This window comes from Chamaea fasciata, unplaced genomic scaffold, assembly GCF_029207755.1.
Source record: "Chamaea fasciata isolate MVZ Bird 193981 ecotype frontalis unplaced genomic scaffold, bChaFas1.0.hap1 SCAF_2, whole genome shotgun sequence".
NCBI classification, from domain to species: Eukaryota; Metazoa; Chordata; class Aves; order Passeriformes; family Sylviidae; genus Chamaea; species Chamaea fasciata.
This window is the reverse complement of record NW_027094087.1, coordinates 115,637,076-115,706,470: the sequence shown is the minus strand read 5'-3', so window position 1 is coordinate 115,706,470 and position 69,395 is coordinate 115,637,076. Positions and strand designations below refer to the sequence as shown.

General features: G+C 53.4%; 3 protein-coding genes across 3 annotated transcripts; 2 read left to right on the top strand and 1 right to left on the bottom strand.

Moving 5' to 3' along the window:
- The first annotated feature begins 18,522 nt into the window (after positions 1-18,522).
- On the top strand, positions 18,523-21,668 carry KCNE2 (potassium voltage-gated channel subfamily E regulatory subunit 2). Its single transcript, XM_066177551.1, has 2 exons — positions 18,523-18,637; positions 20,937-21,668. The coding sequence occupies exon 2, from the start codon at positions 20,955-20,957 to the stop codon at positions 21,330-21,332; it is 378 nt and encodes a 125-aa protein (XP_066033648.1). The 5' UTR covers positions 18,523-18,637; positions 20,937-20,954; the 3' UTR covers positions 21,333-21,668.
- A 1,466-nt stretch (positions 21,669-23,134) lies between these two features.
- Positions 23,135-32,669, top strand: SMIM11 (small integral membrane protein 11). Its single transcript, XM_066177198.1, has 5 exons — positions 23,135-23,156; positions 24,061-24,122; positions 28,821-28,893; positions 30,595-30,767; positions 32,243-32,669. The coding sequence occupies exons 3-4, from the start codon at positions 28,873-28,875 to the stop codon at positions 30,760-30,762; spliced, it is 189 nt and encodes a 62-aa protein (XP_066033295.1). The 5' UTR covers positions 23,135-23,156; positions 24,061-24,122; positions 28,821-28,872; the 3' UTR covers positions 30,763-30,767; positions 32,243-32,669.
- A 32,609-nt stretch (positions 32,670-65,278) lies between these two features.
- Positions 65,279-69,156, bottom strand: KCNE1 (potassium voltage-gated channel subfamily E regulatory subunit 1). The gene is given in 3 exon segments (XM_066177550.1): positions 65,279-65,693; positions 68,910-68,992; positions 68,994-69,156. Coding segments are annotated over 3 exon segments (609 nt in total). The 5' UTR covers positions 69,105-69,156.
- Positions 69,157-69,395: the final 239 nt, after the last annotated feature.

Here is a 69,395-nt window from a genome sequence, read left to right as displayed (position 1 = left end):
CAGAGCAGAGACGCCTCAACAAGTGCCTCAATCCTGCTCTTCCCACATAATAAAAGTGTTTGGGAAGTGTTGGCTTTGCAGAATGTCCTGTGTGTCCCGTGCTTCCATGTTCCCATTCCAAATGTCCATATTGTCATGCCCAGAAAATTGGAGAAGACGTGGAAGAGCTTTCTATGGCTAACAGGGACATTCTGGAAGATTTATTTATTTTTTTTTCCATAATCCAAATGTAAAAAGTGATATTGAGACTTAAGGAACAGAAAAGGAGAAGCAAAAAGTGCTGGAGGCAGGGATGAGGGAACAGGAATTGTGAGGAGGATGGGAAGAGTCCAGGTGCAGTGGAGGAGCCATGGGCAAGGTGGAGCAGGGAATTGGTTTGGGCAGAAGGATTTGGGCTCCTCTGGAATCTCAATTTCCACCAGGGAATGGGTTTTATGTAAAGGAACAAGAGAAAACCAAAGGAGGGGTCTCAGCCAAGCAACCTTGGAAAGCCTTTTATTCCAGGGGGGTTGGATCTGCTGGAATTTCCCCCTGGCAGCAGCTGGAGCAGGGCAGGGATTGTCCCTCTGGGCTCCAGGGCTGTGTCCAGTTGTGGCTCCTGCAGCAGAGCCCTGGAGGGGCTGGAGCGTGTCCAGGGCAGGGCAGGGAGCTGGGGAAGGGGCTGGAGCCCCAGGAGGGGCTGAGGGAGCTGGGCAAGGGGCTGAGCCTGGAGAAAAGGAGGCTCAGGGGGGACCTGGTGGCTCTGCACAAGTCCCTGCCAGGAGGGGACAGCCGGGGGGGTCGGGCTCTGCTCCCAGGGAACAGGGACAGGAGGAGAGGGAACGGCCTCAGGCTGGCCCAGGGGAGGCTCAGCTTGGCCAGCAGCAGGAATTTCCCCATGGAAAGGGTGCTCAGGCCTTGGGAAGAGCTGCCCAGGGAGCTTTGGAGTGCCCGTCCCTGCAGGTGGCACCTGGAGGTGGCACTCAGAGCTCCAGGCTGGGGACAGGGTGGGCACTGGGCACAGCTGGGACTCCATGACCTTGGAAATCTTTTCCAGCCTCAGGGATCCTGGGATTCTGGGATGAAGCAGCAGTTTTTGCCACTGCCTGTGGATTTCTGCCTTTCTCCAGCCCCCTGTCCCACTCAGCACAGGAGCGCAGAGGGAAGGACAAACCAAGAAATCTCAGCGCTTAAAAAACCCCCAAAATCAAGAAGGAGCCAGGGAACAAGGAGAGAGAGCAGGAAAGGTGGGAAGGGAAGAACTCTCCTCCTCCTCAACCAACACCTTCTTTTGGAAGTGCCACCTCCATGAGTCTCCCCAGGCTCCTCAGCTCAGAGGTCCTGGAGCCTTTCTCTGAAACCTTCCAGCCCGGCCTCAGCAGGGTCACTTCACCTCACCCTGGCACTCCCAGCATTCCCCACGGAATATCCCGAGGCCACACAACCACAAATCCTAGAGAAACAATCTTTAGGTTTTCGAAGACAATTGCCTTGTTTTTCCAAGCCCGACCACTGGCTTGGCCCAGGCTATGGATTCTGTGCCTGGCAATCTCCCATTTGCACCAGATGCGAAGGGAAAATATTCCCCTGCACATCCCGCCAAAGTGCCCGAATTCCTTCTCCTTTGTGCTCACTTCAACCTCGGCTCCCAGCCCACATAACTCCCCTCACCTCAACTATGTTCCGTGGAATAACACTGAATTTTGGTCAGCTCGTTGCTGGCTTTGTTTTGCCCTTGGCGTGTGACAGCCTTGGCTGGGGACGCTGTGGAGGAAGAATCCAAGATGGGAATCCAATCCCTTTGCCTACTACGGCAGGAATAGTTTCCATTCTGGCCCCTGCTTTTCACACTCCCCTGACTTTCCAAAACACTCACCTTTGGACGTGGAGTTTTCCATGGGTGGTGTTTGCCTGGAGGTGAAATGCGCTCGGGTGAGTGAAAGTTGGAGCAAAGACATCGCTTTTCCTTGATGGGAGAGTGGAAAAAAAACCCACTTTTGTTGTCCCAGATCGAGGGGACAACTGTGTAACCGCATTTCTAAGAAGATCTGCTGAGGGTTGGGATTTGACAGCACAGCCAGAGCTGCTGGACTCATCCCTTTGTCTGCAGGGGACAATTTGTGTCCAACAGCCCAAGCAAGCCGTCACCCCAACTCATTCCCGGCCCTTTTTTTCCTGTGTCAGCACAAACCCAGGAGCTGGGTTGTCCCCAAGGGGCTGGAAAAGCTAAATTTCTAATCCTTTATTGGAATGTGTTCCGTGAGCTTGTGTGTCAGGGAGTTGTTTGTCCAGTTAAATCAGGAGAACTGAGCGGGATTGAAAGTCTTGGAATCTTCCTTGTGCCGTTCCTTTTCTTTTTTCCCGCTCAAAACATCTCCCTGATGTCTGGGGGGCTCTGGAGCTGGAATAGCAGCTGAGGAATCCTGCACAGAGCCTGGCTTGGAGGGATAATTATCCTGCTGTGGAATCCCAGACTGGTTTGGGTTGGAAGAGACCTTAAAGGTCATCCCATTCCATGGGCAGGGACACCTCCCACTATCCCAGGCTGCCCCAAGCCCCAACCTGGCCTGGAACATTTCCATCTTTGCACTGCTGAGAAGACACTTCCAGGTCACCTTTATAAATGAACAGTAATTAGCAACTCATCAGGAATGAGCAGCAGTGGAAGAGGTGAGAAGTTGTCCCTCCAGGGGTGGCACTGGACAGGAGAAGTCCCACAGCCACTGCCCCCGGTGGGGTGGGTCATTCCAGCGGCAATTCCAGAGCAGGAGCAGTGGGTGAACAAACCCGGGGATCTCTGTCCGTCTGTGCTGCACCTGGGGAAGGAGCAGAGCACCCCACCCCTCTCCCTGGAGGAAATCCCACGGGAATGGCAGTTCTCCCCCAAATCCCAGCAGCTTTTCAGTCCAGCTCCAGCCTTGCCCTCGGTCTGGATTTCTCCGGAGCACGAGGCCGGACCAGGGAGCTCCTGACTGACCTCCAGCCTGACTGTCCCATGAGCCCACACCACATTCCACATTCCAGGGCAGCCCCTGGGTGGTTGTGCCACGTGTCCCCCGTGGCAGTGGCACCGGGGAGCTGGGCAGAGCCGTGCACTGCAGGGATTATTCCCTGTTCCCACTGCCCAGGGACTGGGGAAGCATCTCCCCCTCTTTGGGTGAGTGCTGCCCTACGGAGCTCCCCAGATTTGTCACTCACAGGAGATCTGGCTGTACCTGGGCCTCTCAGATCACCACGACCCCTGTCCCTCCTGGATGTCCCCACCTGCCACCCCTGCCAGGTGTTTGCTGTCCTGCTGTTGACACCAGAGACCAGCCCCGCACTGGGGTTATCGGCACTGTTATCAGCTCTGGGACCACCCCAATGACCATGGGGAATGCAGCCCCACCCTGAGCTCCTGCCAAACGCCTGGGAGAGATCACAGGAATATCCTGAGTGGGAATAAACCCACAGGGATGATCCAGTCCCACCCTGTCCGTGCCCAGAGCCCCAACAATCCCCCCCGGGCATCCCTGGCAGCGCTGTCCAAAGGCTCCTGGAGCTCTGGCAGCCTCGGGGCCGTGCCCATTCCCTGGGGAGCCTGGGCAGTGCCTGGCACCCTCTGGGGGAAGAGCCTCGCCCCACAATCCCCCCTCAATCCCTCCTGGAACAGCTCCAGCCGCTCCCTGGGTGCTGCCAGGTCACGGGGAGCAGAGATTGGAGCTGTCCCTCCTTCCCCCCTCACACAAAAGTCGTTCTCTCGGCGAGTGTCCTCTCAGTCCCCTCCATCTGAACAGCCCAAGTGGGTCATGTCCTCCCCCCCCGCCCCAGGGCGAGCAGCTGGTCCCGCAGCAATGGGGCAGGGTGGCGATGTCCCTGGACGGAGGGGAGGAATGTCCCGCAGGTCAGCGAGTGCAGGGCCAGGCCCGCGTGGTCAGAGCCCTCTGTGGCCGACAAGTGGAATCCTGTGGTCGAGGACCAGCAATCAGCCCCGGCCTCACAGGGACGAGCTTCTGGCAAGGGATCGTTCCTGAAAGTCAGCTCCCCGTTCCGTTGCACATCTGGAACCACTGGCAGCTCCCAGAGGTCGCTCACATTCCCCGTGCCCAGGAAGAAAGGTCGTGGCACCGGGAAGAAGCTCGGGGGGTGGTCGTCACATGCTGGCCTGACCTTTTCCTTCTGCGGGCTGCAGGGCACAGCTCAGATCCCTCTGCCAGCTGCTCGTGGCAGCAGCTCCAGGATAAGGGGGATTTGCTCTTCTGCTTCCCGAACCCTGTGTGGTGACAGAGGCTGGAAAAAAAGTGGGGTCCGTGGCACCTCTCCCCAAAAATGACACAAATCAAGAGGATCACAAATTAGTAAAGCTGAAGCAGCCCCAGGGCCCTCAGTTCCCTGCTGGCCCCATGTCAAGGAGCTCTGTGATCCTGAAGGTCCCATTGCAGCTCCTCGGCCGGGCAGCTCCAACCTCTGCTCCTTGTGAGCTGACAGCGCCCAGGGAGGGGCTGGAGCTGTTCCAGGAGGGATTGAGGGGGGATTGTAGGGCGAGGCTCTTCCCCCAGAGGGTGCCGGGCACTGCCCAGGCTCCCCAGGGAATGGGCACGGCCCCGAGGCTGCCAGAGCTCCAGGAGCCTTTGGACAGCGCTGCCAGGGATGCCCGGGGGGGATTGTTGGGGGGTGCAGAGATCAAAGCAGGAACAGACAGATCTGTAGGGCAGTGGCGTGACCTGAAAGAAAAAAAAAACCCCATTGGATTTGGTAGCTGGAGCCCAATCCTGGCCTTCTGCCAGGAGGGATCTCGGTGCTGCTGCTCAACACCCTGCAGTGACATCTGGGTGACATCTGTGCCCCAGCTCTGCTCCTTGTCACTGCTGGAGGTGCCCCTGACCTCAGCAGTGCTGGCTCCACCTCATTTATTCCACGGCCTCACTCACACAGCTCACAGAATCCCCAAATCCCCGAGGCTGGAAAAGCCCTCCCAGCCCAGGCAGTCCCACCCTGTCCCCAGCCCGGAGCTCTGAGTGCCACCTCCAGGTGACACCTGCAGGGACGGGCACTCCAAAGCTCCCTGGGCAGCCCCTGCCAAGGCCTGAGCACCCTTTCCATGGGGAAATTCCTGCTGCTGGCCAAGCTGAGCCTCCCCTGGGCCAGCCTGAGGCCGTTCCCTCTCCTCCTGTCCCTGTTCCCTGGGAGCAGAGCCCGACCCCCCCGGCTGTCCCCTCCTGGCAGGGACTTGTGCAGAGCCACCAGGTCCCCCCTGAGCCTCCTTTTCTCCAGGCTCAGCCCCTTGCCCAGCTCCCTCCAGGAGGGTTTTCCTGTCCCTGGGCTTCCTGAAACTCCTCACAGCCGAGGCAGAATTCTCTCTCCCCATCTCGATGGTTGCTCTTCCTCCTGGATCTTGAAGGAATCCTTTCTTCTTTTTTTTTCCCCCTTTTGCTCTCCAATTTGCCTTTCCTCCCGTTTGGCCAGGAGCTGTATCCCACTCCATGAAATATCCCTGCAGGTAACACTGCCAGGGATCCAGGGGCAGCCACAGCTGCTCCGGGCACCCTGTGCCAGCGCCTCCCCACCCTCCCAGGGAACAATTTCTCCCCAATTTCTGACCCAACCCTACTCCTGCTTTTGCTCCCCCTGGTTTTGGGACGTGTCAGAGCCCACCCAGCACGAAACTCATTATGCAAATGAGGCCGGCTCCCGGTGTTATTCCTTCACTAATGAGCGGCAGACCTTGAACGGTGACCTTTCTCCCCGTCGGGTTTTCTCTGCTGCTCGCCTCGTTGGGATTTTTTTGTTGGTTTTTTTTTTGTTTTTCCGACTAGCCGGGCCCGAGCCGGGTGGATTGGGCAGCACTGAAGGTCAGGAGCCTTTTCCTGCCGGCTCTGCCCGGGGAAAGTGGCTGGAGCAGCGCTGGAGGGATGGGGGGGATTTATGGCCATGCAGATCAGCTCGCAGTTGGACGCGTTCCTGCTGGAAGGAGCAGGGATGGAGCAGGGATGGAGCAGGGATGGAGCAGGGATGGAGCAGGGATGGAGCAGGGATGGAGAAGGGATGGAGGGATGCAAGCACGGCTCTGTGGGGACACGCTGTGGTGGCTCCCGAAAGCACCAGCCGGGCTGGAGCAGCACGATCCCGATTTTCCTTCGCTGGGGGCAAAGGCAAGGAGGTGAGGAACCCAAGGTGTCAGCTCGGAGGGGCAGCAGGGGCCAGGTTTTGGTGGTCAAATGCCAGTTTGAAAAGAGGAAAATGTTGATTCCAGGGCTGCAGGAGCAGAATTGTGTGTCCAGCAGGAGCAGGGCAGGGATTGTCCCTCTGTGCTCCAGGGCTGTGTCCAGTTGTGGCTCCTGCAGCAGAGCCCTGGAGGGGCTGGAGCGTGTCCAGGGCAGGGCAGGGAGCTGGGGAAGGGGCTGGAGCCCCAGGAGGGGCTGAGGGAGCTGGGCAAGGGGCTGAGCCTGGAGCAAAGGAGGCTCAGGGGGGACCTGGTGGCTCTGCACAAGTCCCTGCCAGGAGGGGACAGCCGGGGGTCGGGCTCTGCTCCCAGGGAACAGGGACAGCAGGAGAGGGAACGGCCTCAGGCTGGCCCAGGGGAGGCTCAGCTTGGCCAGCAGCAGGAATTTCCCCATGGAAAGGGTGCTCAGGCCTTGGCAGGGGCTGCCCAGGGAGCTTTGGAGTGCCCGTCCCTGCAGGTGTCACCTGGAGGTGGCACTCAGAGCTCCGGGCTGGGGACAAGGTGGGCACAGCTGGGACTGCCTGGGCTGGGAGGGCTTTTCCAGCCTCGGGGTGATGCCTTGGGAAGGCTGACCTGGAACAGAGACTGGACAGAGCTAGAGAATAAAGTCGAGATTTATTAAAAGAATTGATTTAAGGACACACCTTGGGCAGGACAAGAGTCTGGCCAGGGCTGCACCCAAGGTGGACCCAAAATGGTCACAAAATGGTCACAAAATGGTCACAAAATGGTCACAAAATGATCATAACATGGACAAAGGGTCACGAGGTCTCACACTTTTATCAGTTTTGGTCCATTTGCACGTTGGGGTTGAATTGTCCAGTCCCAGCTGCAGGTGATGCAGTCCCATCCTTCTTGTTTCCTCCCCTCAGCCCACCCTTGTTTGTGCTTTGGGGCCTGAACACTTGTCCCAGCTGTCCTTGGTGTGCAGCAGGAGAAGGATTTGTTTTGTGTCCCTGCTGTGTGCAGAGCTGAGTGACACTGCCTGTGAGCTCAGAGCTGCACCCCTGGGCACCGCAGAACCTCAAATACAGCAAAGATAAAACTTCAGGCATCGAGGAATCCTGGGATTCTCCTGTGACTCCTTCTCCAGCCCCTTTCCCAGCTCCATTGCTCGTTACGGGAGTTTCAGTCCCATGGGACAAACCACCCAAATTCTCAAAGGTGTTTTGGTTCCTCAGTGCCACCGATTTAACTATGGATAACACCCCTTGAAGATTTACACTTTCCTTTGCTTTCCTGAAAGAGACTCAGCAAATCCATGTTTTCCTTGGAATTTATGGAGTCCATGGTGGTCCTTTCTCCAGGAAACCTGGCCTTAGGCACTGCCAGGGATCCAGGGGCAGGCACAGCTGCTCTGGGCACCCTGTGCCAGGGCCTGCCCACCCTCCCAGGCAGGAATTTCTTCCCAGGATCTCATCCAGTTCCATTCTCTGTCAGTTTAAAATCATTGTCCCTTGTCAAAGGACAGGTTAAAGCACCCGGTTACACCTTAGAGCATTCCAGACAGGAATGTGTCCATCATTCCAGCCAAATACTCAAATGCCTCTTAATTTATGTGGTCGGAGCATCACTTCTTCCTATTTGGCCATTTCTTCATGGCTGTTTGGTTTATAGTTTATTTTTAATACGATTTTTTTTTTTGGGTTGGGGGGGTTGGGGTTTTTTGGGGGGGCAGGGGGCTTGTGGGGGCTTTTTGGTTTTGTTTTTTGGGGAATTTTTTTTGTTTGGTTTTTTTTTGTTTTGGGTTTTTTGAAGGTTTTCGTTGTTGTTGGGGTTTTTTTATTTGTTTTGGGGTTTGGGTTTTTTTTTTCTAGTTTTTTGTTTTCGGTTTTTTTAACGTACATGTGTAAAAAGCAGGAGGATCCCATTTTGGGTCACCATGCACTGTTGACACGGACCTTTTGCTGACATGGACTTCCTTTCCTGGCATGAAATCCAAAGGGAAAGATGAACATTTTGCTTCTTTAATTGTCCCTCCCAATAGGAGAGGGGATTGAGAGCAATGATTCCAGCTGGAGCTGGGACCTGCATCCTCCAGGGTGCTCCAAGAGAAAAACCAAGGGACATCCCACTGCCCTGATTTATGGGAAAATGTGTCTCTGGATGGGATTAAATCCTCTCCTGCTTCCCTGCCAAAAGTGCCCCAGATATTTTTCTCTCTAATCAGGCTCCCTCTCATTTCTCGGGATGTTTAGGCAGAGCTGGAGGTCAAACAAACAGCTCCAGGCTCGGCCAGGCACAGGCTGAGAGCTTTTGGAGTAAGGAATGGGAACAAATCTCCTCCCCACAGGTTTGGGCTCCTGATAAGTGGGGACACAAATGACACATCACTCTCCAGCCCATTCCTGACCACTTGTGGTTTTAATTCTGATTTTCTCAGCAATATCTGGAATATTTATCAGAATTGAAACCCGAATAAAGCACACACACAAAAAAAATGAAGTTTTAGGGATCAGTTTTAAGAGAAATTCTGGGTTTGATCAGAGATTTTGAGACCTCCCTTCTGGGATTAAATCACCCCAGGTGAGGCCTGAGCTGTGGGATCTGTGTTTGTATTCTAACGATGCAGAATTTGATCATTCTGGGTGTGGGTTGGCAAAATCAACCCCCAGAGATGGGGATCCCTCCAGTTCAGAGCTCTTTGTCTTCAGCCAAAGCATCCAAATCATTCCAGCATTTGGAGTTTGGATGTTTGGGGTTGTTCTGGAGGAGGATCAGTTTGCCAGGAGGGACTTTTCCGTTTGGGGGTCAGCACTCAGGGCACAGCACTGAAATCCCAGCTCAGATGGGAATGGATCAACATGAGGAACACCCAGAGCTGGAGCTCAGCTCCGTCCACAGATCAATGAGCGGATGCAGCGTTTGAATCCAGGTCTGGATTTGGATTTGAGGGAATTGCAGTCGGGGAGGTCAGCTCTGTCTCCTTGTCAAACAGAATTCTTGAATTACGTCCCTGAAGAGGCAAGCGCTGGCTTTTCCCTTGGAATATCTTTTGGGATGACCTCAGTGGAGGCACACATGCAAAACCAGGAGTCTGTCCCATGAAAGCCACTGATTCCCAGCTCCACAGGGACAACAAGCTGAAGGTCACGGGAGCAGACAAACAAATAAACACCCACTTGACTCCACACTCTTGGATGTTTGTGGGACCAAATCCTGACTTTTAGCTGGAATCTGGTGTCTATTACAACCAATTTGCCTTAGGAAACTCATGCTGGTCTTTTCTTCAAATCCCTGAAAATCAAGCTCCAGGATCACCCTCCCCAAGTCGGGCACTGCACACGATCCCAGATTTACACACACACACACACACACACCCCAAGGTCTGCGGACACACCCTGAAAAATCTGATTTGTTTCCAAAATGAACGTGAATTCTGATGAAAACAGTAATTCCTTATCTTTGCTCCATCCTTGGGAAGGCAGCGCCAGAAATACTCAACTCATGGTTCTTAAATGTGGCACTGGAACCAAAAAAAGTGCAGGATGAAAAGGCACTTCCAGGATGTTGGTGGGGTAAACGTACAAGCCGGGCTTTTCTGGCCATCACACTCAGAGGACTGTAGAAATTCCAAGGTGAATCGACACTTCCTGGCTTTCTCCTGGAGCTGTTTCTGGAGCTTTCCATGGACACGCCACGACGTGTTTCTAGAGAGCTGGACATGAGCAGCTCCAGCAGGGCAATTATCCGGAGGGAATCCAATTAAAAGATTACTGTTCTCCAGGCAGGGTGTTCTAGAGACGCACAGAATTATCTGTTGAAATCCCTCAGGCAGCTTACCCGGAATAACCTTCTGCTGGATCCCCTCCAGCTCCCAGGGGAGGCTCCGGCTCAGGAAATCATCTCGGTGTGGAGCAGCGCTCCAGCTTCAGCTCCGAGTCAGGCTCTTCCCAGCAGGATGAACGGAATTGCTTCTTCCCTGCCTCCCTAAATGCAGAGGAAGGGCAGAAGGAAGGTTCCAGAGGATTTCAGAGAGCTGGGAGAAAGGAGGCTGCTGAAAAATCTCCACGGATTTGCTGCGCTTTGAGGAACCGTGGGATGATTTGGGTTCGGAGGGATCCTGAAGATCATCCCGTTCCCACCTCTCTGCCATGGCAGGGACACCTCCCACTGTCCCAGGCTGCTCCCAGCCCCAATGTCCAACCTGGCCTTGGGCACTGCCAGGGATCCAGGGGCAGCCACAGCAAATCTGGGAATTCTATTCCGGGGCCTGCCCAGCCTCCCAGGGAATAATTCCTGCCTAAAATCCCATCTAACGCTGCCCTCCTTCATTTTACAACCACTCCCCTCCCGGTGGAACTCCAACCCATTTCTCCTCCCTAACTCTTTAGTAAGAAGAATTAAATAATCATTATAAACAGAATAGATTAGGATACATAAAGCTTGTGAGTTCCTACGCCTGGTTTGCAGCCTGATCTAGGGGAATGTTCCCTTCCCGTGGCAGCGGGAACAAAACGAGAATACCGGGAATCACTCCATGCCCTCCAGACTTCTGGAGTGCAGATCATCTCCCAAATCCCTCACCTCCTCACCCTGGGAGCCACCCCAGCGAGGGGGATGACCCCATGCCACCCACCATGAGGACTTCCCCTGGCTTCCAGAACCTTCCTGAGCGAGCTGGTGCCGGATGGGGGATATTGGGAAGCCAGCCCAGCTCAGAGCAGGCTCAGTGCAGGATCCAGAGCAGTCCCAGGGGTGCCAGGTCTCCGGGGTGCCACCAGCCCCTCACCCCAGAGCCCAGGCTGGGTGCCAGGGCAGGGCTGGCCTCTGCCTGCCCCTCCAGAGGGGAGGATTTTCCGCTGGAAGCAGGAGCTGGGTTGCGAGACCCGTTTTGCGCAACGGGATCACAAACGAGGGCCCGAGGTCAAGGCAGGGGGAGGGAACAAGAAACGAGGAACGTTCCTGTGCTCATGCAACACATCCCAGGTTTCACGGGCAGGGATTTCTTAACTGCTGGGCTGACACCCTTGTTTGCCTTCCTCGGCTTGGAAATGATCAGCTCTCCTTGCTTTCAGCCGTGTGGGAAGCCTCACATAACCCCGAGTCTCCCGGGTTTTGTGCGGCCTCGGGATGAGTTCTGGCCTCCGTGGCCTCCCGGGATGGTGGTGTGTCAAAGTGAGGGTTTTTTTTTCCCTGCCAAAATAAACGGCGCTGGGAATGGAAATTTCTCCGACAGTCGGGCTCAGAAGATGCCACTGCAGGAGGTCGCGTGGGGTGGCTGCTCTGGTTTTCTGGGTCATTCAAACGTCCTGATCTGGCCTTTGCTTCCCCTCTGACTGTGCAGCACCCACTGGGTCCACAATCCCAGGGCTCCATCAGAGTCCCAGGGATGGGAATGAGCCTCTCTGGGCTGTATCGAGTGAAAAACATCCAGCACTTCGGCACAAGCACAGCCCAGACCTCACCATCCCAGAATCCTGGAATTGTTAGGTTTGGAAGGGACCTCTGGAGATCACCCAGCCCAACCCCCCTGCCCAGGCAGGGTCACCCCGAGCAGGTGACACAGAGACATGTCCCGGTGGGTTTGGAATGTCTCCAGAGAGGGAGAATCCATCACATCCCTGGGCAGCTGTTCCAGGGCTCCATGGAAAGACGTCTTTCCTCAGGTTGAGGTGGAACTCCAACTCGTTTCTCCTCCCTGACTCTTTAGTAACAAGAATAAAATAATCATTAAAAATAGAAGGGATTGAGACACGTAAACTTGTGAGTCCCTACGTCTGGTTTGCAGCCTGGTCTAGGGGATGTTCCCTTCCCGTGGCAGTGGGGACAAGATGAGAATACCGGGAAAAGCTTCCAACAGAACAAGGCTCAGGAGGGTCCTGGATTTTTTCAGAGCCCAGGAAGGCTGGGATTTAATCCTGGACTTCAGCCCTCTGTCTCCTAACGGCATTGTTGTAAAATGTGCCTGGAAGCGAATCCTTGCTAAGGAGTCAGGGAAGTGGAATTCTCCTGCCCATGGTGATCAGGCCACTTGTTTTCCTGAGGAATTACGGAAACAGATCCTTCACTCCTCCATCCACTTCTCAGGAATAACTCTGTACTTCCATGAACATGTGGGTTACCAACACCACACTCCATGAAAGTGGGTGTTGATGGGAACTGAGCTCCAGTTCAGGCTCTCCAGGTGCTGTTCCATCCCAATTCCCCATGGAATTCCATGGACTGCACTTGAGCTGGGAGAGCAGAACCAGTTTGGGTTTGATCTGTGCCAGTGAGGCTGGAACCAAAGCCAGCCCAAGTATCCCTGCACCTCCATCCTGATCCACCTCGCAGCTGCCATCAAACCTACTCTGAACATCCATGGAATATAACAACATCCATGGAATACACCAACATCCATGGAATGCACCGACGTCCATGGAATACACCCACACCCATGGAATACATCCATGGAATACACCAACATCCATGGAATACACCCACATCCATGGAATACACCCACACCCATGGAATACACCAACATCCGTGGAATACACCCACATCCATGGAATACACCCACATCCATAGAATACACCAACATCCACAGAATCCATCAACATGCAAGGAATGCACCAACGTCCATGGAATGCACCAACTTCCATGGAATACACCAACATCCATGGAATACACCAACTTCCATTGAATACACCAACATCCACAGAATCCATCAACATCCACAGAACACACGAAAATCCATGGAATACACCAACGCCCACAGAATACACCAACGTCCATGGAATACACCAAAATCCCTGGAATACACCAATGTCCATGGAATACGCCAACCTGAGGATGTCCCTCCTGGCTCAGCCGCGAGTCCAAGAGGGACACTGACACACAAAATGCCCTGAAGGGGGGCAGGTTGTGATTTCTCTTCTGAGCCCCAAAGAACCTTCTAGAAAGGCTCTGGCTGCTCCCCTGCCCTCCCCCTTTTTTCCCCCCTTGTCCCATCTGAAGCTCCATGAAGTCCCAGCACCTTTTGCCCCAGAAGGGGAGATCTGACAGGAGCATCCAGGTGACCTTTGCACCCTTCCTTGTTCTCCTCTGCTCCCCATGGACAGCTTGATCCCCACACGCATTTTTTGTTCCTTTTCCCACCTTCCTCCTTCCTGCCTCTCCCTCCCCTTTCCCAGACAGGGTGGGGAGGTTTTAGGTGAAGAAATCCATCGAGGGGATGGACAAACCCGAGGGATTAAGGAAGGACACGCAAGTAGGGGCAGGCATGTGGTCACGCCTCCCCAGACTAATCCTCTGCTGGGACTGGACGCAGCGTCCTTTTACTCAAACCCTCTGGATGGATTTTCCCTCTGTGAATCAACCTCTCCTGGAATGTCTGCACCTCCAGCGTCCTGGGGCGCGAAGGTCCCACAGCTCAGCGGTGTGAAGGGAGAAGGGGGCGAGGTGAATCGGGAGATCCAGGGCTTGGCTCCAGCTCCCAGGCCACCGTGGTGAGGAGATGAAAGGAGAAGGAATGAGAGTGGAAAGCAGGAGGGCTGCCGTGGGAATTTGGCCCTGTCAGACACTGAGCTGTCCCTGCCCACGGGAGCTGTGGCAATCGGCGGCCTCTGGCAGGGCTCTGCTCTCCTGCCAAACCCAGGGCTTGGTGCTGCAACTGCTGCTCTGCCTCCCTCTGCTTTGGGAGGACAGGACTTGGCAGGAAAACGGGGATTTGGCACGGCTGCCTCTCCCAGTTTCCATTCCCTGGAAACTCCAGGCTCTGGAGGGGTTGGTTGTGACAAGCGGCAGGTGGGACGGGATGACTGTGACCACTGCACACCTGGGCTGCACGTTCTGGGAGCTGTTCCCCACTGCAATCCCAAATAAAGCCCCAGGTCTCCTTGAGGCCAAACCACGGACCTTTGGCCCTCTGGTACCATCTGCAGCCTCACTCTCCTGCCTCTGGAGTCTTGTGGGGAAGTGGAGAGAACCTGGAATCAGAGGATGCTTTAGGTTGGAAAAGACCTGTGAGATCACGGAGTCCAACCTGTAACAGAGCAACACCGAATCCACCATAAAACCATGTTCCAAAGGACCACATCTACGTGGCTTTGAAATCCCTCCAGGGATCTGTCTTCTGGGCAGCCCCTGCCAAGGCCTGAGCACCCTTTCCATGGGGAAATTCCTGCTGCTGGCCAAGCTGAGCCTCCCCTGGGCCAGCCTGAGGCCGTTCCCTCTCCTCCTGTCCCTGTTCCCTGGGAGCAGAGCCCGACCCCCCCGGCTGTCCCCTCCTGGCAGGGACTTGTGCAGAGCCACCAGGTCCCCCCTGAGCCTCCTTTTCTCCAGCCTCAGCCCCTTGCCCAGCTCCCTCAGCCCCTCCTGGGGCTCCAGCCCCTTCCCCAGCTCCCTGCCCTGCCCTGGACACGCTCCAGCCCCTCCAGGGCTCTCCTGCGGGAGCCACAGCTGGACACAGCCTTGGAGCACAGAGGGACAATCCCAGCAAATGCCAGGACAACAAAAAAAACATTTGAACGTGATGGATCAGGGTCCACTTTTATTGCCAGGACTCAGAGCGTGGCTGTCACGTGTGTAAAGGTCAGAGCAGAGGGCCCAGCTCACAGCCTGGACCAGGGACACCAGAGGAGCTCTGGGTTCAGGTTTTCCACTCCATGGAAGCAGAGGGGAGCTGGGGACAGACAGCACCTTGCTGTGTGACTGTGCTTGGTGACGTTTGTACTTCTCATACACCTCAGAGCCCCTGGCAGGGCCCAAAGGGGCTCCAGGAGAGCTGTAGAGGGACGGGGGACAAGGGATGGAGGGACAGGACACAGGGAATGGCTTCAAAGTAGGATTTGATGGGATCTTGGGAATCAGGAATTGTTCCCCGGCAGGGTGGGGATGGAATTCCCAGATTTGCTGTGGCTGCCCCTGGATCCCTGGCAGTGCCCGAGGCCAGGTTGGACACAAGGGACAGTGGGAGGTGTCCCTGCCCACGGCAGGGATGGCACTGGATGATCTTCAAGATCCCTTCCAACCCAACCATTAAAAAAACCCCCAAAAAACAAAGAAATCCCACCAATTAAACAAACCAAAAAACCCAAGACCCTCAAGCCATTGCTGCTGTCTGTCACGGACTTTGCCTTTCATGATGTTTTGAGCAGACGTTGCCCTCAGGTACCCACAGGTTGTTGCAGTTCAGCTGCAGCACCAATATTTCCATTGCAACTGAAAGAATGAGGAACCCCCCCCCCCCAATATTTCAAAGGGATCAGCGTGGGCACCTCAAGTTTCTCTTCCCCTCTGAAGGACACGCACATCCCTGAGCATTCCAGGTGTCACGTCTGCTCTTCCCAGCCAGAAATATCCGTGTTTTCCTTCTTCGGTTCAACGCTCCGCGCAGCCAACACCCTCGTTCATCCCCTGAAGCTTTTGCAACAGCAACACGTAAAACCATAGCAACAGAGCTGGGCACTGCAGCCTCCTCCTGCCTCGGATTTCCCCATCCCTGCAGCCTGGACTGAGGCAGCAGAGCTTTTCTTGGCAGGACCTCCACCACTCCCTGACCTGAGGGTGCAGCGAGGTCTCTGCTGCCGTGTCCCGAGGGAAAGGAGGAGAGGAAATGGCCTCCAATTGCACCAGGGGAGGCTCAGGGTGGAGATTGGGCAAGGAAATTTCCCTGGCACAGTGCTCAGGCCTTGGGATGAGCTGCCCAGGGAGGTTTGGAGTCACTGTGTGTGGGAGTGTTCAGGAGGAGTCTGGAGGTGGCCCTTGGGGACAGGGGTTGGCTGATGCTGGTGGCACTGGGGTGGCACTGGGTGATCCTCGGGGGCTCTTCCCACCCTGGTGATCCCACGGAATCAAAGCAAAAGGCACCTGCACATCCACCAAACCTTCAGGGGGCCACAACTCACAGTTCATCTGCTCCCAGACTCGGCACCCTGAGGGCTGTGAGGAGTCTCCAGGATGGTCCCTCCCATCCAAAGGTCAGATTCCTACAAAGCCCAAGGGATGAGATGGAGTTCAGGTGAGCTTTGGAGTGACAGTCTGGAGGTGGCCCCTGGGGACAGGGGTTGGGCTGATGCTGGATGACCATGAAAGTCTCCTGGTGATTCTGGGATTCCGTGGCTCTGGGATTTTTCTGTAGCCACAAACGTCCATCCCAGGTGTCCCTCCCCTCCAGGGATTAAGGACAGTGCATCCTGATGTGGTGTCTGACTTTCAGCCTTGGAGTTACTGGAACATTTAGAGACAGGTTTTTACCAGATACGAATATTTCGGGGGCAGCAGATCGGCTGTTCCTCTGATCCTGTGGGAAAAGATGGGGAGCAAACAAATCCAAAGTGTCACAACAGGTGATCCAACTCTTTAACATCAAATGAAGCCTCAGGATCTCTCAGGAAACCAAAATACCCCAATGGTTGATCCACTCAGCAGTCAGAGACCCCAAAAGGTGGAAGAACCATTCCGTAAGAAAGACGCAATTCCAAAGGGTTTCCCTCAGTTAAAAAAGATAACCCGGCCTGGGCAGGGCAAGGCATCCAAAGTTTGCAAAGTTTGTTTATTGTAGATGATGCTGGAAAACAATGGAATACTGGGGAGAAAAAAGGGATCAAGTGCACTGAAAACTCCTCTGAAGGGAAATGTCTGGGGGACATCATTATTAATAACAATCTTCTGCTATTCCAGACTAATCTCAGGGTTCCCACCTTTCCTCCCCAAGACATTTTTCTGCTCCTCCTCCTGTTCAGTCCTTCCCACCCTGTCTGTCCTTGACCACCTCGTTGCCCTCCACACTCAGCAAACCCTGAGCAAAGTGACCTTCCGGGGGACATGCAGCAGACTGGGATTGCTCAGGGAATCTTGGGTTTTATTTGGAGCAGGCCTGGCCAGGGACAGCTGGTAGAACAGAGGGGTCGAGGGAGGGATAAATTTCACCAGGAATTTGGCAATTATTCCTGAACTTGACAACTTCCAGGCTCCTTTCTCATTTCCACAGCCAGACAAAAGAGCTCCAAGTGACTTTATCCAGCTGGGAGCAGCCAGGGAATGTCTGTGGGGCTCCTCAGAGCACACAGAAGCTGTGCCAGCTCCCTGGACTTCCAGGGGCAAAGCCAAGGGAACCTGCCAGGAAAAGTGTGGGATCAGGAGGAAATGCTGCCAGCAGCTCATCCCTGTGCCGGGAGGTTTCAGGCTCAGAACATCTCCAGGAGCAAGGAGAGCAGTAACTCTGCTGAGGGTTTCCTCAGGGATCAGCACTTTTCCACACCAGGAGCAAATCTCCCTCTCTCTGGGCTGTGCTGTGGATTCAGGGTCACTCCACGCTGCCTTCCTGTCCCGCAAAGATGACATTTCTTAGGTAGGACTGGCTGTAAAATGAAAATGTGGTTTTTACAGCAAGCCTGTCCCAGCCCAAGTGCTTCGGGGAGCTTTTTGCACCTCAATCCCACCATAATCCCCCTCCCTGGATGTCCCCAGCAGAGCAGGAGCTGCTCCTGATTTCCCTGAGCAAATTCCTGCTCCCTCTGGCGTCTCAGAGCCTCTCAGAGGTGGCAGCTCGTGCTGTTTGACAGAAAGAAAGTCAACACTCATTAATTCTCCTCTTTTTTCCTCTTTTGGTTCCGTTTTCTGGGTTTTTTAAATTTTTTTTTTCAGGAAGTTTTTGTCTTTTCCTGCTCCAGCTCATGAGTGAGGTTGCTCGAAGAGCAGAACTCTGAGAGGCTGCTCCTGGCTGGCTGTGAGGATTCGCTCCTCCAGCCAGGGCATGGAAGTGTTGCTCACTTGATCCTGAACCTGGGGTGAGAAAAGGAAAAGGAAAATAGGAAAAGGAAAATTGGAAAAGGAAAATAGGAAAAGGAAAAAGGTCAAACTTCGGGTGTTGAGCAGCCTGACTGCTCCGTGCTCATCTCTTGTGAGCCCAGATCAGCAAAGGAAATTATTGCTCTTATCACTGCTGCTGCTACTGGTTTATTCCTTGAAACATGGAATGATTCAGGCTGGAAGGGACCTTAAAGATCATCCCATTCCACTGTCCCAGGTAGTTCCAATCCCCATCCTGGCCTTGGGCACTGCCAGCGATCCAGGGGCAGCCACAGCTTCTCTGGGCACCCCGTGCCAGGGCCTGGCCACCCTCACAGCCAACAATTCTTCTCTAATAACTCTTGATATTATTCATTTACAGAGCTCGTTTCTACTCTCCTGGCTCACCAAAAACGGAGCTGCATCCCAGTTTATCCCCAGGAAAGCTCTTTCCCGATATCTCAACTCGCAGCAATCAGCACAAGCGCTCGTTCCCAGATCCGACAGGATGACTGATGCAAGCTGTCAGCCAATATTTGACTTTCCAGGTGAGATTAGATTTCGCTTTTCATTTCATCTAAACATAAAGCGTGAAGTGCAAGGCACTCATTTCGCAGCCTTGTGCAGGCTGGAGGCTCCTTAAAGACATCCCTGCTCTTTTTGGGAGTTTCATCCCATTATTCCAGTGGAGTTGGAAAATCCTGACTCTTCTGAATCTCCTTAGGGAAGGACTCAGCAAAGGTAAGTTGCTGTTGGCAAAGTCGATTTTCTCTGGAAAAATGAGAGCCATTTTTGATGTAAATCATGGAAAAGGCAGATTTTACAAAGGAAATGCAGTTTGTAATTTATATTTCCCCATTTAGTCTCATGAATTGCCTTTATCTCCTATATTTGAGCCTGTGTGGGGGTATAACTGCAGAGGATCCACCTGCACGTGTACCTGAATCCCTGTGGGCACACAAGGCTGAATTCCTGAATTCCTGAATTGAAAGGCATCCCACATTTCTAAATAACAATGAGAATTCACTGCCTCTTCCCCTTGGACGGAGCAAATTCCTCGTTCTTGAGGATTGGACTGGGGAAAAAAAGGTGTTTGGGAGGAAGATTTCCACAGGTTTTAGGGCTTGGTTGGCTGGAAGAACTGAAGGAATTGCCCACATTAAAGTGGGACAGTCTGGGTGGGAATGGGATCTGGTGGGAATGGGATCAGTGTGGGAATGGGATCAGTGTGGGAATGGGATCTGGTGGGAATGGGATCTGGTGGGAATGGGATCAGTGTGGGAATGGGATCAGTGTGGGAATGGGCACTGGTGGGAATGGGATCTGTTTGGGAATGGGCTCTGGTGGGAATGGGATCAGTGTGGGAATGGGATCAGTGTGGGAATGGGCACTGGTGGGAATGAGATCAGTGTGGGAATGGGCTCTGGTGGGAATGAGATTTGTGTGGGAATGGGATCTGACAGGAATGGGATCAGTGTGAGAATGGGATCTGTTGGGAATGGGATCAGTGTGGGAATGGGCCCTGGTGGAAATGGAATCTGTGTGGGAATGGGATCTGACGGGAATGGGATCTGACAGGAATGGGATCTGACAGGAATGGGATCAGTGTGAGAATGGGATCTGTTGGGAATGGGATCAGTGTGGGAATGGGATCAGTGTGGGAATGGGATCAGTGTGGGAATGGGCCCTGGTGGGAATGGAATCTGTGTGGGAATGGGATCTGACAGGAATGGGATCTGACAGGAATGGGATCTGACAGGAATGGGATCAGTGTGAGAATGGGATCTGTTTGGAATGGGATCAGTGTGGGAATGGGCCCTGGTGGGAATGGAATCTGTGTGGGAATGGGATCTGACAGGAATGGGATCTGACAGGAATGGGATCTGACAGGAATGGGATCAGTGTGAGAATGGGATCTGTTTGGAATGGGATCAGTGTGGGAATGGGCCCTGGTGGGAATGGAATCTGTGTGGGAATGGGATCTGACGGGAATGGGCTCTGGTGGGAATGGGATCTGTGTGGGAATGGGATCTGTTTGGGAATGGGCTCTGGTGGGAATGGGATCAGTGTGGGAATAGGATCAGTGTGGGAAGGAATGCTGGAGAGGGATTCCCCTCCTGTGGGCACACACCTGGTTCATGGGGTGTGAGCAGCACGGGGGTGTGAATTTTGGGATAAACAGGATCAAACATGGCTTTGCAGCACCAGGCAGTGTCTCTGCCCCTTCGGGGACTGTCCCAAATGATCCCTAAAGCCACTCCAGGGACAGAGTCTCAGCCTCCACATCCCTCCCATGGCTTTGTCTCCTCCTCAGGACAAATCCTTCTTCCCCTGGGAGTTTCCCCTCTGTAGGGGAAGGGACAGTGCCACGAACCCTGTGACAGGGCCATGGGGACCTTCACCAAAGTGTCCCACAGCGCAAAGGGACCTGAGTGGGCACCAGGATGAGCAGAGGGATGGAGCAGCTCTGCCGGGAGGAAAGGCTGGCACAGCTGGGATTGTTCAGCCTGGACAGGAGAAGCTTTGGGCTGAGCTCAGGGTGGCCTTGCAGGGCCTGAAGGAGCCCCAGGAAACCTGGAGAGGGACAATTCCCAAGGCATGGAGGGACAGGACACAGGGAATGGCTTCAAACTGAGAAATTACAAGTTTTGGTGGGATGTTGGGAAAAAATCCTTCCCTGGGAGAGTGGGGAGAGACTGGGATGGAATTCTTAGAGCAGCTGTGGCTGCCCCTGGATCCCTGGCAGTGCCCAAGGCCAGGTTGGACACCGGGGACAGTGGGAGGTGTCCCTGCCATGGCAGGGGTGGCACTGGATGATTTTGAGGTCCCTTCCAGCCCAAACCATTCTGAGTAGAACCTCCTTGGGTCTCTGAACACATTGGAGCACTCAGAGATGGGGATCCTCAGCTGAGCTAAAACTGAACCTTCAGGTGTCAGAGGGTGGCTGTCACTGGGTAATTATCATGACACTGACAAAATACTCCAAACCAACTCCTTTAATACAGCCATCTGATTGAAAAGAGTATGTTCTTGTCTTTAGAAGCATTGACTGGCAAGGATGGCCCAGCTGCAAAACTTCACTTGGGCGGTGGAAGATATTTTCAAGGACACCTTCCTCGATTACATGAACAGCTGGAGGAGGAACATGACAGAGGCAGCGAAGAAACTGCAGGCTGAGGTGGCTGCCGAGAACTTTGACTACGTGATCCTGTATCTGATGGTGATGATCGGGATGTTCTCCTTCATCATCGTGGCCATCCTGGTGAGCACTGTGAAATCCAAGAGGAGGGAGCACTCCAACGATCCCTATCACCAGTACATCGTGGAGGACTGGGGAGAGAAGTACAAAAGCCAGGTGCTGAATCCAGAGGACCTCAAATGTGTGATCCACGAAAACCTGGGGGCAAGGGATAAGACGAGCCCGGAATCACCCTGACTCTCCGGGGACACCAGCAGTGAGGGATTTATGGAGTCACACAGAGGGGAACTCACTGGAATTCCCAAGAGCTGTGGAAGTGTCGATTCAATTACATTAAATAATGGAATCCTGAGGAAATCGATGCGATGGTTTCCCGTGAGGATCTTGGGAAAAGTCCGAGAAAAAAAAAAAAGTCTGTGATTGTGCTTCCCTTTGATATCCTGTCCTTTAGGAAAATAAAGCCAAGACAAGGATAACTTTGATTATTTGAGCATTTTTTAAAATCCAAAAGCAAACCGGGAAGCTCCCAGCTCAGAATAACTGTGAATTAGCGGTCAAAAGTGCCGATTTAGATCCAAACTGTGTGACTTAAAAAACAACTTGAAAATGCCCAGTAAAATCTCCACAGATTTGACTGAACAACCAATTAGGGAATAAATCACAGGAGGCACCTGCACACATTCACTCCCAACTCCTTTTTCTAGGGATCTGACTCCTATTTTCGCTCGTGTTAAATGATAAATGACGAAGGGCTGCTTTTCTTTGGGAGCCTTTGGCTTGTCTTGGACACACATCCGGAGATCTGAGGTGACACCGTCACGCTCCAGACGTGCTGGAGGTGCAAAAGAAGCACAACCAGCAGCTGAAGGAAAGGATCCTCCTCTCCTCTGCTCTTGTGAGTCCCCACCTGCAGAGCTGCCTCTGGATCAACACCAGAAAAACGTGGAGCTGCTGGAGAGTCCGGAGGAGCCACGGGGCTGTTCCACAGAGCCCCTCTGCTCTGGAGCCGGGCTGGGAGAGCTGGGGGTGCTCACCTGGAGAGGAGAAGCTCCAGGGAGAGCTCCGAGCACCTAAAGGAGCTCCAGGAGAGCTGCAGAGGGACTTCTCACATAGTAATGTATTGATGGGACAAGGGGAAATGGCCTTAAGTTGAAGGAGGGCAGGTTTCTGTCAGATGTTAGGAAGAAATCCTTTAGTATGAGGGTGCTGTATGAGGCACAGGTTGCCCAACCGGGTTGTGGATTCCCCATTCCTGGAAAGGTTCAAGGCCAGGCTGGGCAGGGCTTGGAGCAACCTGGACACCTTCCACTGTCCCAGGCTGCTCCAAGTGTCCAGCCTGGCCTTGGGCACTGCCAGGGATCCAGGGGCAGCCACAGCAAATCTGGGAATTCTATTCCAGGGCCTGCTCACCTTGCCAGGGAGGAAGTTTTTCCTAATATCTGACCTAAACCTGTCATTTTTCAGTTTGGGGCCATGAGTCCTGAGTCCTGTCCCTCCGTGCCTTGGGAATTGTCTCTCTCCAGGTTTCCTGGGGCTCCTTCAGGCCCTGCAAGGCCACCCTGAGCTCAGCCCAAAGCTTCTCCTGTCCAGGCTGAACAATCCCAGCTGTGCCAGCCTTTCCTCCCAGCAGAGCTGCTCCATCCCTCTGCTCATCCTGGAGCCTCCTCTGGGCTCTCTCCAGCAGCTCCACGTCCTCCCTGTGCTGGGCCCCGGGGCTGGGGCAGCTCTGCAGGTGGGGCCTCACCTGAGGGGGCCCAGGGGCACAATCCCAATCCCTTTCCTGATCCCAATCCCTTTCCCGATCCCAATCCCTTTCCCGATCCCAATCCCTTTCCCGATCCCAATCCCTTTCCCGATCCCAATCCCTTTCCCGATCCCTGGGGACGGCGCTTGGGAGCCCCGGGAGCTCGCCGCGGCCCTTGCGGGAGCTCTCCGCGCTGGGCCCCGCCCGTGCCGGGGGAGGAACGCGGAGCCCTCGCAGCCGCAGCGCGGCGGGCGGAGCGGCGCCGGCCGGCAGCGCCCTGAGGGAGCGCCGCCCCCGCCCGCCATGGCCGCCCGCAGGTAGGAGCGGCCCGGGGCCCCTTTCTTTCCTTTTTATCCTTCCTTCTTTCCCCTCGCGGCCCCTCGGAGGCTCCGGGGAAGCCTGGCCCTCACCAGCGCTCCGCTCCCCGCAGCCTCGGCTGCTCTGCCGAGCCGGGCCTGCCGCTTTCCCTGCCCGGCCTGCCCAGCCCGGCCTGCCCCGCTGCCTTCCCTGCTGCTTGCCCTGCCCGTTCCTTCTCCACCGCCGCTCCTTGCTCTCCAGGCCTCGTCCTTTCTCTCCCAACCCCCCTTTCCGTCTTCTCCACCCCCGTCGCCTTCCTTCTCTCCGCTCCCTTTCCGCCTTCCTCACGCCGCTTTCCTCGGTCTCCAGCCCCTCTCTGTGCTCTGCGGTCCCCCGGCCGCTGTTCTCCAGCCCCCATTCCTTGTTCTCCAGTATCCCCTTTCCTTTCTCCCCAGCCTCCCTTCCTTGCTCTCCGTCCCCTTTCCTTGCTCTCCACCCCCTGATTTTCTTGTTTTCCACCCTCCCTCCTTGTTCCTTTCCTTGTTCCTTGCCCCACAGCTTCTCTGGGCACCTTGTGGGGACAATTCCTGCCCAAGGTCCCATCCATTCCTGCCCTCTGGCAGTTTAAAACCATTGCCCCTTATCCTGGCACTCTGCCCATGTAAAAAAATCCCTCTCAGTCGTTTTTACAAGTCATTTAAACACTTGAAGGGGCTCTAAGGTTTCCCTGGAATTGTCCTTTCTCCAGCTGGACAATCCCAGTTTTCCCAGCCTGTTTCCAGAGCGGAGGGCCTCCAGCCTTGGGATCATCTTTGTGATGATGGTGGAACAGTCTGATGTTCCCCTGGCGTTTCTGGGTTTGCTTTGCTTTTAATCCAACCAACGTGAATGAAACATCCCATCCGCTCTGTTCCTGTTTTCCAGGGTTTGGAGTATGTGAGGAGCTGCCAGAGGAGTCACTCGTATTTTCGTTTCTCCCTCATCAGGTATAAAGACCGTGATGGTTTTTTGAATTGTTTTTGATGTCGCTTGAGTTGGAGCCTTGAGTTGATCCAAAATCAGAATCAGGTTTGGGATGGAAAGGACCTCAAAGATCACCTCATTCCAAGCCCTGCCGTGAGCGGGGACACCTTCCAGGCCGCCCAGAGTCCCATCCAGCCCTTTTCTAGCTCACAAACATCACGTTTTAGTGCTCTCTGATAACTCAGTAGCTCGGTGCTTTCCCAGGCCTGCTGGCTGGAGTTGTCCAGCAAATCCCAAAGGAATTGGGGGATTGGAATTGGATTGGAATATCCCCAGCCCCGTTTTGTGGGGGTGATGGAGCTCTTGGCAGGCAGGGCCAAGGGATGGGCAGCCAGGACACCTCGGGAGGGTTTGGATGCTGTGTGGATGTTGTGTGGATGCTGTGGATGCTGTGGGTGTTGTGTGGATGCTGTGGATGCTGTGGGTGTTGTGTGGATGCTGTGGGTGTTGTGTGGATGCTGTGGATGCTGTGTGGATGCTGTGGGTGCTGTGTGGATGCTGTGGATGCTGTGTGGATGCTGTGGGTGCTGTGTGGATGCTGTGGGTGCTGTGTGGATGCTGTGGGTGCTGTGTGGATGCTGTGGGTGCTGTGTGGATGCTGTGGATGTTGTGTGGATGCTGTGTGGATGCTGTGGGTGTTGTGTGGATGCTGTGGGTGCTGTGTGGATGCTGTGGGTGCTGTGTGGATGCTGTGGGTGTTGTGTGGATGCTGTGGGTGCTGTGTGGATGCTGTGGGTGCTGTGTGGATGCTGTGGGTGTTGTGTGGATGCTGTGGATGCTGTGTGGATGCTGTGGGTGCTGTGTGGATGCTGTGGGTGCTGTGTGGATGCTGTGGGTGCTGTGTGGATGCTGTGGATGCTGTGTGGATGCTGTGGATGTTGTGTGGATGCTGTGTGGATGCTGTGGGTGCTGTGTGGATGCTGTGGGTGCTGTGTGGATGCTGTGGGTGCTGTGTGGATGCTGTGGGTGTTGTGTGGATGCTGTGGGTGCTGTGTGGATGCTGTGGGTGCTGTGTGGATGCTGTGGGTGCTGTGTGGATGCTGTGGGTGCTGTGTGGATGCTGTGGGTGTTGTGTGGATGCTGTGTGGATGCTGTGGGTGCTGTGTGGATGCTGTGGGTGTTGTGTGGATGCTGTGGGTGCTGTGTGGATGCTGTGGGTGCTGTGTGGATGCTGTGGATGTTGTGTGGATGCTGTGTGGATGCTGTGGGTGTTGTGTGGATGCTGTGGGTGCTGTGTGGATGCTGTGGGTGCTGTGTGGATGCTGTGGGTGTTGTGTGGATGCTGTGGGTGCTGTGTGGATGCTGTGGGTGCTGTGTGGATGCTGTGGGTGTTGTGTGGATGCTGTGGATGCTGTGTGGATGCTGTGGGTGCTGTGTGGATGCTGTGGGTGCTGTGTGGATGCTGTGGGTGCTGTGTGGATGCTGTGGATGCTGTGTGGATGCTGTGGATGTTGTGTGGATGCTGTGTGGATGCTGTGGGTGCTGTGTGGATGCTGTGGGTGCTGTGTGGATGCTGTGGGTGCTGTGTGGATGCTGTGGGTGTTGTGTGGATGCTGTGGGTGCTGTGTGGATGCTGTGGGTGCTGTGTGGATGCTGTGGGTGCTGTGTGGATGCTGTGGGTGCTGTGTGGATGCTGTGGGTGCTGTGTGGATGCTGTGGGTGTTGTGTGGATGCTGTGGGTGCTGTGTGGATGCTGTGGGTGCTGTGTGGATGCTGTGGGTGCTGTGTGGATGCTGTGGGTGCTGTGTGGATGCTGTGGGTGCTGTGTGGATGCTGTGGGTGCTGTGTGGATGCTGTGGGTGCTGTGTGGATGCTGTGGGTGCTGTGTGGATGCTGTGGGTGTTGTGTGGATGCTGTGGGTGCTGTGTGGATGCTGTGGGTGCTGTGTGGATGCTGTGGGTGCTGTGTGGATGCTGTGGGTGCTGTGTGGATGCTGTGGATGCTGTGTGGATGCTGTGGGTGTTGTGTGGATGCTGTGGATGCTGTGTGGATGCTGTGGGTGCTGTGTGGATGCTGTGGGTGTTGTGTGGATGCTGTGGGTGCTGTGTGGATGCTGTGGGTGCTGTGTGGATGCTGTGGGTGCTGTGTGGATGCTGTGGGTGTTGTGTGGATGCTGTGGGTGCTGTGTGGATGCTGTGGGTGCTGTGTGGATGCTGTGGGTGCTGTGTGGATGCTGTGGGTGCTGTGTGGATGCTGTGGATGCTGTGTGGATGCTGTGGGTGCTGTGTGGATGCTGTGGGTGCTGTGGATGTTGTGTGGTGCCCCAGGAGGGTTTGGATGCTGTGAATGCTGTGTGGATGCTGTGTGCAGCCTCAGGGCTGGCCCTGCTCTGCAGACAAAGCCCTGCCAGCCTGGGCTGTGGTTCCTGTGGAGGCCTGGAGCTGCAATCCAGGGGCTGGGATTCAATCCCCTGCTCCAGCAGTGTGCCTGGGGCCCAGCCGTGGGGCTGTGCTGCACAAGGCAGAGCTGGGCACAGATCCTGGGGCTGGAATTTGGGCTAATCCCAAACTCTGGGAATGTGCTGCAGCCCTCCCTGAGGGCCTCCCTGGTGAGCCTGGTGCCATTTCATCTGCCAGGAAGCACCTGGCAGGGCCTGGTGCTGCTGCCCCTCCTCACGTGGCTGCTCGGGAGCTCCTGGCAGGTGAGGGGAGGGAGCAGTGCCCTTGTGTGGGGCCCAGGCCCTGCCTTTCCCTGGGGAAGGAACAATGCCTGCCTGTGGATGTGTTCCCAGTTCCTATCTGGGCCTTTATCTCCTGGGGAAAGGCAAACACACAATTCCAGCTGTTTTATTTGCCCCCGTGGGCTTTTAAGATATCCCAACCTTGAAAAAGCAGTGCCAGAGCTTTTTTTTTTTTGCTCTTGCTCTGATGACCTCAGTGCTCAGTAAATGGTGGATTTTAAAGTGTGAAGGGAATTCTGGAACCCTGGAATGGTTAGGATTGGAAGGGATTCCGAAGCTCACCCAGTTCCACAGGCTGCTCCAGTGTCCAAGCTGGCCTTGGGCACTGCCAGGGATCCAGGGGCAGCCACAGCTGCTCTGGGCAAAATCCTCCCCTTTTCCCACTTTCTCCCCTCTTCCCACTTGCTTCTCCCTGCCCTGTGCTGCAGCTTCACCTGCTTTTTTTTTTTCAATCCTGAGGTTTTCAACTGGATTTGATAAGGGCTGGGATCAGATGGGGGCTGGAAAAGCCAAGAGATGAGATGGGGGAGAAGTTCTTGGCCCCTGGGGGCTGGTGGGATGTGGGAATGCAGCCTGGACGGAGCAGTGGCATTCCCACTCAGTGCCCGGTGCACGGGACACTGTGGGGACAGAGCATCCCACGTGCCAGCTCTGGGAAACATTTTGGGATTACAAGAGATGTGAAAAGAGACAATTCCCAAGGGCTGGGGGGACAGGACACAGGGAATGGCTTCAGGGTAGGATTTGATGGGATCCTGGGCAGGAGTTGTTCCCGGGCAGGGTGAGGAGGGGCTGGGGTGGAATTCCCAGATTTGCTGTGGCTGCCCCTGGATCCCTGGAAGTGCCCAAGGCCAGGCTGGACACTGGGGACAGTGGGAGGTGTCCCTGCCCATGGAAAGGGGATGATCTCCAAGGTCCTTCCCAACCCAGCCCATTCCATGATTCCATGAAGTGAAGACACTTTTTTTTGGAGGTGTGACACCACACCTCAGCTCAGGACCACCCTGAGGTTTCCTCAGCAGGACGAGGAGCTGCACAATCAGGATCAGCACAGGAATAGTGACTGATCAACAGGAACTTGGTGGTGGCTGCCACCCCAGGGCTTTGGTACAGTTGGATCTTGGTCACAGAGATCTCTGGAGGAGCAGGAATGTTTCCAGAGGACTCTCATCAGGCTCAGAGGGAAAAGGAGAGGAGAAGATTCTCTGGCTGGAGAAATTAGAACATCTGCCCGGAAGCTGCGCAGGACAGGAGCTGCAGGAACATCTAATTCCTGCAGGAAAGCTCGGCAGCAGCTCCCTGGTGTGGTGCTGATTTATTCAGGCCAGCTTTTCTCGGTGCTGGAGTGTTCCCTCCTGCTTTTCCACTCTTGTTCCACAGGCAGGAGAGGCCTCCAGGGGTTAATTTGGATTCCAGCAGCTGAAGAGGTGGAGCAGAGAGCCCAGGGCAGTGCTGCAGCCTGGAGCAGGCTTTTCTTCCCCAGGAATTCAGCTCTGGAATGGCTGGTGACCCCTCAGGGCTCCAGGGAGTGCTGGCTTTTCGAACCTCCATGTTTATCAACTGTTAGTACGGAGAATTCAATTAATCCATCTCGCAGAGGGCTGATCGATTAGAGGATTAATGAGATGTTCAGGCTCCAAACAGGGCAGGTGGGCTTAGAAACCCTCCAGGTCCCTGGGGATTGCTGGGGATCAGCCCCTCACAGGGGCAGGGTGGGCTAATTAGCAGCTTAATTCTCTTTTAATTTCTCTTAATTTCTTTAATAATCCTAAATTAATTTCTTTAATAATTCTCTTTTAATTTCCACTTCTCCAAGAGTTCGTTCTGCTTTGTTTCCCACTTCTCCAAGAGTTCATTCTGCTTTATTTCCTATTTTTCCAAGAATTCATTCTGCTTTGTTTCCCATTTCTCCAAGAATTCCTTCTGCTTTATTTTCTATTTTCCCAAGAGTTCACTGTGCTTTATTTCCCATTTCTCCAAGATGCTCCTGCCCTGCCCTGTGCCTCCAGGAGTGTGACCCCCCCCCAGTCGAGATGGTGGCCTTTAACTGGAAGGTGAGGCTGGAGCGCATTCCCAGGGCAGGGATTGCTGCTCCTTCCATGTGGGATGTGTTGGGTGGGCTCTGAGGATTCCTTTCCCAGGGGAGGGTTGTTTAACCCCCAAACTCTCAGGATTTGTTGGGGATTTGTTGTTGTCCTGCCTGTTGCTGCTGGGGCCCCACGTGTTCGACCTGAGCTCAGCAGAGCTCTGCTCATCCCTGCTCCTCCTGCCTTTCCTCTTGCCAGGGTTTTCTCTGGCTGCTGCTCTTCCCTCAGCTGCTTTTGTTACTGGAGGGGAATTTCTCCGCTGAATTTTGGGGGTTTTGGGGCTGTGAAGGGTCAAGTGTTAGAGCAGGGACCTCCTGCATGGTGCTGTGGGAACAAGTGCATGGAGGCTCCAGGATGAGCAGAGGGATGGAGCAGCTCTGCCGGGAGGAAAGGCTGGCACAGCTGGGATTGTTCAGCCTGGGCAGGAGAAGCTTTGGGCTGAGCTCAGGGTGGCCTTGCAGGGCCTGAAGGAGCCCCAGGAAACCTGGAGAGAGACAATTCCCAAGGGCTGGAGAGGGACAGGACACAGGGAATGGCTTCAAACAGAAAAATTACGGGTTTAGATCAGATATTAGGAAAAAATTCCTCCCTGGCAGGGTGAGGAGGGGCTGGTATGGAATTCCCAGGTTTGCTGTGGCTTCCCCTGGATCCCTGGCAGTGCCCAAGGCCAGGTTGGACATTGGGCCTTGGAGCAGCCTGGCATTAATGGAAGGTGTCCCTGCCTGTGGAACTGGAGGAGCTTTGAAATCCCTTCCCACCCAAACCATTCCATGAGTCTCGTAATTAACAGTTCGAGCAGGTTAAATCCAACTTTTCCCCCTGCCCTGCCGTTGCAGAGCTGTGCATTCAGAGCTGTTGCCTCTGTGATTGTGGGGAGATTGACAGAGCCTGGTGGTGTTTGTTCCGAGCTCCCTGCTGGTGCATGGACACCAGGCTTGGCTTAAATTCAGGGCTCTGATGGTGTCCTGACAGCCTGGGGACATCCTGAGGGAACAGGGATTTAATTCCGAGTTCTCAGAGTTACCACAGAACCACGGAATATCCTGATGGGAAAGGACCCACAGGGATCATCCAGCCCAAGCCCTGGCCCTGCACAGACCCCTCAACAATCCCACCCCATCCCTGGGGAATCCTGCTCAGTGCCCAGCACCCATTTCCATTTCATTTTCCTCTCCAAATTCATGGTTTTACAGGATGGAAACACTCTGTGCAATTCCAGACAGTCAAAACTGCTAGAAGAATCCTTGGAATTTGTGGAGTTTTTTCACTTTTCTCCCAGTTTCAAGGCATTTATCTGCACCTTCCATGTGTGAGCAGGGTCATTACAAAGTCGCTGGGAATTAAAGTTTCCTGCAGTGTTTTTGAGGGTCCCATCTTGGCATCCATCACTTGTGAGGATTGTTCAGCAGCATTTCCACTTTCACAATTTCCCCAGATGGTGCAACAATTGCTGGAAAACGAGCAAAAAGAGTTCAGGACTTGAGGGAAGGGGATTTTTCTTTGGCCCTCTTGCTCTGCCTGGTTTAATTTCCCCCCCAGAAATAAAAACCACGGAGAGACAGGAACTTTCCTACTGGAATGGAAGATGCAGATCATCCCTACAAATTCATTTTTTTAAACTGTCCATGTCTTCCCAGAAGTGCCTAAATAGATTCTTTGGCATTCCAGGCTCTGGAGAACTTCCCACTGCTGATGTACATTTTGGCAGCTAAAACTTTGATCCTTTGCTTGGCCTTTGCTGGAGTCAAAATGTACCAGAGCAAGAAAATTGAGGAGAAACTGAAGAGGGAACGTGAGGAGAGACTGAAAGCAGAAGCAGAGAAGAAGGATGAGTGACTCAGGTATGGAACTGATCCCCCAATTCCTGGGCTCTTGACAGTGGCACTGTTCATCCCAGTGGGATTGACTGGGAATGTGCAGTTGAGCTCTTTGGAATATTTGGGATGTTTCAGGCGATTTGCTCACTCGTTCTTTGTGGGGTTTGTCCAAACCACTGTCCTGGTTGAGGATATTTTTAGCCCAGTGTTCCCCCTCTGGTTTTGTCTCCCTGGATTTTTATGGCTGATGCACAAAGAGGGGGGATAAATTGGGAATAACTGCAGGGGGAGCAGCCAGGCAGGATGCTTCGAGCACAGCTCTGGGCCTGAAAGTCACAAAACAAAGAGAGAAAGTTAATCAGCCTTTCTAAATGAGTGCAATTATCGACAGCTTGGGGGTGGTTCAGCTGGAAAGGGCAAATTACACACCTGGAATTCCCAAAGGGACAGGTTATGCCATGGAACATCCACCACGTAGGATTCCCTGAGAGAAAAAAAAAAAAAGACACATTTTTCTCCTTGCTTCCATTACAAAATTCCCTAAATTTGGGATTTCCATTCCGAAATTCCCGAGTTTCCTCCCCTCTGTTTCCCAAAGCCGAAGCAATCCCTGCTTCCCTGGAGCAAATCCGTCGGCAGGATGAGTCCTGCCTGGTGCTTGCATTCCGTTCCCTGCCTTGCTTGTCGTTTTTGGAGCACTTTGCTTCACTTTGCTCCCTGTTCTGCAGCAAAATGGGAATTCTGTTCCTGCCTGCCCTTTGGCAGCTCAGTGGCAGTTGGGATGTCATGTTGCTCTCCATTGAAATAAAATCTCATTTCCCTTCCTGAGGTCATCCCCTCCCATCTAAAGACGCTTCTCAGTTCTGAAAATCTTTTTTCCTAGATTTTTATTTCCCCCCCTGTCGCTGTTTTATTCCATTTCTTCCCAAGGATTGGGAATTGTGCCTAGAAATGAGGAATTACCATGGGAACGAAGTTTTTTTCTATTTACAGAGGACAAAAAAAACACAAAACAACAAAACCAAAGGGTTTTTTTGGGGTTTTTTTTTTTCAGTCTCCTGTTTGCAGCAGATTCAGGACTTGACCTTAGGGCAGATTTTGGAAAAGGAAAAGTTGGACAGGGCTTGGAGCAACCTGGGATAGCGGGAAGTGTCCCTGCCCATGGAAGGGGTGGATGGGATAAGCTTGAAGATCCCTCCAACCCAAACCAGTCTGGGATTCTGGGATTCTGTGCAGTTATCCCGGGGAATTCTGTGTGGCAAATGCCCACAGCTCCAGGGATTTCTGCACCAGGATCATCACACACAAAAACCTCAGTGCCCAGCAGGTGACGTCACCCTTGGAAATTCCCTTCCCAGTCCCCTGAGCTGCCCAGCAGAGGCTCTGTCCTTCCTAAATTCTGGGATTAAGAGGAAGGAATTCTCCCCTGGAGCTGGGAGCAGCTCCTGTGCTCTCCCTTTTGTGCCTGCTGTTCTCACTGCTCTCTCCCCACCCTGCAGGTTCCTGACACTTGGATTCATTTCCCAGGAGGATGAAGCCTTCCTGGAAAAGAAGGAAACCTTTAAAATGTGCAACCTCAGAGTGACACTTAAATTATCTTCATTTTTTTCTGTGTACAGCAAAGCATCAGAGCCTCTATTTATGCAATTAAAAAAAATGCCTTTGTTTAGATAATAAAAATTAAAAAAAAAATAAACTTGGCTGCTGCTTGGAGCTGCAGGGGATCAGCTGCAAGGAGGTGGCTGGGATGGAAGAGGAAAACACTCTGGAGGAGGGAAAAAACCGCTCTGGATCCATCCTGGGAGGCTCCGAAGTTCATGGAGAGGGAGAAGGAAGTGGAGAGGGCTCAGTGCAGCTTTGGCAGCTGCTGCCTGCAAGGGTCAGCAGGAGCTTTTCCAGGAGCTTTGTGCATCCAGGACTTCCTTGAATCCATGGAAATCACGGCATCATCTGATGGAATTGTCATGGGAGGTTTATCCTGAGAACTCTCCTTGGTTCCCTGTTTTCTGCTCAGCCTGGGGGCAGCTGTTCCTGCCTGGGCAGTGACACCAAATCCTTGGCCATGAAATCCTGGAATGGTTTGGGTTGGAAGAGACCTAAAATCACCTCGTTCCACCTTTCCATGGACACCTCCCACTGTCCCAGGCTGCTCCAAGCCCCAGTGTCCAACCTGGCCTTGGGCACTGCCAGGGATCCAGGGGCAGCCACAGCTTTTTGGGAATTTCACTCCAGGGCTTCCCCACCCTGCCAGGGAACAATTCCTGATTCCCAAGATCCCATCCAATCCTACTTTGAAGCCATTCCCTGTGTCCTGTCCCTGCAGGCCTTGTCCCCAGTCCCTCTGCAGCTCTCCTGGAGCCCCTTCAGGTCCTGGAAGGAGCTCGGAGCTCTCCCTGGAGCTTCTCCTCCTCCAGGCTGGACATTCCCAGCTCTCCCAGCCTGGCTTCAGGGCAGATTGAGGTTAATCCACAGAGAAACACAGAAATACAGCAAGAAAGGCTCAGGTGCTTTTGCCTTCACATTCCCATTTCCATTCCAAAGCACTTCCTGGACCCTTCTGGGAGATGAGGAGGAGCACAAATTCGGCAGTGGAGTGCGGAGGGCAGGGGATGCTCAGGATGCACTGGCCCTGCTGGAATCGCTCCCTGGAACTGCAGGGATGTTAAAACCTCACTTCTCCCTCTGTCTCCTTGGAGACTGGGGAACAAAAGCAGCTCAAAACCTCATTCCCAGCACCGAGAAATATCCTGCTGTGCAATGTCCTGCCGCATCGCAGAGAAACGCCCTGCTCCAGCAGCCTCGGGAATTCCCACAATCCCAGGGAATCCAGCAGTTCCCAACACTCAACCTGTGCATGCCAGGGTGAGCTGGGGGGTGGGATTGAATTCAATTCCTGTGGTGGTCAGTGGGAACAGCCCGGTGCCCGCCTTCCCTGAGGGAAGCACAGGAATTCTGGTGGAGCCACTCCCCCAGACCTCCCCAGGGAATTGTGACACCAGCTCTGGTGACACCAGTGCCTTGGCGCTGGTTATTTTTGGATGTTAGCCCAAATCTGGAGTTTTTAGGCTCTCCAGAGTAGATTCTTCTAGGAAAAAAAAAATAATAACAATGATGAGGATTTTTTTTTTGTTTGTTTTATTTTTTAGCTTTTCACTGCTCTGTGAGCAGGACCAAAGGGACAAAATCTCCCTTTACAACTCAATTTACTGCCAAAGCCACTGGGCACAATTTAGCACCCAAAGCAATCAAGTCTGGCTTAAAATCATCCCCGCCAAAGATGTGCAAAAACAGAATTAATGCTCTTTTTTTTTTTTTTTTTGCCCCTGAATATGGGAGCTGTGAGGAGTCTCCTCAGAAATCCTGCAAATTATCACGTTCCTGCCTCTGTAGCCAAATCAGAAAAAAAAAAAAAAATCTTTGCAGGTAAAAGACTTTAAATCTGGTCCAGCCTGGTTTTTAGGATGCCAGAGTGGTTTGGGGTGGAAGGGATTTTAAGGATCATCCTGTGCCATGGGCAGGGACACCTCCCACTCTTCCCAATGTCCAAGCTGGCCTTGGGCACTGCCAGGGATCCAGGGGCAGCCACAGCTGCTCTGGGAATTCTATTCCAGGGCCTGCCCACCCTCCCAGCCAGGAGTTTTCTCCCAGTATCCCATCCAGCCCTGCCTTCCTCCTGCTCGAGGCCATTCCTAACTGTCAGCGTGGCATCAGAGCTCAGAAATCCCCAGAGCCTGGGATGGTTGATATCCCATCATCTCCAGGATAAGAATAGGTCTTGTCCAGTCCTGTCCCTTCCCAAACTGACCCGATGCCTGTCCCCTGATATTCCATGGGGGAAATCTGAGCTGTGCTCTCAGAGCTTCCAGGTGATTTCAGCTCTGGGAATTCCGCGTGCCACAACTCCAACAGGGAAAAATCTGCTGACACTGGGGGGAGACAGCGGCTCAGCTTTGCCGCAGTTTCTCCTTCAGAAACCGGCTGGGCACCTGGAATTCTGACAGAATCCCTGAGGTTGGAGAAGCCCTCCCAGCCCAGGGAGTCCCAGCTGTGCTCAATCCCCACCTTGTCACCCTGCCCAGAGCTCTGAGTGTCACCTCCGGGCCTTCCCTGGACACAGAAAGGTTTTATGGTTAAAAAAAACACATTTAAAAAGGGGAAAAGAGAATTCAATTCGGTTTAATCACTGAGGAAGAGGAGGCAGCAAGGATAGAGAGCCTCGGAGCGTTTGGTGTATCCCGGAATCAGCAAGGTGGGAAGAGCCGCTGAGGATCACCCAGTGCCACCCCAGCAGCACCAGCATCACCCCAAAGCCTGTCCCCAAATGCCACATCAACAGCTGCGACACCAGAGGATCTGCACAGGAACCTCTTGGAAATATTCCCAGCCCAAAACCTGAGCCAAGGTCGCTGCGGTGCCTGCCGAACACAGGGTCTCTCCTTCTCCCCTGTTCCATAAAATCCCTCTTTTCCAAAGCAGAGTTCAGGCTGGACCTCCCTTGCACAGCCCTGCGTTTCTGACACTGTCCTTGTCACCAGTGCCAGGTGCTGAAGGCACAAGATAAAAGGCTCAGAATTAAAAATTGGCTTCTGAATCTGCAGCGTTTGCACCTTTAGGGTTCCTTTTCCTCACGTGAAGGCCGTGTGGGTTTAAACAAAAGCTGCATTCCCTGTGGAGTGATCAGGAAAGGAGCCGATGGGATTTCAGGGGAAACAAACGAAACTCTTCCCAGGTTCTGAGGTGACTCGAGTGGCTGCAGGGATAGAGAGCTCAGGGCTCTGGGCTTTCTGAGGTCCTTCAAATGAAAAATCAACCTTCAACAGGACACCTTGGCCGTTAGACTTCAGCTGAGACCAGCTCAGCTTAGTTTTAGTGCCACTGAAAGCTTTTAGTCTGAGACTTCTGCCAGGATCAGCCCAGCCCAGAGCAGCGTCCCAAGGGCCTCACACCCAAACGGTGATCCCAACTTTTCCTTCCCTGCTTTTCCTCTTGGGAACCAGCGATTCCCCCCTGCTTTTTTTTTCCTGCTCTGCAAGTGTTCTGTGTGGGGGAGAATCCTTCGTCATTCCCTGGAATCCCAGCTCCAGCCTTGGCAGGATTGCTTCCAACTTGTTGCGTCCTCTAATTACAGCACGGATGACACAGTTAATGAGTTCAGATTTGTTACCAAGCTCAGCCTTCAAGGAGGGAGTTGGAATATCCTGAGTGGGAATAAACCCACAGGGATAATCCCACCCTGGCCCTGCCCAGACCCCCCCAAACAATCCCAGTCTGGGCATCCCTGGCAGCTCCTGGAGCTCTGGCAGCCTCGGGGCCGTGCCCATTCCCTGGGGAGCCTGGGAAGAACCAATGGGGAGAAGAACCTTGCCCTAAAATCCAACCTCAATCCCTCCTGTGCAGGATCCCGTCCCTATCCCAGGGAGCAGAGATGGGAGCTGCCCCTGGGATGAGCTGCAGCCCCTGAGGAGTTTCCCTCAGGCTCCTCCAGCTGAACATCCCAAGTTCCCTCAACCTCTCCTCAAGTGGCCCCTCCAGACCTTTCCCCATCCTTTGGACACTCTCCAAGAGCTTTGGATCTCACTCTGCAGCTCCACACGGGAAAACAGCCCAAGGTCCAACCCACCAGTTATGTGGGGACAGCTCAGGTGAAATTCCCAAAACCTGAGCTGATGTTTTCCCCCCGGATTGGATCCCAGGGCCGTTTTTGGGCTGTGAGTGACCGACGACTGGGAGGTGGCACAACCCAAGTCTGGCTTTGGCTTTGAAGCTCCTTTGTCTTGGCTGCTGGAGCAATTCCAGCGTGTCTGGGCTCTGCTGGGCCTTGCCTGGCTCACCTGTGGAGCAGCTTGGGATAACCCCAGCTGATAACAGGAATTCCTGGCGGCTGCCACAAGTTATCCCACGGCGGTGGGGCTCCTCGTGTGCCCCTGCAGAGGGAAAGTTCACCAGTGAGTGATTAGGCTTTCATCCACGCGGATTTCCAGCTGGCAGCCATTCCTGCAGGATCACAGAGAGCTCCTGGATGTGTCCACATGTCCCAGCATCCCTGCAAGGCTGTGCCAGCCTGTCCCGAGGCTGGGATGGGGCTGTCACATGGATGTGGCTGCTTCCTGTCGATCCCACGGAACACAGATGGGTGACTCTTCCTTTTTGATTATCCTTTTTTAATTTTTGCGGTTTGTTTTTTTTCCCCCTGGACTTCCTCCTGCTGCTTGGCTTTGCTCCCCAGTGCCTCAGCTCCCGACGGCGTGGCCCTTTCGCAGTCCTCCAGCTCGTTTTATCCGCTCTCACTCATTTCTCTGGCCTAAACTCGGGCTCATTTCCCGAGCTGATGGCTCAGAGCCAGGCACCAACAAATGGCAGCTCCTGACAGCCGAGTTTGAGTCAAAGAAATGAGTCTGGGCCTTGTGTTTGGGCTCTAAACCCGCTCTGTTATTCTGCTTTTCTCACACAAACGATCGTTGGTGTGCTCCCTCTCCTTCCCATGCCCCCTCCCCTCCCACCTGGGCTCTGCAGGGAGAAATTCCAAGGAAAAAAAAATTCACGGAGCATGAGCTTTGAGTGATGGCTCCTGACTTTCCATCCCTGGCCACCCTCCCCCCAGTTCTCAGCGCGCTCCACTTTGCCTGTTCACTCAGAAAAGCTTTTATCCCCAAAATCCCAAATCATCCAGCCTGGGAGAGGTCTCCAGGATCATCCATAATCTCCCCTAAATTACGTCCCCCAGCGCTTTTGGGCCCTGGTTTTCGGAAAGCTGTCGGGACCAAGGGCTTGAAAATGAGGAAAATGTTCCCATTTAAAATGTTCCCACCTAAAAAATGTGGCTGGGTCACCCGTTACAGCCCTGCTCCAAGAGCTGGAGGAAAAATTAACGTTTGTGGTGTTTTTTTGTTTTTTTTTGGTTTTGTTTTTTCCATGAAGATGAGGCTTGGAAAAGCACTTAGGAGGCATTAGTCAAAGAGACGTGATGGAAATTCAAGCGATTTGCATTCCAGCTCGAGCTGAGGGACATCTGTGACAGCTTCTCCCCCAGCATTTGCATCTGACTCTGCCTCTTGTCCTCGTGCAAAGATCCCTTCATTATCTTTTTCCCCCCCACGTTTTAGAGAAAACCTCCACGCCCACGCACAGATCCCTGAGTGCGACCAGAGCTTGGCTTGTTCAAGCCTCGCCTCCGAGAGAGCTCCCGCTGGCAACCCCGATAAAACAGTGGGGCTTTTCAAACCCTGCTGAGGAGCTGGGGTGTTGTCTCCAGGGCTCTTGATTAAGGTGCTGCCGTTGGGTAACATCCTCCCATTAGCTTTGAGTCAGACGCTCAAGGAACTTGCTCGCCGTGCCCAAATTACCGGTTGAGTCACGGCTGCGTGAGCCGCAATATTTTCCTCCCCCCACGAAGGGTTACGGGGTTTTAGTGGGAAACTGTGGGGCTGTAATTATCCGACACAGCAGCCCGGGGGGGAGTGGAGGGGAGGCAAGGACTCCTCTTGGAGGGGTTTCGGTGAAATCCCAACGTTCCTGGGATTCCAGACTCAGCTCTCTTTTTTCCTGCCCGCAGCTTTCCATGCTCGTTAAAAGGGATTGGGAATGGCGGGGGGGTGGGGAAGTTTTGCCAGGCCTCAAGCTCCCAGAGGGAAATGGGAAGGGATTTGACAAAGCTTTCCCAACCTTTTCCAGGAAAAAGGAGATTGTTCAGGTTTTTCCCTTTGTTTTCTGGCAAACTGGCGGCAAACGCTTCCTTTTTCCTAATGTTCGTTTCCCATGAAATCCACCACAGGGGCTTCGCCCTCGTCTTCCCACAGGATACAAAGCTGGAAGGACAATTCCTGGGACACAGATTCCTTCCTTGGGAGATTTCTTGGATGGGAAGGAGGTGATTTGAGTTGTCCAGCCTGGAGGAGAGAAGGTTCTGGGGAGGTTTTAGAGCCTTCCCGGGGCAGAAAGGGGCTCCAGGAGAGCTGGAAAGGGACGGGGGACAAGGGATGGAAGGACAGGACACAGGGAATGGCTTCACAGTAGGATCTGATGGGATCTTGGGAATCAGGAATTGTTCCCTGGCAGGGTGGGGATGGAATTCCCAGAGCAGCTGTGGCTGCCCCTGGATCCCTGGCAGTGCCCGAGGCCAGGTTGGACATTGGGGACAGTGGAAGGTGTCCCTGCCATGGCAGGGGTGGCACTGGGTGGGATTTAAGGTCCTTCCAACCCAAACCATTCCATGATTCCTCTGATCCCGTTCCTGGTCCCGTGGACTCTGCTGTGTCGGGGAGGGCAGGACACACCTTTCCATGGAACAAAGCTGGAAAAACTGCCCAGGCAGCTGTGGAGCCCTGGAACCAAATCCCAGGGAGGCAGCGGAGCCAGGACTCCGAGCCCTTCAGGTCTGGGCTTGTTCTCCTCCCTGTGAACCCAGACACAACAAGGGAGTTTGCGCTGGGATTTGCGCTGGCGTGACCGGAGCTGTTCCTCGTCCCCAGGGGTGTCAGCAGGGCAGGGCAGCAGTCACTGGGCCATGGGGTGAGCAGAGCTGTGTCTCAAGAGGAGCCGAGGGCTGTGCAATCCCTGCCTTTCCCCGGGGGGCAGAGGCTCCTCAGCCATTCCTTTCCTCATTCTCATTTCACAGCGCTCCCAATCCATCAGCAGGGCCTGGGAGGAGAGGCTGAGGGAGCTGGGGAAGAGGCTGAGCCTGGAGCAAAGGAGGCTCAGGGGGGACCTGGTGGCTCTGCACAAGTCCCTGCCAGGAGGGGCAGGGAAAGGAGGAGAGGAAATGGCCTCAAATTGCACCAGGGGAGGCTCAGGGTGGAGATTGGGCAAGGAAATTTCCCTGGCACAGTGCTCAGGCCTTGGGATGAGCTGCCCAGGGAGGTTTGGAGTCACTGTGTGTGGGAGTGTTCAGGAGGAGTCTGGAGGTGGCCCTTGGGGACAGGGGTTGGCTGATGCTGGTGGCACTGGGGTGGCACTGGGTGATCCTCAGGGGCTCTTCCCACCCTGGTGATCCTGGGATCCTGTGGAACCAGGGGCATTTTCCATGTCCGGGCTCCAGCTCTGAGAACCAGAGCGGTGGGTCTGGCTCCTGGGAATGGTGGCCTTAAACCTCTCAGCAGCACGTTTTCCCCCGGGATCTGGGATTGAGCTGTGCACAGCTCCCTCAGCCTGGCAGCCCCGGGGTTATCCAGGGAGGAGGGAGTTTCCCAGGCCTCTCCATCCCCCTGCAGCCCTCAGCTCCCCTCTCCCCCAAGCAGCAGCTCCTGCTTTGGGTTTTCTTCCCGTTCCTGCATTTGTTAGCCAAAGGCGGAGCTCACTCACGAGCTGCTGAGGCTTCTAAAGCTCTGTGTGCTCTCCAGAGGAGATCGGACGGGTGGAAAAGATGGAGCTGAGTCCCGCAGGCAGATTGAGGAAAAGTCTCCTGGTGATTCCGGGATTCTGCGACTCTGGGGTTTCGCTTTCGCCACAAAGGACCATCCGCCACTGCTGGGCCTGGAGCAGAGCCTGGGGCTGCTCTGCCCTCCCTGCACAGGGGACAGACGTGGGGACACTCAGGGACACCCAGGGACACCGATGTCCCCTCTCCCTGGGGCTCCTCTCCAGGCTGAGCAGCCCCAGCTCCCCTCAGCCTCTCCCGGGCACGGAGATGCTCCAGGCCCTTCCTCAGCTCCAGGAGCTCCTGTCCCTGCTGTGCTGAGGATCCAGGGCTGGACACAGCAGCCAGAGGTGCCCCCAGGGCTGGGCACAGGGGCAGGATCCCTCCCTGATTTATTATTCATTTATTTCACCCTGCAGCAAGTCAGAACGTGCCGTTATTGAGCCAGGCCCAAAAAGGCCCTGTCACTTTTGTCACTTTTGTCACTTTTGTCACTTTTGTCACTTTTGTCACTCGTGCTTTCAGCTCCCTGCTGATTGTGAGTGGACTCCAGGAGGAAAGCGGTCGGGGAAGAGCTGTGGGAGCGTGCAGGCAGTGTCCCGGGGTACAGGAACGAAGCAGGGCTCCCCTTCTCCTCCCTGTTCCCTCCTCTCTCCCTGAGCTGTCCCAGGCTGAGGATGGTGCTCCTGAAGCCTCGGGGACAGGCACAGTTTGTCACTGCATTGTCCCAAGGTGATGCTCTGAGGCTGCCAGGTGTTGGGAGGGAAAATGGTGCCTCAAGTTTTATCTTTGGTGTGTTTCAGGTTCTGCGCTGCCCAGGGGTGCAGCTCTGAGCTCACAGTCAGTGTCACTCAGCTCTGCACACAGCAGGGACACAAAACAAATCCTTCTCCTGCTGCACACCAAGGACAGCTGGGACAAGTGTTCAGGCCCCAAAGCACAAACAAGGGTGGGCTGAGGGGAGGAAACAAGAAGGATGGGACTGCATCACCTGCAGCTGGGACTGGACAATTCAACCCCAACGTGCAAATGGACCAAAACTGATAAAAGTGTGAGACCTGGTGACCCTTTGTCCATTTTGTGACCATTTTGTGACCACCTTGGGTGCAGCCCTGGCCAGGCTCTTGTCCTGCCCAAGGTGGATCCTTAAAGGCCTTTTAATAAATCTCGACTTTATTCTCCAGCTCTGTCCAGTCTCTGTTCCAGGTCAGCCTTCCCAAGGCATCAGCATCACCGCAGCTCTGGCTGTCCCTGCCTCCTTCACCCCCCATCAGACCATCCTCCAGGAGGGGCCAGGCAGTGACCACTCCCTGGGACAGGGGCAGGATCCTGGCTGGAGCTGTCCCAGGAGGGATTGAGGGTGGATTTTAGGGCAAGGCTCTTCTCCCAGAGCTTCTTCCCAGGCTCCCCAGGGAATGGGCACGGCCCCAGAGTTCCAGAAGCCTTTGGAGACCCAGGGATGCCCAGGAGGGATTGCTGGGGGTCTGGGCAGGGCCAGGGTGGGACTGGATCATCCCTGTGGGTTCCTTCCACTCAGGATTTTCCATGATTCTGTGATCTGGAAATCCCAGTGTCGCTGAGCAGGGGGTTCTCCTCTTTCCCAGTCCTATGGCAGAGGCATAAACCGAGCTAACCACCAAATTTATCACTTAGTCCTGAACAAAATCCCAATTAATGGCTTTCCCTCTTAATGGAGCAATTAGGATGGCAATTATCCCTTACATCCCGATTACCCTGTTCAGGGGTCGTTATGTCATTACCTTCCCAGTCACCACATTCGAGATTCCAGCTAAAAAAACAAAATCATCACAAAACCCTTTTTTTAAAAAATGCCAACTAAAACCATCGTGAAATACAGAACACAGTGAAACACACAGTGACAGCAGGGTTGTTTTTTTTTTAACTGCTGTATTATATTACAGCTAAAATTGTTTGGAAAAATTTAATATTTTATTTTTATCTAAATTAAATGTTTTGTAGGTTCAATTTTATTCTTTTTTCTTTCCAAAACCAACTCTCCACAGGGAATTTGGTTCTCTCCCAGTCTTACACAAAAGTGACAAAGATTAGGATTCTTTTTCTAACCAATGCCATCTTCAATTTAAATAATCTCTTTTCCCTCCTGCTGGCTGATGATTTCCCAGGCATGAGCTGAAGTCCCACACCAAAGTTTTATTTCTGGTGTCAAATACATTCCAGAAGTGGGTAATTTTAGCTCTGCTGGAACCAAGAGAGACAAACTTGCCCAAATCAAAGATGGCCTCAGGATGGAAACTGGAAAAAAGGTGGGAAATTTAGAAAAGAAATTAAGACAACAAGTAAATTAAGGTCCTTATACTCCTCAGAACCGAGTCAGTACAAGAGCTGGTGGTTTCCTGCTAAACCAGGGAGAGACTTTGTGAAAATTGCCGGAGTCTGGGGTTCAGCATTAGGAATTCTCAGCCAAGGCTGGGTTTATCACACTCCCTTCATGGCTTCTGCCTCATCCCAGCCACTGTTCCAGTGGAAACACTGAACGCTCCTGGCCTGGACTCTGTAGGATCAGGATTTCTTTAGGAGCTGGAGCTTTTATCAGGGTGGTGGAAACGGTGCAGGCACAGCTGCATCTCCCTGGGGGGAGCAGGGAAAAGCCAGGAGGGAAAGCTCCAAGGGGCTGGGACACAGTGGTTGGGAAGGGGACAAAGCCACCAGATCCTGAGTGGTCAGAATTTGATTGTCCTCTTTTTTTGGGATGTGGAGCCCCCAGTGCAGAGGGAAGGACTCACCTCAGGCACCCGCAGGAGCTGGTGAAGGTGAGAGCAGGAATGGGCTCATTCCCAAGGGAATATCAGAGTTCTGTCACCCCTCAGCGGGGAATTTGGGTTTGGAAGCTCAGTTTGCCCTCCCCTGTGGAATTCAACTTCCAGCCTGGCACTTCCTCGCAGCAGCCAGTGGTGCAGGAGGTGAAATCCCTGCCCAAAACCTGGGGTCGGTGATGGAAGCTGAAACCTGGATCTCACCGTGGAATGAGGCACCTCCAAAACCTGGATCTCAGCATGGAATGAGGCACCTCCAAAACCTGGATCTCAGCATGGAATGAGACACCCCCAAAACCTGGATCTCAGCATGGAATGAGGCACCTCCAAAACCTGGATCTCAGCATGGAATGAGACACCCCCAAAACCTGGATCTCAGCATGGAATGAGGCACCCCCAAAACCTGGATCTCAGCATGGAATGAGGCATCACCAGCTCTGCTTCCCAATGCTGTTGGGAAAATGGAGAAGCTGGGTGTGCAAAGCAGGAATTCTCAGAGCTGCTGGAATCTCCTCTCGGCGCTGGCACGGCAGAAATTGGATCCAGTTTTGGATGGTGCCACCTGTCCCCTTCTGGAAAACCACTGGAGAGAAGGAACAAACCTGGGAGCTGCAAATGTTGTTTCTACCTTTAAACATCTCCCACTTTGCAGCTGAGCAGCAGCAACGGGAACGTGGCCGCCGGCAGCTGGAATTGCGGATCCTGGCTCCAACGGAGCCGACACCGCAGGGAAGCCAAAGGAACGGGATCCAAAACCAACTCCAATCCCTAACTGGCCTCTGCTGGAGCCAGTGGCTGGGAATATGCACCTGTCCAAAAAAGGAGAGGGCTCTGCTGGAAAGCTGAAGCTCCGGAATTCCAAGGACAAGTGTGGAAAGCCAAGAGAGCGGTTTGGATTTCAGCTGGAAGCAGCAGCCTTGGAACAGTTCTGAGGAGATGAGACTCAGAAAACTCCCTGTAAGGATGTGGCCCACATGGAATAAATCAATTCCAGGCGGTTGGATTGGCCCAAACAGCAGCAAAATCCCATAATAGCAACGATTTATCACGGCAGAAAAAGGATACGGGGAAAGCAGGGAGAGAAAAACATCACGGTAGCAAAATGTGAAGTTCCAGACAGTGAAAACCCGTGGAAGGAGAATTAGGAAATAATGCTTCCTACAAAATGGTTGGGAATTCTTTCCCTGTCAGTAACAACGAGCAAACACACAAAGGAACATAGAGCGGGCTGAGAGGAACCCCCGACATTCAGACTCACAATTTCATAGGATTTCATCGGATTTTTACTCCTTTAACCAAATGCCTCAAGGTGCTCACAGTGTCCGCCCCGCTGGGTCTCCAACCAGTTGGATTTGCAGACTCCAGAGCTTTTGCCAATGAATTCTTGGACCAAGCGTGGCAAGCTGGAACCCTCTGGCAGCATTTGCCTCTCCTCGTCTCCCATCCTGGATTCCAGGACTCTGCAGGGCACAGACTGAGCACTCCTGGGCCCCGTGGGGACCTGCAGAAGACACCCCAAAACTGCCACCCCCCCCCCCGGTTCCCGGGGGAAGCAGCAGCAGCTCTGTGGGATTCCACGAGGAGAAGGGTGGCCCTGAGCCCTGAAGGAAGTGTTTGGGATTGTCGGCACAGCTGTGTCACGTCCCCAGGGGCTCCAGCTGAGAATTGTCAGCCCTGAGGCTGCCCGGGGGGGCTCTGGGAGGGACATCAGGAGCATGGAATGGGCTGGGTTGGAAGGACCTTGGGGATCATCCCATCCCACCCCAGCCATGGGCAGGGACACCTCCCACTGTCCCCAGTGTCCAACCTGGCCTTGGGCACTGCCAGGGATCCAGGAGCAGCCACAGCAAATCTGGGAATTCTATTCCAGGGCCTGCCCACGCTCCCAGGGAACAATTCCTGCCCAAAATCCCACCCAGCCCTGCCCTCTGGCAGCTCCAGGCTATTCCCCATCGTCCTGTCTCCAAGCCCTTGGGAATGGGACGTCCTGGTCCTCCTCGTTTTCCTGATTTAGGGCAGCCAAGTGTGGAAGAGCTGCTGAGAAATGCACGACCACTGTCCAAAACCCGCTGCAGACCAAAACGAGTCCAAGTCCAGCAGGTGCCTCCAGATCCTGGAAATAACCTTCATTCCTTGTGGAATGGCTGGACACAGCTCACTGATCCTTTCCCACCATCTGAAGCTGGACATGGAGGCTGCAGGGGCTGTTCCTGCTGGCACAGCCACGGCTCACTGGCAGCTCTGACCTCCCAAATAAATTAGGGAATAAAGAATACCAGGAAGCAGACACATTGTCCCAGCTGGACACGTCCTGGCCCCGCTGGAAGCAGCAGCAAAGGAAGGGTGATCCTTTCTCCTGAGAGCCAACCATGAAAGAACACAATAGGAATGGCCACGGAAGAGCAGCCCAGCAGGGAATTCACCTCCAGCCTCTCATCCAGAGGCCTGGAGCTGGAACAACGCAGGTTTCACTCCGGTGCCTTCACGCACGGGAAGCCTCCAAGACAGGCACAGCTCTTCACGAAGGAAAACTATCCCTGGGTAGGCTGAAGGGAAGGAAAACGACCAAAGAAACCCCACTTTTCACACATCCCTGAGCACCGAGCTGGTGCTGAGCCCCGCAGCCCCGGGGTGGTTTTTGTCCTCCTGCCGCTGCAGGTCCAGGAAGGCAGCGCTGTTGATGAGCACGAAGGTGTCCTTGCTCTCGGGCAGCTCCACCCGGCCCCGGGCCGGGCTCAGCTTCCCCGAGTACAGGTAATCCATGTAGTTCTCGGGTTTGCTGGACACGATGTTGCTGAGCATCATGACGAAGAGGAGGAAGCCAAAGAAGCCGACGATGATGAGGATGTAAAAGGAGGCCATGATCTCCTCCTGCAGCTCCAGGGCGGGGTTGCTGTAGTTGTTGAACCGGAGGGATTTTTTTTGTTCCACGAACGTCTGGAGTAAACTGGGCAGCGCCGAGCTGTTGTTGGTGTGGTTGCTCAGAGCCATCGCAGCTTCCACTCCAGAGGCCAAACCTAAACAAAACCAAGTGAAAAAGAACAGATTAGCTGAGCCTGGGACCTTCACACCATTCCCTGTCCTCTGCTGTGGGAATTCCTGAACTTGGAATGTTCAGCTGGAGGAGCCTGAGATCAAATCTCCAATCTCTGCTCCCTGGGACAGGGCCAGCAGGGATTGAGGGGGGATTTTGGGGAAAGGCTCTTCTCCCAGAGGGTGCCGGGCACTGCCCAGGCTCCCCAGGGAATGGGCACGGCCCCGAGGCTGCCAGAGCTCCAGGAGCCTTTGGACAGCGCTGCCAGGGATGCCCGGGGGGGATTGCTGGGGCTCTGGGCACGGACAGGGTGGGACTGGATCATCCCTGTGGGTTTATTCCCACCCAGGATATTCCATCATTCCGTCCTCCAGCTGCACATCTGGCAAGCAGAGATCCACAGGGGAAGCCAGTGGAAGTTCTGAGACAGGAATTCAGGGAATCCAAAGTTGTGCTGTCTGTATGGAAAATGGGAATTTCCATGCACGGGCACACACGGGCTGTTTTTGTCCCGCTGGTGATGCAGCATCCGGGTCAGAATTTGGGAATAACACTGCCAATTCCAGGGATTATCTCGATGGAAACGGCATGGAAAGTAACCTCCCTAAGAGGAGAGGAAATCAATTCTGGAATTATCGCAGAATCAAGGAATGGATTGGGGTGGGAGGGACCTTAAAACATTCCAGTGCCACCCCAGCCATGGCAGGGACACCTCCCACTGTCCCCAGTGTCCAACCTGGCCTCGGGCACTGCCAGGGATCCAGGGGCAGCCACAGCAAATCTGGGAAAACCATTGCCTCTAAGCAAACCACAAAATCCTGCCATTCTGAAAAATTTAAAGATGGAAAAAAAATTTTTGCTCCGTTTGCCAATCCCACACCCAAAAATAAATGTTCAGCGGCAACAATTTCCCAATTTTGACAGAAATCCAGGGACCGTTTTTAGCTCTCTGAAATGCCTTCTTCGAGGAGAATATGATAATCTTAGAAAAGCCTGGTGCCAATCTGCCCACGAGGGCTGTAAATCGAATCCAAGAGTTTCATCCCAGACATGCCATTTTTTACTCATTTTAACTCATTCTCTTTCCTGAGAAAAGCGAGGCCCTGGCACAGGGTGCCCAGAGCAGCTGTGGCTGCCCCTGGATCCCTGGCAGTGCCCAAGGCCAGGCTGGACAATGGGGACAGTGGGAGGTGTCCCTGCCACGGCAGGGATGAGCTTTAAGGTCTCTCCCAACAAAACCATTCCACGACTCCTTCTCTCAGTTTTCCTTGTTTTTCATCCTGGTTTGGTTAACCAGTGTAGCTCATCAAGGGTCTTTAAAAACGAGGAGACAACCTCAGCTCTTGCAGCCAGAGCTCAGGTGCTTCCCAACACCTGAGGGCTTGACTCTGCCTTAAATTTCCTACAAGAACTTATTTTAAAAAGCGAGTTTAAAAATTTTCGGAGCTGGCTTTTAAAAAGTGGGTTTAAAATGGCGCGTTTACGTTTAGAACTTGAAATCCTAAAGTTTCGAAGTTCTAATATGAATAGAGAGGGAATAAAGAGAATTTAAAAAAATAGAGAGAATAAAGAGGATTAAAAAAATAAAGAGAATAAAAGAGAAAAAAGATCTGAAAAAAAATGGAGACTAAAGAGCAGATCTTCCTGCCAGTGTCGCCTGAGATATTTGGATGGGAATCCTGGGAAAAGAGAGCACCTGACCCCCAGGTGAGGCCAGCTCTGGCACCTCCCTCCCCTTGGAATTGTTTGACCTGTGGTGGGGATGGATGTTCAGCACTCCTGACTCAGGGAATTGCGGCATTTCCTCCCTGCTCCCCTGGGCTGAGCCCATCCCCAGCCCCCTGGGATGCCCCCCGGGCTGGCTGGAACATCCTCGATTATTAATCATGGCTATTCCTGGTGAGGTTTCCTCTCCTCGCAGCCGTTCCCTGTTAATGGGCGTGTTTATCCTGCCGGGCTCTGACTGCTCCTCCTGGAATCTCCTCATGCCCAAATAAACCACGGCGGAGTCTGTGCGATCCAGGATTTGCGGGGATTTTACAGCTCCAGGGGAATCCAAGGAATTCCAGCAGCTCTGGGTGTGTGGGATCACGAGGCCCAGGTGGAGCTTTGAGCTAAGCGGGAATTTTTTGTCTCTGTAGGAAAGGCAAGATCCTTTCCAGATTCCAAGGGAAGTGCCTGTGGATTATAAAACTCTTCCCTCTGCCCCAACCCAATTCGGCTTCTTAAAATTGATGAATAATTTGGAAAGGACCTTGAAGATAATTTTGTTCCATGGGCAGGGACACCTCCCACTGTCCCAGGCTGCTCCTAGTGTCCAACCTGGCCTTGGGCACTGCCAGGGATCCAGGGGCAGCCACATGTTTTTTTGGGAATTCCAGCCCAGCACCTCTGCACCTTCCCAGGGAACAATTCCTGACAAATATCCCACCCAGCCCTGCCCTCTGGCACTGGGAAGCCGTTCCCTGGGTCCTGTCCCCACCTGCTCCTGGAAATATTCCCTCCCCAGGGACTCAATCCGAGATCACAGCTCTGCTCGGGAGTGAAACTTCCCCTCTCAGAGGGCACAGCACAATAAGTGGGATTTGTTCCTTGGCTGAACGCCAGGTGAAGGTTTTAGTCTGAAAAAAAAAAATACAAAACTGACTGCAAATCTGTTGGAACCCTGAGAATTCCAGCTTTTCTCTGCTCACAGGCACCGAGCCCCAGGCAAACACTGCATCGCACCTGAGCCGTGGAAAAGGCTCCCAAAATGGAGTGACAGCTCTGGGATTGTGGCTGTGGGGTTTGGATAGAAGGGTGTGATAGCACAGGGTGGGAAACTCAGAGCTGGAGGGTTTAGAATACAGTAATATGGAGAGAAAGCAGGATGGAGGGTTTAGGGCAGAGGCTGAGTCCTTCTTTTTCACCTTCTTCTCCATGCTCTGGGTGGGGTTTGGAATTGGGTAGAAAAGTCCCCACTGCGGGCCAGGGGGGGTTGGTTATTGGGTTAAAAGTCAAAATCATTCAGGTGTCATTTCTTAATTAGACAGTTTATCCTCAAAAGGCCTTGTAAAGAAAGAGAAGAGGGCCATTTTTCAGTTTGTTGGCTACAAGTGCTGTAGAACTTGTAGTTTGTAAGACTAATAAATAAATGAAAATTATTAAACATCTAAGTCTGAACAAAAAAAAAAAGGTCTGGCACGTTGAATCCCGACTCTAGCAGATAAAGAAGATAAAAGCTACAAAAATCCATCGGTTTTTCTGAGAAGGTTTTCTCAGTTGTTGCCCCAAACCCACCTCTCCTCTCCCTGCCCCTCCAGACTCTTCTGCTCCACGGGAGTCATGGGCACTGTGGTCCTGGAAAAGGCGTGTGAATTTTTGTGGGATTTACAAATTGAATATAAAGCCCAAAGTTCTGACTTTCGGGCGCTCAGATTTTGCTTTCGAAGGAAAGCAGCGTCTTCTGCTCAGTGAGATGTTGGACAGGCACTTCAAATCTCAATATTAAAAAAAAAAATAATCAATATTCAAAAAAAGTTAATATAGAAATATTTTTAAATCAGTGTTTTTTTTAAATCAATATCTGAAAAAAATATGTAAAAACCCCAATATATTAAAAAATGTCAATATATTAAAAAACCTCAATATACTAAAAAACCTCAATATAGTAAAAACCCTTCAATATACTAAAAAAATCAATAGATTTATAAAATATCAATATATTAATAAATCTTAATATACTAAAAAACTCAATATAGTAAAAAAGATCTCAATATGCAGTTAAAAGATCTCAATATGCAGTTAAAAGATCTCCAAATGCAGTTAAAAAAATTCTCAATATGCAGTTAAAAAAAATCTCAATATACAGTTAAAAAAAATCTCAATATACAGTTAAAAAATTCTCAATATGCAGTTAAAAAACCCCAAAAATCTCTGCACGTGTGGCCCATCACTGAGCCATGTCCCACTTGACTCCATCCAGAAAACATTTGGGAAGGGAAAATCCATCCAAACTTCCCTCCCATTCCAAACGCCACCGGAGAACTACAGGAGAGGGACCAATTCCCAGAAAACGATGAGAGGCCTGAGGGAAACAATGACACGAGGGACCTTTAACGGGGACGATTCTCAGGCCACTTCTGCAGCCGCTGAACGGCAGAACCTGAATCCTCCCCCCCAAAATAAGCGAAAATAAAAGAAGTTTAGGGTAGGATCTGCCCTTCGAGACGACTAAGGAAAGATTTGCGGCCGCTCTTGGGTAACTCCAGGTGTCCAGGAAGGCGTAAACAGGTCTTGTGTAAATAAGTTGTGTTATTTCTCCACGTGCAGCTCACAGAGAGGACCGGAGGAGCTTGGAATCACAGAAATCAGGTCGGGAGAAGTCTCCAGGACCAGCAGGTCCAACCTTTGGGCCCCACGTGTCAGTGGAAGGGACTGGGATGTATTTTAGGTCAACATGAAAAGACTGGGCTGTCCCATCAGTCCAGTTTCCCCGTTGCTGTGTTGATTAAACACATGAATCAGCTTCTTTCCTTCCTTTTCTCCTCTATTCTTTCTTTCTTTTCCTTTCTTTCCTTCTTTTTCCCCTCTATTCCTTCCTTCTTTCTCTTTCTTTCTTTCTTTCCCTCCTTCTTTCTTTTTCTTTCTTTCCTTCTTTTTCTCCTCTATTCCTTCCTTCTTTCTCTTTCTTTCTTTCTCTCCTTCTTTCTTTTTCTTTCTTTCCTTCTTTTTCTCCTCTATTCCTTCCTTCTTTCTCTTTCTTTCTTTCTTTCCCTCCTTCTTTCTTTTTCTTTCTTTCCTTCTTTTTCTCCTCTATTCCTTCCTTCTTTCTCTTTCTTCCCCCCCTTGTTTCTTATTCTTTCTTTCCTTCTTTTTCCTTTCCTGGGCTCAGCCCCTTTCCCTCCCTCCCCTCTCCTCTCCACTGCTTTTCCTCAGCCTGAGGATTGCCGCGACCTTTTTTTTGACACAAACACAGCCCAGAGTGCAGACAGCAGGGCTGGATTAGCCAGGAGGGAGAAATCCTGCCCTGGGATGGAATTCCCAGAGGAGCTGAGATCCCTGGAAGTTTGCTGGATGGGGTTTGGAGCAGCCTGGGACAATGGAAAGTGTCCCTGGGTGAGCCTGAATGTCCCCTCCAACCCAGCCCGTGCCACGATCAGCATCTCCTGCCTCACAAATGGATAAAAATAAATAAAACTATGCACACGTGGAGGCTTGCATGGATTTGTCCTTCCCCCTACACGCACCAACACATTAAAATATAAAAACAGAGCTCCGAGTCTCTGATATATATGATATAATATAAACAGACAAAAAATATATATGACATGACATAATATAAACAGACAAAAATATATATGATATAATATAAATAGACAAAAAATATATATGGTATAATATAAATAGACAAAAAATATGTATATTATATATAGTTTTATATATATATTATACAGGTACAAAACCAGAGCTCCACGTCTGTTATATACAACATCAAATATAATATATTATAAATATACAACGTATATATTATATATGGTTATATACAATATAATGCATATATAATATATATAGGAAAACAGAGCCCCAAATCTGTTATATATAATATAAAATAATATAATATAATATACGAAATATATATAATATATGGTTACACATAATGTATATCATATAGCTACAAAAACACAGCCCCAAGTCTCTGTTATATATAATATAACATATAAAATATAATATACACAGCGGATGCCTATGTATACCTAATGCCATATCCAGCTAATTAAAAAAAAAAAATTCCTAATAACAAGAGCATTAAACACAGCTGATTTTCAGGGGGGGAGGGAAGAAAACAAACCGAACAACTGCATCCAAACTAACGCAAAATTGAAATTCCCAGTCAAAGCAGCGCTGGCAAATCCCTCCCAAAGGAACTTGCAGATGCTGTGAGAGCATCCCGGAGTTGTTTTGGTTTTATTTTTTAACCTCACCTGCAGAGCTGGCTCCGTCCCCCGGCAGCTCCCGTCCCCTCTGGCTCCGGCTGCTCCAGGATTTAACTATTTAAGGAGCAGAGGGGAGGAGTGGCCCGGCTGCTGCTGGGGATAATCACGGCAGGGAGTGGCCGGGCAGGCGGGGACAGGACATCGCAACCTGGGAGGCTCCGTCCGGGAAAAGGGACAAAAAAAAGGACAAAAAAAAAAAAAAAAGGACGAAAGGTGTCCCCTTGATCAAGCACAAGAGGGGGGATTCAGAGGTGTCAGCTCTGGGGAAAATAAACCGGGAAAGTTCTTATGGGGGAGGGATTTTTGGTTCTTGGTCATAAATGCCCAGGGATTTTGAGTTTTTAGACTGTCCAGGTGTCCCCCCTGGGTGTGTTTGGATGCACCAGAGGAATCACAGAATTGTGGAGTGGCCTGAGTCGGGAAGGAGCCATCAGGATCATTGAATCCGGACGCCCAGGAATTGTCCCTGTCCCTGCTCAGGGGCGCATCTCCACCCCTGCTCCTCCTGCTTCACCTGGTGGAGAAAGGATGGGCAAAGAAAGTAGCCGGGGACAGGGAAGAGGATGCTGGAGGAGGCAACCTCCCTACCTGAGCTCCCGTCTCCCTGCCCCAGCCCCTTCCAGCCTGTTCTGCCAGCTGGGCAGGGGCGTTTGTATCCCGCTCAGACACGGCCAAACAGCCCGAGTTCCACCCCTTCCCAGCCAAATCCCCTCCGGCAGCGACGCAGAACACCGGGCAGCCCTTGCAACACCCCTGACTGAGCCGGCATTTGGAGCACGGACAGCTCCTGGGAGCGAGGATTTCAGAGCTCAGCTGATTTTTTTTTTTTTTTCCTGGGAAGCAGGATGGGGAGCTGGGCCCCGCAGCAGCAGGGGTTAAATTTGTGATCAGGCACGTTCCTCAATCTGCCTGCGGGACTCAGCTCCATCTTTTCCACCCGTCCGATCTCCTCTGGAGAGCACACAGAGCTTTAGAAGCCTCAGCAGCTCGTGAGTGAGCTCCGCCTTTGGCTAACAAATGCAGGAACGGGAGGAAAACCCAAAGCAGGAGCTGCTGCTTGGGGGAGAGGGGAGCTGAGGGCTGCAGGGGGATGGAGAGGCCTGGGAAACTCCCTCCTCCCTGGATAACCCCGGGGCTGCCAGGCTGAGGGAGCTGTGCACAGATCAATCCCAGATTCCGGGGGAAAACGTGCTGCTGAGAGGTTTAAGGCCACCATTCCCAGGAGCCAGACCCACCGCTCTGGTTCTCAGAGCTGGAGCCCGGACATGGAAAATGCCCCTGGTTCCACAGGATCCCAGGATCACCAGGGTGGGAAGAGCCCCTGAGGATCACCCAGTGCCACCCCAGTGCCACCAGCATCAGCCAACCCCTGTCCCCAAGGGCCACCTCCAGACTCCTCCTGAACACTCCCACACACAGTGACTCCAAACCTCCCTGGGCAGCTCATCCCAAGGCCTGAGCACTGTGCCAGGGAAATTCCCTTGCCCAATCTCCACCCTGAGCCTCCCCTGGTGCAATTTGAGGCCATTTCCTCTCCTCCTTTCCCTGCCCCTCCTGGCAGGGACTTGTGCAGAGCCACCAGGTCCCCCCTGAGCCTCCTTTGCTCCAGGCTCAGCCCCTTCCCCAGCTCCCTGCCCTGCCCTGGACACGCTCCAGCCCCTCCAGGGCTCTCCAAAGTCAGAGTTTCAGACTCTTCCCTGGATTTGATGGTTCTTTTTCCTTGGAAACCAAGTCCAATGGAAATGCAGAAGGATAAACATGGATAACAATCCTTTGGGAGTGCTGGCCCCAAATGGGGGAATGATGCCTGGAGTTTTATCTTTGGTGTATTTGAGGTTCTGCGCTGCCCAGGGGTGCAGCTCTGAGCTCACAGTCAGCGTCACTCAGCTCTGCACACAGCAGGGACACAAAACAAATCCTTCTCCTGCTGCACACCAAGGACAGCTGGGACAAGTGTTCAGGCCCCAAAGCACAAACAAGGGTGGGCTGAGGGGAGGAAACAAGAAGGATGGGACTGCATCACCTGCAGCTGGGACTGGACAATTCAACCCCAACGTGCAAATGGACCAAAACTGATAAAAGTGTGAAACCTCGTGACCCTTTGTCCATTTTGTGACCATTTTGTGTCCATTTTGTGACCATTTTGTGTCCATTTTGTGACCATTTTGTGTCCACCTTGGGTGCAGCCCTGGCCAGGCTCTTGTCCTGCCCAAGTTGGATCCTTAAAGGCCTTTTAATAAATCTCGACTTTATTCTCCAGCTCTGTCCAGTCTCTGTTCCAGCTCAGCCTTCCGAAGGGATCAGCATCATTTCCATGAGCAATTTCTGGGGTTTTGTTCCATTGCCAGGGACTCTGTGGGAACTTTCCTGATTCTCTGGGAGAGACGCAGGATCCCTGAGTCCAACCGGCCCTGGAGAGGAGCTCGATTGCTAATTAACGACAGCGATTAATGTCAGCCTCCAACTGGTGCAGGAGGATGGACTCCTCCCCAGCCATTCCCAGGAAAAGGGTGCAGGATTCCTCCTTGTCCTCAGCAGGGCAGCACAGTGGGGATCCCAGTCCTCCAGAGGGGATCCCAATCCTCCAGAGGGGATCCAGCTGCCCTTCCCAGGGCTGAGAATGAAGCAGCTGGGGTGGTGTAAGATTTCCAGGGGGATGGGTGGGAATTCTGGGGGTGTGGATGGAGAGGGACACACGGACGCAGGCGTGTCCCCCGAGCAATTCCGGGTGACCCCTGCCCAGAGGTGTGCAGCCACAGCCCTGGGGTCTGGGCTTTTGCAAAGGAATGACTTTGGAGCGGGAATACCGAGGTCATAAGAAATAAACCTGACAGTCTCTCCAGTGGTGGCAAATAAACGGGGAAGTTTCCATCAGTTTTATGGGACACAGGCCAGGGCAGAGCTGAGGATTTGGTTCCCTTATTCCTGAAATCCCATCTTTTTAAACACACGAGGCAAGGGAACGATCAAGCAAGGCTATTTTAGTCCCAATTTTATTGTTTTTTTTCCCCAAATCTTGGATTTTAAAGCATCAAAACCCTGGGTGAGCATGAGGTGGGTCGGGGAACTAACCCGATCTCTGTATCCCCTCTTCCTCCAGGAGCAAAGACACCTGGAAGCACAGGGCAGGACATGACCAAACACCTTTAAAATCCCACGTGCTGGAGTGAGGCAGGAGCGGAGGATTCACGGAGGCGCCCGGACAAGCCCGGATGAGCTCCAGCCTGGAGCGTTTCCCAGCCCCACTCTCCTCCCAGCTTGTTTTCCATGCTCCCAGCCCCCGGGACACACCAGCTGGATCTTGTCTGGCAGTGCCACTTCCTGTTGAGCCAGGGCTGCAGGCCCGGAGGAAGCGGCGGGCAGGAATGTCTGGATGTGACGGCGCTCACGTGAGGAGCCCGCAGCGGTCACTGGTCATCGGTCACCGAGGCTAACCCTGCACGTTATCCCTGTGACTCCTCCCAAAAAATCTGGGTCATGCCCTGGCAGGTGTTTGCTGCAGGAGTGAACCCGTTCCCAAGGTTTCATGGATGCCCCTTCCCCAACGTTCCTCCTGGTCCTCCTTCTCCAAAGTGTCTCGGAGGCAGAAACCTTAAGGATCATCCCATTCCCGTGGGCAGGGAGAATTTTCCATATCCCAGGTTGCTCCAAGCCCCGTCCAAGCTGGCTTTGGACACTTCCAGGGGGATATTTTGAGGCTGTAGAGAATGATTTGTTAGAACCTGGAGATATTTTGCATGGAAAATCCCTTCCCAGGGAGGATCTGGCCTGTCCTTCTCCTGGTCTCAGTGGTGGCTGAACCATCTTGGCTTCCCAGGAGATGCCAGCTTGGACAGGGCTTGGAGCACCTTGGGATGGTGGGAGGTGGAAATAAATGATCTTTAAAGACTCTTCCAACCCAAAGCATTCCAGGACTCCGTGGATGGTCCCAGTGCAGGTCAGACCAACTCATGGATCCCATTCCCAGGTTTTCTGGTTCCCAGGCCTGGCTCTCTGTGGCCGGTTTGTCTCTCCCCACACTCGGTGGAGGTGTGAGGAGAAGCTCCTCTGAATCCTGCAAGATTTCTCCAAAAACCTTCCCTCAGCATCATCCTGCTCCAGGTCTCAGTGGGAACAGCTTGGTGCTGGCAAAGCTCAGGGCTCTCTGCACTCCTGAGCTGCTTTTTTTCCTCCAGGAGCCCGAGATATTCCCAATATTCCTCCTCAGCAAGAGGAGAAACTCCGGCAAATTCCTTGCACAGGGGCACATCCCGTGAAAGAAAAGAGATTGTGTGAGCCAGAGGGTAAAAAGGGATGTTACTGGGCTTCGTACAATGAGGGATTCTGATGATCAAAGTCCCAGGCTGTTCAGTTTGTTTCTTTCTTCTTCCTTTTTTTTTTTTTTTCCCCCCCAGCATTTTTCCCAGCAGGATTGGCTCGGAATGCCCGCAGCTTTCTCACCACTCCGCTGACACAGGACTGCCCAGGACAGATTTTGCTCCTTTCCTGCCATTTCTCAGACTCTGCCACAAAACTCCATTTCCTGATGCTGCTGTGACCCCACCCACGGGCAGCTGGGCATTTCTAAATCCACGGGGATTGGGAACAGCTGGATGGGATCTGCCCACAAAGTCCCAGAAATGGAAGCAGGAGGTCGCAGCAGAGCAGGAATATTTGGGATCTGGGAAGAGATCTGGGCATGGCCACACACGGTGGCCAGGCCAGGCCTGGGATGGGTTGTCCCCTGCTGTGCCTGACTCTGGAATTCCGGGGCTCCTCTTCCCCCTCTCCTGGAGATTTCCAGGTAAAATGGGTTCATCTGAGGCCACCTGCCCTGGGATTTAATGGCTTTCCCCAGAGCAGGCACTGATGCAGCTGGCGACCAACTGGGACACTCTGGTGTGGTCCCTGCAGGAGGCGCCGGCTCATCCTCCTCCTGGAACGGGAAATTGAACGGAATAAACCCCATTAAATTCATGGAACGAACCCACAAACACACACCTGACAACCCCAGCAGGTCGGGACGGCTCTTTTCTCCTCTCGGAAAATCCCAGAGGGCAACTTACATCCCTAAAACGAATCCCTGAAACATCCCACGTCCCCAGGAGGCTGCCAGGACCCATCCATCCCGCAGAACAAGCTCCAGCCCCATCCCCTGCTCCTCTCCCGGGTGGGATCTGCGCAACCGCGGCCGCCTCGGGGCCGCATCCAACTCCTGCCACCCGTGACTCAGCCCTGGCAGCAAAGCTCTGCATATCGCCCTTTAATTGTGCCTGGGGATCAAACAGAGAGGAAAAAAAAAAAATAAAAATCAACAAATCCCTGTTTTTGTGAGCTGGTGTTCACGTTTTGGGCCCGGCTCCAGGCACGCGAGCGGAGCGGTGTCACCGGCGGGCCAGGATGGAGGCAGCCGCCACTCCCATCCTGTGCTTCACATCCTGTTTCCACCACAGGCTGCACATTAAGGAGCCCTCGGCCGAGACAACATCACGGTGATGCCTCGGGAGGGCTGAGCTGGAGCAGAGACTGGACAGAGCTGGAGGATGAAATCGGTGTTTACTGAAAGGCCTCCAAGATCCACCTTGGGCAGGACAAGAGCCTGGCCAGGGCTACGCCCAAGGTGGACAAAAAATGGTCACAAAATGGTCACAGCATGGTCACAACATGGTCACAAATGGTCACAAAATGGTCACAACATGGACAAAAAATAGTCACAAAATGGCCACAACATGGTCACAACATGGACAAAAAATGGACAAAGGGTCACGAGGTCTCACACTTTTATCAGTTCTGGTCCATTTGCACGTTGGGGTTGAATTGTCCAGTCCCAGCTGCAGGTGATGCAGTCCCATCCTTCTTGTTTCCTCCCCTCAGCCCACCCTTGTTTGTGCTTTGGGGCCTGAACACTTGTCCCAGCTGTCCTTGGTGTGCAGCAGGAGAAGGATTTGTTTTGTGTCCCTGCTGTGTGCAGAGCTGAGTGACACTGACTGTGAGCTCAGAGCTGCACCCCTGGGCACCGCAGAACCTGAAATACAGCAAAGATAAAACTTCAGGCATCAACGCTGGGACAGCCAAGCCAGCAGTGGTGGCTGCTGGGGACACCAGGGCAGGAGCGGTGTTGTCTCCAGAGGAGGACGAGAGCTGAGCAGGAAAAATGAATTTAAAGACTGGCACATCCTGATAAAAGCTGCAAATATCCATGGAAGTTCTCAAACAGCTTTTTACCTCTTGTGTTTCGCTCCTGGGAACCCTCAGGGACCAGGGGAGGGGGAAGAGGCGGGCGCAGGGTGGGAAAAGCTCTGCCCTGTCACCACAGCTGGGACAGAGCTGCAGCTGTGGGGACGTGGTGGCCCTTCAGGGCGTCGTTTCTGCTGTGATGAGCTCCTCAAAAAATCCACCTGGACTTCCCAAAATCACCACAGAATCCCCAAAATCACCACAGAATCCCAGAATGGGTCAGCTGGAAGGGACCTTAAGGACCGTCTCATCCCACCCCACCCACGGGCAGCTGGGCATTTCTAAATCCACGGGGATTGGGAACAGCTGGATGGGATCTGCCCACAAAGTCCCAGAGATGGAAATCTGCTGAGGTCTCAGCAGAGCAGGAATATTTGGGATCTGGGAAGAGATCTGGGGATGGTCACACACGGTGGCCAGGCCAGGCCTGGGATGGGTTGTCCCCTGCTGTGCCTGACTCTGGAATTCCGGGGCTCCTCTTCCCCCTCTCCTGGAGATTTCCAGGTAAAATGGGTTCATCTGAGGCCACCTGCCCTGGGATTTAATGGCTTTCCCCAGAGCAGGCACTGATGCAGCTGGCGACCAACTGGGACACTCTGGTGTGGTCCCTGCAGGAGGCGCCGGCTCATCCTCCTCCTGGAACGGGAAATTGAACGGAATAAACCCCATTAAATTCACGGAACGAACCCACAAACACACACCTGACAACCCCAGCAGGTCGGGACGGCTCTTTTCTCCTCTCGGAAAATCCCACAGGCAATTTAATTCTCCGCAAATCTCTAAAACATGTCGGTGGATAAATCAAAATAAGGAGCTGGAGCAGGGATCGTGCTGCCTGTGTTGGTTCCCACTGAAGGAAATTCAAGAGGGAAGAGGAAACCTGCCCAGAGCTGGAGAAAAGAAGGATCCTTCAGAGCTCCTGGTGGTTTCTCCGTTTCCGTGACTTCTGCGAGTGGAAATGAGAAGCAAAACGCACATGGAAAAACCCAGGGGAGGCTGTTTAATGCAGAGGTTGGATTAAATGATTTGTTAATAAATAAAAACTCAGTTTCTATTGCCTGTGTCGCGCACTGAGCTGTGCAGCACCTCTGGGATTTGGATCAGGATCAAATCCTGGAATATCCCGAGCTGGAGGGGACCCGCAGGGATTGAATCCAAGCCCTGGCCCTGCGCAGACCCTCCGGCAATCCCATCCTGGGCATCCCTGCGTGTCCAAACACTCCCGGAGCGCTGGGTGTTTCTCAGCTTTTTTGCTTTTATCCAAAACGCCTTTTCTTCTGTCCCAGTCCCTTCGTCCAGCTCAGGGTTTGGATGGAAAGGCAGCTGGGCTGGTGGTAAACACAGAGATCTCCCTTTGGTTTGTTTTTTGAAGGAAAGCCAGAAATAGGAGAACGGAGGGTGGATTTGGGGTGTCAGCCCCGCCCTGGGTAAATCCCAGAAGGTCCCTGAGTGATGCCCATGCTGGTTTTCCCATTGCCGCGCCACAGCTTTTGCATGTTAAGGTGAAATGGAAATAAAAATAAAAATAAAAATAAAAAAAATTTTAAAAAAAATTAAAAATAAAAATAAAAATAAAAATAAAAGTAAAAATAAAAATAAAAATATAAATAAAAATAAAAAATAAAAATAAAAATAAAAGTAAAAGTAAAAATAAAAGTAAAAATAAAAATAAAAATAAAAATAAAAATAAAAATAAAAATAAAAATAAAAATAAAAATAAAAATAAAAATAAAAGTAAAAATAAATATAAAAGTAAAAATAAAAATAAAAATAAAAGTAAAAATAAAAATAAAAATGAAAATAAAAATAAAAATAAAAGTAAAAGTAAAAATAAAAATAGTAAAAATAAAAGTAAAAATAAAAATAGTAAAAATAAAAATAAAAATAAAAATAAAAATAAAAATAAAAATAAAAATAAAAATAAAAATAAAAATAAAAATAAAAGTATGGGGAGGATTTGGTGGTTTATCCCTCAGGGTCCGATCCATCCCCGAATCCCTGGGAATGGGGGTGCTGGGGGGGGAAGATCCAGAGGTGGAATGAGAAGGATCTGCCTGCGGGTGCAGGGTCGGTGTGAGATCCTTGTTTGCCCCCTTTTCCCAGCTCCCTTTGGCCCGGCTGGGTTGGGAGCAGAAAATAAAGCCTTGAGAAAACCCTGCCAGGACAAAAAAAGCCCTGGAAGTCCCCGAAGGTGCCGGGATAAAGAGCACAGGCTGGAGGTTCACGTGCTGGATCCGCGCTCCCCTGACAAATCCCTGCCGCCACCACCGGAGCTGGAGGTCACAAGAGAAAAGGAAAAGGAGCTCAGGTGTTGGGAGGGATCCTCCTGATAGGGCGCCAGGGGTGCTGTTTGCAGGGAAACGTGCACAAGGATGAGCATGGAAGTGGTGGGAGACAGAAGGGACACGGCTGGTGGGGCTGTGCCAAAGGAGCATTCCCGGGACGAAAACCTGGGATCAATCCCTGATGCTCAGGGTTAAGTCACGGAATCCCAGCCTGGCTTGGGTTAGAAGGGACCTTGAAGATCATCCAATTCCAACATAAACCATGGGCAGGGACACCTCCCACTGTCCCAGGCTGCTCCAAGCCCCAATGTCCAGCCTGGCCTTGGGCACTGCCAGGGATCCAGGGGCAGCCACAGCAAATCTGGGAATTCCATCCCAGCCCCTCCCAAGGAACAATTTCTGCCCAACATCCCATCTAAACTTGTCATTTCTCAGTTTGAAGCCATTCCCCTTTATCCTGTCCCTCCGTGCCTTGGGAATTGTCTCTCTCCAGGTTCCCTGGGGCTCCTTCAGGCCCTGCAAGGCCACCCTGAGCTCAGCCCAAAGCTTCTCCTGTCCAGGCTGAACAATCCCAGCTGTGCCAGCCTTTCCTCCCAGCAGAGCTGCTCCATCCCTCTGCTCATCCTGGAGCCTCCTCTGGGCTCTCTCCAGCAGCTCCACGTCCTCCCTGTGCTGGGCCCCGGGGCTGGGGCAGCTCTGCAGGTGGGGCCTCACCTGGGGGGGCACAGGGACACAATCCCAATCCCTTTCCCGATCCCAATCCCTTTCCTGATCCCCACTCTGGGCACAGGGGGCTCTGGGCTGGGGCAGCTCCAGCTCTCCCGGGGCTGCTCCATCCGCTCATCCCAGCCTGGATTGATCCCAGGGGTTGTCCCGACTCAAGAGCTGCACTTGGCCATGTTGAACCTCCTGAGATTCCCACGGGGCGCTCCTGGAGCTGCTCCAGGATGGCACCTGCGGGGCAGCTCCTGCCACCTTCCCGGTGACCTCCCGCAGCTGCTGTGCAGCGTTTGTGCTGCTCCCTGCAGCCTTTCCTTGAGAAAGGCTCCCTGGAGCTTTCCCGTGCCCAGCTGAGGGCTCCGGCTGGATCAGGAGATCGAGGACCGAGTTCGGGGCAGTGATAACAAGGTGCAAAACTGTAACAGGATGCCGGAGCAATCTTACATGAGATAAGAGCAGTTATCAGCTGTAAAGAATGTTCTGCTCGCTTCTGATTGCTCCTATCTTCTATTTTTATCAGTTTCCTCCTGCTTGTCTCTGAACAAGTTTCCAGGTTTAGCAGGTCTGACCCAGCCAGCTGCAAATAAAGATAGCGCTGATAACTCAAAATGGCACAGGGGAACTCGCTCCAGACTCCCACGGCCTTTGGCTGGGAAGGATTTTCCACCTCGGACTCTTTAATCCCAGGGGTTTGTGCTCCCGTCCCTGCAGCAGTGAAGATTTCTGCTGGTGAAATAAAGATCCGCCTGCTGCAGGGTGCAAATTCTCCATGAGATGGGGAATAAAGAGCTTGGAGTTCTCCAAGGGATGGGGAAGGGAAAGGATGAGCCCTCAGTGTCAGCACGTCCGGCTGCAGAGCTGCCTCAGAGCAGCCCGGCTTTGCTTCCCTGGCTCTGGGCTGCCTGGATCCAAACACCCGGAGTCATTCCTTGGATATATTTCCCCCAGCACCTCCCTGGCCTTTTCTTCCAGCTGGAATTGGCACCTGGCTGTCCCAAAGCTGAGCCTGTGTGAGTGGATTTCTCGTGGGCAGGTTTGAAACTGCCAGAAGGATTCGATCGGAGACTGGGTTGGCCCAGGGATCCAGGGGCAGCCACAGCTGCTCTGGGAATTCTATCCCAGGGCCTGCCCAACTTCACAGGGAACAATTCCTGATTCCCAAGATCCCATTAAATCCTACTGTGAAGCCATTCCCTGTGTCCTGTCCCTGCAGGCCTTGTCCCCAGTCCCTCTGCAGCTCTCCTGGAGCCCCATCTCCACGGCTTCCTCTGGGACTCACTCCAACATTTCCATGTCTTTTATTCCAGGCCTTCTGTCGTTTCATGGAGCTGGAGGTGCCCCAAATCCCGGGCTGCCCTGGGCAGGTGCTGCCGGGGAGGGATCAGTGCCCGACGCCGGAGCCAAACTCTCCCTGTGGGGCTGCAAACCCCGGGAGTCAGCTGCAGGGGAGGAATTTGCTGCTGACATTTTGATATTTGTGCAGATTTGGGAGAGATCCCAGCACCTGCCTGGCCCTGGTTAATCGGGTGGAGAGAGGGGACGGGTCAGTGGGTGCCCACTGGGGAGGATCTGCCCCCCTCCTCCCCTGAGCCTGTGGAACAGGTTGGGAGGAAAAAAAAAAAAAAAACAACGTCCGAGGCCGCAAGCAGCGCTTGAAATCCAGATTTTATTGCTTTGTACAAGCGAAAAAAAAACCACGGTGGGGAAGAGAAGCCCAAGACTGAAAGGTGCGAGCCCACGGTGGGAATCCACAGCAGGCACAGAGGGGAGAGGGTGGCACAGCAAGGCTGAGTTTTTGAATTTCAATTAAATAAAAAGGCACAGCTGCTAAAAAAGAAGAAAAAAAAATAAGTGGGATACAACAGATGCTGAGCGCCACCCTCCTCACCAAGAACCCCCCCTGGAGCTATGAAAAGAAAATGATCCCTGAAAATCCCTGGGATGGAGGGAGAGCTGCCAGGAGGGAGCCCTGGGGGCAAGCTTCACTCAAAGGGTTTAATGTCACCAGACGTTTGCGTGAATTAAAGGTCTTAATTCATTAAAGGTAAGGGTTTAATGTCATTAAAGGCAATTTTTGGTGCAAGTTTCAGCCAAGTCCGGGGGCCTGGCCCTGCAGATCCTCTCCCAGGGCAAGTCCTAAACGGTGAAATCCCAAAAGAGCAGCGCCCAAGCTGAAAAATCAACATTTCCTTTCCAAAGCTGGGCTGGGGTTTCCATTCCTCTAGAGGAAAAAGTGACTGGGATAATTAAGCTGCGGAGATTTTTCCAAAGCTGCTCCAGACACCAAAACCATGGATCTTGTCCTCAACTTAATGGTAGGCACTATATAAATACCTTCGAAAAAAACCCAACCCTGCGTTCGGGGTGTCCTGGGAACGCAGACACGGCTGGGATGTTACTTAGATGAAAGTGCAGTGCTAAAGAAGTGCCTGGAAAAGGGCGCTGCTGGAATTGCTTCCCAATCCCAAGCTCTCTGCCCTCGCCTTGCCTTGGGAGCAGCTGCTTTGCTCCTCTTTCCAGCCTTCCCCACTTCTTCTTCCTCTCCAGCAGCCAAAAATGGGATTTGTACCTGCAGAGCAGGAATAAAATCCCCACTCCTGCCCAGGCTGTCGCTTCCCTCATCCCAAACCAGCTCCAAGCCGGCACAGCTGTTGTTTTAAGGAGCACAATGTCCGCGGGAGATGGATTTCTCCTTTCAGCAGGCAGGTAGGTGATGGTTGGTGCCACAGAAGCTGAATTTGTCCCTCCAGACCCGGCCTGTGGAGGAGGGAAGAGGGCAGGAAAACCTTCTTGCCGTGGATTTTGTGCTGGATCCTCGGATAAATACCTGGGAGCTGCCCATGGAATGTGAGCTAAGCACAGACATCGCCTCTGCGTGACTGAAGAGCAGAAATTACAGAATTGTTCTTCCCACAGTGGAAATTCCCTTCCCAAGCAGGGGCTGGCACTTGGGGCTTGTGGAGTAATTAACTGGGATTGGAATTTGGGAGCGTTACCCACATCCATGGCACAGACCCCGTGGGCTGCTCAATCTTTGCACGTGGATTTTGCTGCCAGGATCAAGCCCCATCCATGGAAAGGAAATTAAATTGAGTGGTCCCAGCAAGACCAGTCTGGGAGACGTGTCAGGAACCAGAATCATGGAATCATTGAGGCTGGAAAAGCCCTCCAAGATCTTTGAGCTCAACCCATAACCCAGCATGAACCCACGGCCCCAAGTGCCACACCCTGAAGTCACTGAGGTTTCCCTCCCAAGTCCGTGTTCTTCCAAGGAAATATTTTTCAGGGAAAAAAAAAAAAAGGAAAGTTTTCCTACTGTTTTATCACTAACAGGGGCATGGCTCTGAAGGAAAGAGGTCAGCCCTGCATTGTACAATTTACAAAACCATCGTTCTAAGTCGGACAAAAATGCCAAAGGAATCTTTCAGCTGCTTTGTCTTGGGTGGATTTGGTCTCTCTGGAAAATGATTGTCTGCTTGGCGATTAACACCTCCGCCCCGTGTTTGGTTCTAATTAGGTCCTAATTAGGCTCTAGATTCACACCAGCAACACCAAGATTTACCTTTACGGAGAACCAGAGAAGCCCAGAATGGTTTGGGTTGGAAGAGAGAGAAAACTCATCCCCTCTGGCCCTGGGAAGCCATTCCCTGTGTCCTGTCCCTGCAGCCCTTGGGAATTGTCTCTCTCCAGGTTTCCTGGAGCTCCATCCAAAGCCAGGCCGGACACTGGGGACAGTGGAAGGTGTCCCTGCCCTTGGCAGGGCTGGAACTGGATGGGCTCTGAGCTCCCTCCAACCCAAACCACTCTGGGATTCTGGGATTTTATGACCCGTCCCTGATCTCTTCAACACCCAAATCCCTGCAGCCCTGGGGCGCCCAGAGCTGCCAAAGCCACTCCAGGAGCCACTTCCCAGAGTCTGATCCCGGCCGGGTGTGGAGAGAGGCCAAGGGCAGCCTGTGGAGAGCTCGTGGTGCCAGTTTGGGTGCCGAGGCCCTGGGGCAGCACTGGGACATCCCAGAGCCATCAGCTCCGCCACCACTGCTCCTCCAGCCTGGCCGGGGCCTGTGTCTCTGCAGAAGGACCAGCAGCTCCCCTGACCCACGGCACGCATCGCTCACGCCGTCCCGGCGCCGTGCAAAACCCTTTCCCCTCCTTTCCCTAGGAAGATTTCTCCTCGGGGATCTTCATGGCCGGCTGCTCCACGGCCAGCTGGTTCTCCAGGACGCAGCAGAGCTTGTAATTCTCGATGATCTTGGCCTGGAAGTACTGCCTGTCCTTCTTGTGCCAGGCGTCGGTGGCGATGTAGGTGTTGTAGGGGTCGCCGGGCCCCTCGAGGCGCCGCGCCCGCAGGTTGGTCAGCATCACCCCCACCGTGAAGAACCCGAAGAGCCCCAGCATGAGCAGCACGTAGACGATCTCCAGGCTGTCGCCGGCAGCCCTCAGCTGAGGCGCAGCAGAGCTGTTGGTCCGTTCCAGGCAGTCCTGGAGCAGTTTGCAGAGCAGCAGGTTCGGCGCCGTGTCGTTCGACGGCGCCGACATTCTGATCTCCCGTCCTTGGGCACCTCCTTCCTTCCTTTGGGTAAAAATCAGGGGATGGTGTCAGGTGAGGGTGGGATTGCCTCTGTCTCCCTTTCCTGCTCGCCCTCCTCAGTGAGGGATTTGCCTCAGAGAGCCTGGCTGGACGTGGGGAGCTCCTCTCATCTCCCGTCTGCAACCCAGCCAGGGGCTGAGTCCATCCCCACCAGCACCTTCCAAACCCCCCTGGGCTTCACAGATGGCCTCTCGTGGTGTGCAGCTGTCACAGATCTCCCCCCGACCTCCCTGCTGCTGTCTAAAGCTCCAGACTCCCTCCCTGAGCCCCCCAGGCATGAGGAGTGTCCCAGCCAGGGGGACAGCTCCCATCTCTGCTCCCTGTGACCCGACAGCGCCCAGGGAGCGGCTGGAGCTGTTCCAGGAGGGATTGAGGGGGGATTGTAGGGCGAGGCTCTTCCCCCAGAGGGTGCCGGGCACTGCCCAGGCTCCCCAGGGAATGGGCACGGCCCCGAGGCTGCCAGAGCTCCCGGAGCAGGAAATGGGGACACCCAGAAACCTCCCAGGCACAGCCTCTGCTCGGACACGAGGAGCTGAAGGGTCTTTTCCCCCTTTCCAACGCCGCCTGAAAATCACTTCATAAGAGGAATCCTGTCGGCACTGCAATCCCAAATGCTCGGCAGCCGGGGAACATCAAATCATTTGGGGGTTGGAAAGGACCTCAAATGTAATCTTGCTCCAGCCCCTGCCATGGCAGGGACACCTCCCACTGTCCCCAGTGTCCAGCCTGGCCTCGGGCACTGCCAGGGATCCAGGGGCAGCCTCAGCCAATCTGGGAATTCCATCCCAGCCTCTCCCCACCCTCCCAGGGAACAATTCCTGCCCAAGATCCCATCCAATCCTACTTTGAAGCCATTCCCTGTGTCCTGTCCTTCTCCATGCCTTGGGAATTGTCTCTCTCCAGGTTTCCTGGGGCTCCTTCAGGCCCTGCAAGGCCACCCTGAGCTCAGCCCAAAGCTTCTCCTGTCCAGGCTGAACAATCCCAGCTGTGCCAGCCTTTCCTCACCCACGACTGCCAACCCCACCACAGCCCCTCATTTAAATGATCCTGGGAAAGGAAAACAAGCCCTTGACCCCCTGAATGGGCCATTGTCATCCGAGGTGACTTCTGCGACAACCTTGGCACCCCCCCGGGGTGACTCTCAGCTTTTCCCACAGCTTTAAATCCTCGGGAGCAGCTCAGCAGATCCTCCTCCAGAACACTGAGCTGTTGTTGTTCGGGGATTCTGAGGAGGAAGTACATTTCGAACCATTCCTAATCCATCCAGGCTGAAAAGGAGCCCGGGGCAGGAGTGACAGCTCCGGCAGGGGATGGTGGCAGTCCAGGGATGTTTTCCAGGAGCTCTGCGTGGGAGGGAGCTCGGCTGGGCACAGCCTCCAGCTGCTGGGAATGGCTCTGAAGGAACACGAGGTTCCTGGAGGTTTCCTTGGATTTGTTCGTGCCTGGTTACGGGATTAAAACTGCACAAGGAGCTGCTGAAACGGAGGGACAGAGCCGGGAGGAGCCAGCATCCCTCAGGAGGAGAACATTTCCCTGGAATATCCTGTGCCTGCCACAGCCAAGGGCGCACAGCTCCTGCGGACGTGGGGAGGGTCACACGCAGGACTTAATTGTTAATTAACAGCTCCTCGTGCTGATGCTCACTGTGAATTCTTCCCCGGAGCGCTCAGGGGTTTGAGGCTGAAAGTGAAACACGGGGTGGGGAATTCTCGTGGAATCCTGGAATGGTTTGGGTGGGGAAGGACCTTAAAGCCCATCCCGTGCTGTCCCTGACACCTTCCACTGTGTCCGACCCAAACCACTCTGGGATTCTGGGATTTTATGACCCGTCCCTGATCTCTTCAACACCCAAATCCCTGCAGCCCTGGGGCGCCCAGAGCTGCCAAAGCCACTCCAGGAGCCACTTCCCAGAGTCTGATCCCGGCCGGGTGTGGAGAGAGGCCAAGGGCAGCCTGTGGAGAGCTCGTGGTGCCAGTTTGGGTGCTGAGGCCATCAGGAATGTCACAGCAGAGCTGCAGGTTGGCTTTGGGCTCCAAACACAGGGAATTGCAGCTGGATCTGGCACCTCATGGAGCTGCTGCCAGCCGTGGGAATGGCAGGACTGACACCCGGCTGCTTCCCAACAAAGGAACAGCACAAGTGCTCCAAAGGAGGCTGGATCCTGCTCCCTCAGCCGGGATCCTGCTCCCTGAACCTGGATCCTGCTCCCTCAGCCGGGATCCTGCTCCCTGAACCGGGATCCTGCTCCCTGAACCGGGATCCTGCTCCCTGAACCGGGATCCTGCTCCCAGTGGAGGGCACGCAGCCCAGTGGGCACCTTCAGCTCCAGCCTGGCCCTTCCTGCCCTGTGTGAGCTGGGCTGGTCTCCAGCAGCTCAGCTCCAGAGGAGAAGGTGCTGCCAGAGGCTGCTGGTGCCACCGGGGTTGAGAAGAGGGAATTTCCTCTCCTGGAATGCACCTCAAATTTGTGGCTTTGGAGCTCAACAGGAATTTCTTCCTCGAGCATTGGGGGCTGGAGAGTGCCCAGAGGAGGCTCCAGGATGAGCAGAGGGATGGAGCAGCTCTGCTGGGAGGAAAGGCTGGCACGGCTGGGATTGTTCAGCCTGGACAGGAGAAGCTTTGGGCTGAGCTCAGGGTGGCCTTGCAGGGCCTGAAGGAGCCCCAGGAAACCTGGAGAGAGACAATTCCCAAGGCACGGAGGGACAGGACACAGGGAATGGCTTCAAACTGAAAAATGACAGGTTTAGAGCAGATATTAGGAGAATTTCCTCCCTGGCAGGGTGGGGAGGTTCTAGAATAGAATTCCCAGATTTGCCGTGGCTGCCCCTGGATCCCTGGCAGTGCCCAAGGCCAGGCTGGACACTGAGGCTTGGAGCAGCCTGGGACAGTGGGAGGTGTCCCTGCCCATGGCACTGGGTGGGCTTTAAGGTCCCTCCCAGCCCAAACCGTTCCATGATTCCATGAAAACTGACTCTTGGCTGCCTCTCCTTCTCTTCCCTGCTGGGGTTTCGAGGTGATCTTTATCCCACAGACTGAGGTGGATGTGAAATGACAGATTTTAACCCCGTTCTCTCAGCTCTCCCAAATCAGAGCGCCTCTATTTTCATTTCCACCAAGCAAACATCTCCAAGCCCCTCTCCTGTTGCTGCCAAAAGCGTCAGCAGCCAGCCCCAGACACCCAGGCAGCCTCGAGGAACACTCACCTTTAGAAAACACGGCTCTAGCACAACTTCTTGTGGTTTGACGACACAGAAATAAAGCCAGAGCTACTCTCAGAGCGAACTGTCAGCGCAGCACTTCCCCCACCTCCCAGATTTTCTGCCTTCCAACTGTCCTGGTGCTTCTCCACCTCCATAAAGGATCCACTGACCTCCCTGGCTCGTTTCCCTGCCATTCCTTCAGGGATGAGTAGGTCAGACACCGTTTCTTCATTGCACAAGGCAGCCTCGTTTCCTCCCTTCCAGCTCCCGGGAATTTTGCAACCCAGCAGCATCCAGGGCACTGCTCCTGCCCGAGCTGGGTGGAAAAGCTGCTGCAGGGAGGGATCTGCAGCTCAACACCTCCTGCCTCTCCCTGCCTTCACTGCTCACCTGGGCAGAGCCACATTCAGGTGGCTTTAAAAAGCAGCCCCTGTGCACCGAATTCTCCCCAAAGCCTCACTTTCCTCTGACCACAAGCCCGAAAT

Bases quoted from the DNA above. Each gene is read 5' to 3' on its own strand.
- KCNE2 (XM_066177551.1), top strand. From the start codon at position 20,955: ATGGCCCAGCTGCAAAACTTCACTTGGGCGGTGGAAGATATTTTCAAG.
- SMIM11 (XM_066177198.1), top strand. From the start codon at position 28,873: ATGGTGGCCTTTAACTGGAAG. The intron at 28,894-30,594 runs GTGAGGCTGGAG...TTGGCATTCCAG, and splicing joins TGGTGGCCTTTAACTGGAAG to GCTCTGGAGAACTTCCCACT.